General features: G+C 41.8%; 1 protein-coding gene and 1 pseudogene across 2 annotated transcripts; one reads left to right on the forward strand and one right to left on the reverse strand.

Annotated features, from left to right (window-relative positions):
• Positions 1-241: 241 nt before the first annotated feature.
• On the forward strand, positions 242-29,010 carry LOC139408348 (proline-rich coiled-coil 1). Of its 2 annotated transcripts, none has more exons than XM_071152111.1 (9): positions 242-576; positions 1,577-1,689; positions 2,769-3,179; positions 9,163-9,311; positions 16,407-16,509; positions 19,804-19,967; positions 21,906-22,009; positions 25,916-26,018; positions 26,957-29,010. In XM_071152111.1, the coding sequence occupies exons 2-9, from the start codon at positions 1,593-1,595 to the stop codon at positions 27,164-27,166; spliced, it is 1,341 nt and encodes a 446-aa protein (XP_071008212.1). In that variant the 5' UTR covers positions 242-576; positions 1,577-1,592; the 3' UTR covers positions 27,167-29,010. The 2 variants fall into 2 exon arrangements, with proteins under 2 accessions (XP_071008212.1, XP_071008213.1); XM_071152112.1 differs by having other exon boundaries at positions 467-584.
• Positions 29,011-50,992: 21,982 nt separating this feature from the next.
• On the reverse strand, positions 50,993-54,244 carry LOC139409847 (diacylglycerol O-acyltransferase 2 pseudogene; annotated as a pseudogene).
• Positions 54,245-61,941: the final 7,697 nt, after the last annotated feature.

Genomic DNA, 61,941 nt, shown 5'->3' on the forward strand with positions numbered 1-61,941 from the left:
AATACTTGAAAGAGAACTATAGGTCACGACTGTAACCCCTGTTCTCTGATTGTATGAGTGAGATATTTCACCAGAACACCCTCCTTGGATGAGCGAGGAAGAGGTTTGGCTTATTCTTGAATGACTCAGAGAAGCTGCATAGGGTAGGAGGGACACCCTTCTCGACGCACACATCTCGACGTCCAGCCAATCATGGCTTCTGAAGAATAAACTGGAGGCGTATCCCATAGTGAAATACCTCACTCATACTATCAGAGAACCGGTGTTACAGTTTTAACCAATAGATCTGTCACTTTACTTCCTCCAGCGATTTTAGAACGTTTACTATTGAAAAGCGATATCCCAAGTATAAATACAGTAAAGTATACACAGTAAAGGGTACAAAAAAGGAAAACATTGGATTAGTAACACGAGCCGACTGTTCATCCCACTTTGGTAATACGTGGCAATGCCTGACGTCATTAGAACGCGGCCATCTTTCCTCAGTTAGTGCGTTTGCTACTTCTCTTTTGGCTCAATACATTGGAAGTGATTGATTTTCCACCCACTCGTTTCTCTGGAATATCAAGATTTCAGGTAGGAATGTATGTACTTCTGTCAAGTGCAAAAAAAGTCAGTCATTACATGAATGCCTTTGTCTTGCGGTAAATCAGTCTAGCTAGCATGAACCAGCATAACTAACGTTTGCTAGCTAACTTACACGTCTAGCTCTAGTTTGCTAACAGTAACTTAGTTATAAAACCTCAGTCTCGCAAACAACCTAAAAGTTACAAAATAATTGTGCGTTTAGTTAGCTATAAAGTTATGTTGCAGTTGACAAGGTGATAACTAAAAGAGGTGTTGCTGTTGCCTTTAGTTAACTAGTTACATTTGTTTATTTTACAACGTTATATCAAAGGCGAACTATTATTGATGGCACAGCAGTCTACACTCCACAATTTCATGTAAAACACATGCATGCACACTGTCCATAAATGCACACTGTCCATAAATGCACACTCGTGCGTCTCTGCATGATGAAGACGTGGCAACAGCTGACTGTTGGCTAACAACCGGCATTTTGCCAAAAGTTGTATTGGCACGGGCCAGGCAGTCACTATTTTATCTTTCTACAATTTAAAAAAACACTAGAATAATACAACTAGGTAATAATACAATGACCAAAAACAGTAACTACCAATATCATGTCAACATGTACCGTTACGCTTTTTATGAAAGTGCCACGTTCTGTGTGTACAAAGTGTCAGTGTGTGTGTATACAGAACTCACCTTTATCCCTAGCTCTCCAGTAGTTATCTTATTACCAGGCTTACATCGGCTTCCTACGTTTCATTGGAATAAAGAATACCAACCTATCCAGAGAACTGACGAGTTACAGTGGAGAGGGGGCCATGAGCCAATGGGATATCAATTATCCAATCAGTTAGGAGCTTTAGCTTCCATGTTTTCTGACACCTGCCCATTCCAACTTAGTCTTGTGTAGAGACCATTAAACGTGCCTCAACTAAGAACTGCCTCTCATACTAAGAACTCAAGCCATGTTGTCTAATAATGTGTCCTTTCTTTGATGTGGCAGACCGAAGGCCGGGAAGATGATGGAAGAAAGTGGAATAGAGACCACCCCACCCGCCTCCCCTTTGCCTCCCCCTAGCATGGCAGCCGCAGTCAACCCCCCTCCCCTGACTATGGGTAAGTCATTCATTGATACAGTGGATGCACTGCTTCCAACCTAAGTTGGTAGCTCCACCAACGGCACAAAATGCAGGCTATACGTCCAGCTTTGGTTCGGTACACTACCAAAAGCATGGAATTGCTACTACAAATCTGCTAGGTCTATATCCTAAGCCAAGGCACAAAATGCAGCCTTAAATTTTAATGCTACATTTCTATCTTAAAACTGTTCAATCTTCTGGGCTGTATTTCATTCCATAAAGTTGTCCACTTCTTTTTGCCCTCATTCATTCTCCTTTACAGAGTAGTCTATTATCAAAAGCTCCACCTAGACTTCTCCATGTTGCTTTCAGCTATATTAATCCTTTCAGATCTCAAAGTAAGGAGGGCATACAATGAGAGCAGAGGGGAGAGAGTGTCATTCTGCAATGAAACACAGCCTCAGTTTCTAGCAGTATGTATCTCCGTAGTCACAACATCAAGCAAGAGAGAGGTCAACGGCTTGAGGTCATAGTTTGTCAGTTGTTGGAATGGGATGCAAAGCAGCGGAGGGGATTAGTGCTTGGAACATTGGCATGAGAGACTGTCTGTCCTTGAGTTTGTGTGGGACAAATGGACAAGGTCGGCTGTTAGGCAGAACCGTGCAAGTCAATTCTGATAATCACCTGCTCACTGTATAACTTTGCAGTAACACAGCAATACTTATCACAGAAATAATTGGAGCCTTGGGTAAATTATGTTCTCTGAAGTTATAGTGCAATGGAAGCAGCCTGTCCATTGTATTTCTTACAATGGAAATGACATCCCGGCGATCCTCAGAATGTCGACGTAGGCCAGGCTGTACAACGAGCCATTCATTTCAGCCAATGCAGTAGTGCTTAGGGTATTATCAAGTCATTATGTTGGGTTTAAAGGAACAATAGCTAGTGATAGAGAATTGTTTTACACTCGAAGATATAGCTACGCTAAGATTTGATTCAGTGGGGTCTTTGCTCCAACTTTCATGTACATTGTAATTTGGGTGAATTATCCCTTTAAACATTCTCATACTTACCTTATTATTTGTTACTCAATAATACTCTCTTGTTCCCCTCCAGGCCTGTCCAGTCCCCTGTCTCTCCCCAGAACAACCGGCATATCCACCTTCGCCCCAGAGGGCTTCTCAACCCCCGTCCCTCTCGCTGTCTCCACCTCCATCCCCCCTATCCACTCCTCCGCGCCCCCTCCCTTCGGCAGCCCCATACCCACCATGTCCTTCCCCCCTCCGCCCATTGGGGGAGCACCTTACACCCCCAGCCCCATGGCCTTCTCCTCCCCCTATCCCTCTGCGCCCCCGATGGGCGCTGTGGCCCTCCCTCCGACCGGTCCGGTGATGACGGCGCCACCGATGGGCCCGCCCACCACAGGCTTTACCATGAGTGCGGGCTATGACATCACGCGGGGACACGCCGGACGCACACCGCAGACGCCGCTTATGCCCAGTTTCTCCAGCGCCGCCCCGATGACAGGTAAGGCTGCCGACTGGCCGGAGCTAAAGAAGCCACGTGGTGTAGGCTATATTTGCCGATTTGAACTGATTGCAAAGGCCTCAGTATTATCAATAGCTTCTGGTCTGTTAGGTCATCCTGTCTTGATGAAAAGTGCCTGAGACTTCAGTCTGGGTATATCATTCCCAACACAAGAGTTGTAAAGTGGAAATTGAATGGAAGTCCATGTGTGTCCAAGGTGCTCTCTTCCTATGCCTTTTAGTGCTAAACTGAACTGTCATTGCAATGTATGGTGATGGGGAAAGGTGAACAATTTCAGGTGATAACCTTAAGATATTCTCTGACTTGGATCTCCTAGAATGCACATTCAAACATGGTCATCAGTCTGGCGCTTTTACTCTGCCGTGTGTGTGTGTGTGTGTGTGTGTGTGTGTGTGTGTGTGTGTGTGTGTGTGTGTGTGTGTGTGTGTGTGTGTGTGTGTGAAGGGGAAGGGGTCAGTGGGCTAAAGGGAAAGCTATTATCTGTGGTCAAGCAGAGAGGGAAATAAGCCCACCAATTTGAGCGGCTCAGTGGACTGCCAGGTTCCGGGTTGGCCCTCTCTAGGGCTTGACACAAAAACGCACATGGAGAAGAGACGCATGCAAACTACTCCACTAGTCCTACCCACTCTCCATATGGACATTTTATTTAGTCTGCCCACACCCCAATGGATAACTATTTTTGTCAGTTGTAAATATGTGTATACATTAAACAAAAATATAATTTTCCATATGCACAAAGAGCTTATTTCTCTCAAATGTTATGCGCAGATTTGTTTACATCTCTGTTAGTGAGCATTTGTGACCGACCGCCTCTTCAGTCTTATGCAGCAAGATTTGAAATTGTATTTTTTACATTGGATAAAAGTATAGACTCAGAGCTAGAAAATGGTATATCATACACTGCAGTTGAAGAACAATGGGAAAGTAATTCTGCTTTGAAAGTTGAAACTTATAACCCCACTTTTGAGAAAATGTTTTGGTACACCTACTTTATTTTATATTTCTCATTTATTTAACCAGGTAGGCTAGTTGAGAACAAGTTCTCATTTACAACTGCGACCTGGCCAATAATACATTCCAGTGGGTCCCAATTCCAGTGGGTCGCAGGTTTACATACACTGAGTTGACTGTGCCTTTAAACAGCTTGGAAAATTCCAGAAAATATCATGGCTTTAGAAGCTTCTGATAGGCTAATTGACATAATTTGAGTCAATTGGAGGTGTACCTTTTTTAAAAATGTATTAGATGCTTAATGTGAGTCTGGAAGGAGAGTTTACAGTCTAACCAGACACTTAGAATATGTAGACAACTACAAATACCTACATTAGAACCGTCCAGAGTAGTGATGCTGGACGGGCGGGCAGGTGCGGGCAGCGATCGGTTGAAGAGCATGCATTTAGTTTTACTTGCATTTAAGAGCAGTCGGAGGCAACGGAAGGAGAGTTGTATGGCATTGAAGCTCGTCTGGAGGTTAGTCAAGTGTCCAAAGAAGGGCCAGAAGTATACAGAATGGTGTCGTCTGCATAGAGGTGGATCAGAGAATAACCAGCAGCAAGAGCAACATCATTGATGTATACAGAGAAGAGTCGGCCCGAGAATTTAACCATGTGGTACCCCCATAGACTGCCAGAGGTCCAGACAACAGGCCATCCGATTTGACACACTGAACTCTATCCGAGAAGTAGTTGGTGAACCAAGCGAGGCAGTCATTTGAAAAACCAAGGCTGTTTAGTCTGCTGATAAGAATGTGGTGATTGACAGAGTCGAAAGCCTTGGCCAGGTCGATGAATTCAGCTGCACAGTAATGTCTCTTATCGATGGCGGTTATGATATCTTAAGCCTTAGCCCCACCCACCTCTTTTAAGGCTTCACTTGTGAGGATATTTGATAAACAGTGATTAGTTTAGTAAACAACCAAAGACTAAAAGTGGTGAAAGTTGCCTACTATAATGAAAAACTCCAGTTTAAAAATCCACTTTATCTAGTCCTTGGCCTATATCCTAATCTGATTTTGGTGCAGGTCATGTTGTTCTTCACATTACTGTCTCTGGTAAACACACACTATATAAAATAAAAAGTTGATTTGTCACATGCACAGGATACAGAAGGTGTAGACTGTACATTGAAATGGTTACTTGCATAGTAGCAATAACAGAAAGTGCCCAGATAAAAAATATTGTATAATTATTAGACAACGCTTACCTGACACACTTGTCTGAATTGATGGGTCATATGAAGGAAATGCTAGATGCCACATCAGGCAAAGTGGATGGGATTTAATCATCTGGTGAAGTGTTCCGTTTAGACATGTAGCTAGCTAACTAAACAATGAACCAGCATAATCCAAACTCATACTACTACCAACCAATACAAATTATGTCATAGCTGTAGTATGAATCTGCAGGTAGTTAAAGATAACCAACCAGGTTCAATGTTAGCTAGCTAACATTAGGCTATAGCTAAGAATGCAAATAGTTCTGTGAATGGAATAATAGTACTACACAGTGAGCCAGCAAGCTAACGTTCACTAGCTAGCTAACAGTACGCTTTAACTTTCTGACGAAGTTGGAAATGTATAATATCTGAAAATGTAGCTAGACTCTTATCCATATACATGGATGAACGCTTCACGGCAGACTGCAACCGTTTAACTCTGTTTTGTTTGTAGCTACATCTCGTTTTGCCAGCGTTGTAAAGTCCAGTGGAGGCTGGTGACTTAAAAAATTGAGGATGGAAGACCCATGGTATAGTCGCAGAACGAATGGCAAAGCGCATTTAAAAAATCATCAAAGAGCTATAATTTGAACCTAAAACTTTTAAAGACATTTATAATAAAATATTATGGGGAATGGGAATAAGAGGGCTACTTAGTGTTGGGAAGGGCAGCAGTGATTGAATGAGGGTATGAGGCATGAGCAGAGGTGTTCAGAGGCTTGACTTCAGTGCAGGACAGGGATGAGGCTTCAGTACAGAAAAAGGCTCATCATGGATTGTGTTGGAAAAGAGCCCAACTCCTCCACTAAGGGCAGGACAGGATTTGACTGTGAAAACAAAACTTTAACACACAGTTAGACTAAAGAGCTAAGAATGAGTTAGTCCAAGCAAGGAGTGAAATCGCATTGTGTATATGATTGACTCTACATAGTAATTAAATAAAATGTATAGGGGTACTCGCAGTGCTTGGAGAGGAAATATTCAATGTGCCGGTGGATGAAAGGGAATATGGGGAATAACAGACCGACTGCACCTGTACAGGCAGTTAACCCACTGTTCCTAGGCCATCATTGAAAATAAGAATTTGTTCTTAACTGACTTGCTAGTTAAAGGTAAAATAAAATACCCATAAAGAAGGTCAGTTTTATTGCTTCTTTAATGAGCACAACAGTTTTCAGCTGTGCTAACATAATTGCAAAAGGGTTTTCTAATGATGAATTTGAGTTAGCTAACACAACGTGCCGTTGGGACACAGGAGGTTGCTGGTAATGGACCTCTGTACGCCTATGTCGATATTCCATTAAAAAATCCGCTGTTTCCAGCTACAATAGTCATTTACAACATTAACAATGTCTACATTGTATTTCTGATCAATTTGATGTTATTTTAATGGTAAAAAAAATAGCTTTTCTTTCAAAAACAAGAATTTCTAAGTGACCCCAAATGTTTGAATGGTAGTGTATGTCTATGGAAGGGGTTGAGGATTACGAGGCTCCTAGGTTTTGTATTGAAGTCATTGTAGCCAGAGAAGGACGGAAGCTAGCTGTGCTCCGGCTACTCTATGGTGCTACAGTATTGCAAAACAGTGCATTTCTATCCATTATTTGGTGACATATTTAGTATAGTTTCACTATTTTAATGGAAAGTCCTTTGAGGAGCTTCCACTGGTCAAGTCACTCCGGTTCACACTGACCGTGGCTTGTGCAGAAAGTAGTAAATCAAGTTTTCCAACTCGATCTGTCGATAGTACCTGCTAAATTCAGGGTATCAATGTTGTTGAGAAAAGTAGCAGAACTTTTGTAATTCTGGATGGCTAACATTATCTATTTAAAAAATGGCACGGTAGAAAGGACTATCACCACATACTGAGCAGCTCATGTTATAAACAGACGCATGCTACATGGCAGACCAATCCAAACTCATCTCTTGGCATGTCCAGCCCATCCATTATCTCAGCCAATCATGGCTAGCAGGAAGGTTCCTGGCTTTTTCTGTGGCTAAACCAACTAGACTCGTAATTTAACCATTTATATTTACAGATGGAATACTAGTTTGTTATTAAGGCACATGAGTTTTTGATAAAGGTATGTTTACATTCAAATGCCTCTCCTGTGAAGTAGTGACGTGCGAGATACGCCTAGTTTCCTCAAACTAATCACATTTCTCCCTTGCCAAGGTAATCCATACACCTGACAGCATATCAAGTAGCTGATTTAACCATGATTATTACACATTTGCATCTTGTGCTGGGATGTTTTGTTACATCTGTGGCATTGCTTTATTTATCAAGTTGAGGTAGCATGCAATTGGCATGCTGACTGCAGGAATGTCCACCAGAGCTGTTGCCAGAGAATTTAATGTTAATTTCTCAACCAAAAGCCGCCTCAACGTCGTTTTGAACAGAGTGCCCCATGGTGGGGTTATGGTATGGGCAAGCATAAGTTATGGACAACAAACACAATTAGCATTTTTATCGATGGCAATTTGAATGCACCGAGATATCGTGACGAAATCCTGACGCCCATTGTCGTGTCGTTCATCCACCGCCATCACCTCATGTTTCAGCATGATAATGCACGGCCTCATGTTGCAAGAATCTTTACACAATTCCTGATAGCTGAACATTTCCCAGTTCTTCCATGGCCTGCATCCTCACCAGACATGTCACCTGTTGATTTGATTTGAGCCTGTTTGGGATGCTCTGGTTCAACGTGTACGACAGCTTGTTCCAGTTCCCACCAATATCCAGCAACTTCGCAAAGTCATTAAAGAGGAGTGGGACAATCAACAGCCTGATCAACTCTATGTGAAGGAGATGTCATGCTACATGAGGCAAATGGTGGTTACACCAGATACTGACTGGTTTTCTGATCCACGCCCCTCCCATTTTTTTAAAGATCTCTGTGACTAACAGATCTGTATTCCCAGTCATGTGAAATTCATAGATTAGGGCCTAAATTAATTTATTTTAATTGACTGATTTGCTTATATGGACTCTGTCAGTAAAATCATTGATATTGTTGGGTGTTATATTTTTGTTCAGTATTTTTTATTTTTTTATATGGTGTTTTGTTTCATTCACACCTGCACTGTTGGAGCTCAGAGCTGAAGTATTTCACTACACTACAATTACATGTGACTAATTAAAAAAAATACAAGCACTTTCACAGAGTGAGTAACATACTACCTCACAAACAAATATGGTTTGAATGTTTGTTTGAGCCAAGGTGTTTTGTCTTTGAGGTGGGTGTGGTTTATGTATCTGTTTCTGCTGTTTACTTTGCATGGATAAATGTGTTTACCTAGTGTCTATTCTCTTGATTACATTATTTTGTTACTGTGCAAGTCCACCTGTTTTTGGTTGTCATTCTGTATGCCTATTGGATACAGCATGGGTATTTAAATCCAGGCCTCAAGGTCTGCTTTTTCATTTTTTTTCCTGACTGATTCCTGTCCTTAATTGGGCAGACCTTGGTGTCCAAGGTCTTAATCAGTCCCTGTTGAGAAGGAAAGGATGAGAACCTGCAGTGTTATTGTCCTCCAGGCCCTGATTTGAATACCACCAGTTTGGCCCCTTATGAACACAATTGTAAGAAAGCAGACCGCAACAGGGGACCTGAATGTGTCTGATAAACGCATGTTTTTGTTTTCTGTTGCAAAAACATTTCCTTTTGGTGCCTAATGAACACAACCCTGGTATACAGTACGTTATGATGAGTGGTAACGGTATTCATGATGTCTCTTCCAGGGGTAGTATCCAACCCAATGGTGCAACAGCCAATGATGTCAGGGGGTCTAGACGCCGGCTCCCCCATCACCTTCCCTGAGGTCGAAAACGAGGACCCCCGCCTCGCCGTAGATGCCAACGCGGGGGGCGGCATTTGGGGTTTCTTCAAGGTACGTCTTTTTCAGTAATTTCGGTAGGGCAGTGGATGTTTTTACGCACCTGACACTCTCAAAGTAATGTGAACACACACACAGTAGTGGACATCCGCGTCGTGTTCATTAGGAGAACGTTTTTAAATGTTGTACAACGGAAATAGGCTTTTCTATTTCACAAGCCCAGGTTGGCCTTCCCTGTTTCAGTCCGTTTTCTTCGGTTTGATGTCTAATGAACACGACCCTGGCAACACAGCAGGGCTGCCTTTTTAAAAGCAGGAAACGCTCACTAAACTAAAAACAGGACTAATGCTGTGTTTACGTGGTACGAGGAAGATGGCAGGGGGTAAACCGGATTACATTGTTTTCAATGAGAGCACAACTGTAAATGCTGGCGGTGAATGCTGTCAGAAGCCACGATAGACGGGACTTGCCGCCAGAGTTAAAATATTTCAACTTTTGCCATCTGCCGTAGCGTCATTTTCTTCCTGATGTTGATTTGCACTGTTTGCTGAAATCACTGTAGCAACACATACTGTCGTGTTGACTTGCTTTTGCCGTTAGTCTGTCTTTTGTGTCCCTCGTCAAAACGCAGCATAAGTCAATAGTGCAAAGACGGGCGGTGTCAGAGGAAGGCCAGAAAAACTGTCAAGAAAGCCAGCCAGGGCCTCCCGGGTGGCGCAGTGGTTAAGGGCGCTGTACTGCAGCGCCAGCTGTGCCATCAGAGTCCCTGGGTTTGCGCCCAGGCTCTGTCGTAACCGGCCGCGACCGGGAGGTCCGTGGGGCGACGCACAATTGGCCTAGCCTCGTCCGGGTTAGGGAGGGCTTGGTCGGTAGGGATGTCCTTGTCTCATCGCGCACCAGCGACTCCTGTGGCGGGCCGGGCGCAGTGCGCGCTAACCAAGGTTGCTAGGTGCACGGTGTAGCCTCCGACACATTGGTGCGGCTGGCTTCCGGGTTGGATGCGCGCTGTGTTAAGAAGCAGTGCGGCTGGTTGGGTTGTGTATCGGAGGACGCATGACTTTCAACCTTCGTCTCTCCCGAGCCCGTACGGGAGTTGTAGCGATGAGACAAGATAGTAGCTACTACAGCAATTGGATACCACGAAATTGGGGAGAAAAAGGGGTAAAAAAAAAACAAATATATATATATATTTTTTTAAAGAAAGCCAGCCAGGTCATAGACTTTTCTCTCTACTACTGCACGGCAAGCAGTACCAGAGTGCAAAGTATGGGACCAAAAGACTCCTAAACAGCTTCTACCCCCAAGCCATAATACTGCTATAATATTTGTTTTATTTTTTATTAACCCATTCTCCACACCCCCTCTTTGGTGCACACACATATATTATTTACAGCTTTTTTTTGCTACATATATTTTACATATCACACTTCATATATTTTACATACTGTGCCTGGTACAGCAATCGCATAACACAAGGGACACAAAAGACCGACTAAATAACAACTTTGCTCGCTTTGAGGAAAATACAGTGCCACTGACATGGCCCGCTACCAAAACCTGCGAACTCTCCTTCATTGCAGCCGACGCGAGTAAAACATTTAAACGTGTTAACCCTCGCAAGGCTGCAGGCCCAGACGGCATCCCCAGCCATGTCCTCAGAGCATGCGCAGACCAGCTGGCTGGTGTGTTTACGGACATATTCAATCAATCCTTATCCCAGTCTGCTGTTCCCACATGCTTCAAGAGGGCCACCATTGTTCCTGTTCCCAAGAAAGCTAAGGAAACTGAGCTAAACGACTACCGCCCTGTAGCACTCACTTCCGTCATCATGAAATGCTTTGAGAGACTAGTCAAGGACCATATCACCTCCACCCTACCTGACACCCTAGACCCACTCCAATTTGCTTTCCGCCCCAATAGGTCCACAGACGCAATCGCAACCACACTGCCCTAACCCATCTGGACAAGAGGAATACCTATGTAAGAATGCTTTTCATCGACTACAGCTCAGCATTTAACACCATAGTACCCTCCAAACTCGTCATCAAGCTCGAGACCCTTGGTCTCGACCCCGCCCTGTGCAACTAGGTACTGGACTTTCTGGCGGGCCGCCCCCAGGTGGTGAGGGTAGGTAAAAAACATCTCCACCCCGCTGATCCTCAACCCTGGGGCCCCACAAGGGTGCGTTTTGAGCCCTCTCCTGTACTCCCTGTTCACCCACGACTGCGTGGCCATGCACGCCTCCAACTCAATCATCAAGTTTGCAGACGAAACTACAGTGGTAGGCTTGATTACCAACAACAACGAGACGGCCTACAGGGAGGAGGTGAGGGCCCTCGGAATGTGGTGTCAGGAAAATAACCTCACACTCAACGTCAACAAAACAAAAGAGATGATCGTGGACTTCAGGAAACAGAGGGAGCACCCCCCTATCTACATCGATGGGACAGTAGTGGAGAGGGTAGTAAGTTTTAGGTTCCTTGGCGTACACATCACGGACAAACTGAATTGGTCCACCCACACAGACAGCGCGGTGAAGAAGGCGCAGCAGTGCCTCTTCAACCTCAGGAGGCGGAAGAAATTCAGGCTTGTCACCAAAAGCACTCAAACTTTTACAGATGCACAATCGAGAGCATCCTGTCGGGCTGTATCACCGCCTGGTACGAAAACTGCTTCGTCCTCAACCGTAAGGCTCTCCAGAGGGTAGTGAGGTCTACACAACGCATCACCAGGGGCAAACTACCTGCCCTCCAAGACACCTACACCACCCGATGTCACAGGAAGGCCATAAAGATCATCAAGGACAACAACAACCCGAGCCACTGCCTGTTCACCCCGCTATCATCCAGAAGGCAAGGTCAGTACAGGTGCATCAAAGCAGGGACCGAGAGACAGATGCTGATTTTCAATCTCAAGGCCATCAGACTGTTAAACAGCCATCACTAACATTGAGTGGCTGCTGCCAACATACTGACTCAACTCCAGCCACTTTAATAATGGAAAAATTAATGTAAAAAATGTATCACTAGCCACTTTAAACAATGCCACTTAATATAATGTTTACATACCCTACATTACTCATCTCATATGTATATACTGTACTCGATACCATCTACTGCATCTTCCCTATGCCGTTCTGTACCATCACTCATTCATATATCTTTATGTACATATTCTTCATCCCTTTACACGTGTGTGTATAAGGTGGTTGTTGTGAAATTGTTAGGTTAGATTACTCGTTGGTTATCACTGCATTGTCAGAACTAGAAGCACAAGCATTTCGCTACACTCACATTAACATCTGCCAACCATGTGTATGTGACAAATAAAATTTGATTTGAATACATTACCGAAGCGACTGCTGGAACAGTTAATCGAATGGCTACCCTGACTATTTGCACCGGCTCTATGCACACTCACTGGCCTCTACCTACACATACTACACTGACACTCCAACACACACCGACTTATATTGACACCACTCACACATAAACACTCTTTCACTCTTCACATACGCTACTGCCACTCTGTTTATTATCAATCCTGACTGTCTAGACACTTTTATCCCTACCTACATGTACATATTACCTCAACTACCTCGTACCCCTGCACATTTGACTCCAGTACTCCTTGTATAAAGTCTCGTTATTGTTATTTTATTGCGTTACTATTTTCTTGTTCATTTTTGGCACATTTTTCTTACTTTTTAACTCTGCATTGTTGGTTAAGGGCTGGTAAGTAAGCATTTCACGGTAAAGTCTACACCTGTTGTATTCGGCGCATGTGACATGAGTTCTTTGCTCTTATAAAGCAGAATTGCTTAGCGCGTTTCAACCTGATGTTTCAACCTATCAGGCATTCAGATCAATATGTCTTTGCACTGAGTTTCGTAAACACCTTTCCTGCATATTAAACAGTTCCTTGTCTCTTTGTTCTGTCACAAAAGAGAAAAAACAAGTGAACTTTCCCAGCCTGTTTCCCCAGACACTGACGCCTTTACAACAAATATCATGCTTTCTCGAATTTGAAATGAGTCGCGTACTAGGTATAATCTGTGTCCGAGGAAACCGACCCCTTGACATTTAACTAAATCTCTTTAAGTCCACTTTATAAAACACTCACGGTCCAAATGTAATTTAGGCTGCTTTTACACAGGCAGCCCAATTATTTTGCCTAATTAGATTTGCTATTTTGACAATAATTGGACAAAAGATCAGAAGTGGGGCTGTCTGTGTTTGTGCCAAAATGGATGCGTTTACACGTCACAACCCCATTTTGTATGATAAACCTTCAGTCAATGTCCTGCCAGAACCGACTCTCCTGTCGCTCAATACGCAACAGCCTGTATTGGGGAAACACTTTCCTGGACGACACCCATAAATTGTCTGCTAATGCTATCAGTGTTGCGTTAGATGACCAGTACGTCTGGTAATATCCAGGGCTGCAGCCCAAAGGGCTCCTTATTCTCTATGGGCCCTGGCCAAATGAAGTGCCTTATTAAGGGAATTGGGTGCCATTTCAGGTCTTCTTCCTCCTATTCACCTGGCTGGCTGGCTGGCAAGGAGGACTGTGGTATGCCTCAGACAGTTAAGGAGACAGTTGGGATCAGGAGCACAGCTTGTCTGATAATAAGTCCTAATTGTATCCATCCAGTCTCTACTGGGAATAAGGCCGACTGGTATCTATCCAGCAGGGTTTCTGTTAGGAAAATGTTGCGCCGTACATTTGACCGGCAACGTTTTAATTTACTAGACATTTTGAGAAATCTGCCGGACCCATATGCATTGGGTGTGTAACCTGATTTTGGTATTCACCCACGGGGCTCAGAATGACAGATCACATTTAGATTATGGTAATTATATTAACAGAACATGCAAGTTGAGGGTGCAACTATTTGCAGTCCTTCAAGCCGAATTCTGATGTGCACTTTGAACATGTTTGAACTGTCCACGTTTACTTTTCCTCAGCCAACAAGATGAGTAACGAACAGCTATATATATATATATATATATATATATATATGCATACACACACACAGTGGGGAGAACAAGTATTTGATACACTGCCGATTTTGCAGGTTTTCCTACTTACAAAACATCTAGAGGTCGAATTTTTTATCATAGGTACACTTCAACTGTGAGAGACGGAATCTAAAACAAAAATACAGAAAATAACGTATGCTTTTTAAGTAATTAATTTGCATATTATTGCATGACACAAGTATTCAGTACTTTGTTGAAGCACCTTTGGCAGTGACTACAGCCTTGCGTCTTCTTGGGTATGATGCTACAAGCTTGGCACACCAGTGTTTGGGCAGTTTCTCCCATTCTTCTCTGCAGATCCTCTCAAGCTCTCAAGCTTCAATCAGGTTCAAGTCTGGGCTCTGGCTGGGCCACTCAAGGACATTGAGACTTGTCCCGAAGTCACACCTGCGTTGTCTTGGCTGTGTGCTTAGGGTCGTTGTCCTGTTGGAAGGTGAACCTTCGCCCCTGTCTGAGCACTCTGGAGCAGGTTTTCGATCCTGACTAATCTCCCAGTCCCTGCTGCTGAAAAACATCCCCACAGCATGATGCTGCCACCACCATACTTCACCGTAGGTATGGTATTGGCCAGGTGATGAGTGGTGCCTGGTTTCCTCCAGACGTGAAGCTTGGCATTCAGGCCAAAGAGTTCAATCTTGGTGTCATCAGACCAGAGAATCTTGTTTCTCATGTTCTGAGAGTCCTTTAGGTGCATTTTGGCAAACTCCAAGCGGGCTATCACATGCCTTACTGAGGAGTGGCTTCCGTCTGGCCGCTCTACCATAAAGGCCTGATTTGTTGAGTGCTGCAGAGATGGTTGTCATTCTGGAAGGTTCTCCCATCTCCACAGAGGAACTCTGGAGCTCTGTCAGAGTGACGGGTTGTTGGTCACCTCCCTGACCAAGGCCCTTCTCCCCTGATTGCTCAGTTTGGCCGGGCGGCCAGCTCTAGGAAGAGTCTTGGTGGTTCCAAACTTTTTCCATTTAAGAATGATTGAGGTAACTGTGTTCTTTGGGACCTTCAATGCTGCAGACATTTTTTTGGTACCTTTCCCCAGATCTGTGCCTCGACACAATCCTGTCTCAACGCTCTACGGACAATCCCTTTGACCTCATGGGTTGGTTTTTGCTCTGACCGGAACTGTCAATTGTTGGACCTTTTCATATAGACAGGTGTGTGCCTTTCCAAATCACGTCTAATCAATTGAATTTGCCACAAGTGGAAACATCGATGGAAACAGGATGCACCTGAGCTCAAGTTCGAGTCTCATAGCACAGGGTCTGAATACCCTTTCTATTTTTTTATTTTGAATAATTATCAAAAATGTCAATCTGTTTTCGCTTTGTCCGTATGGGTTATTGTGTGCATAGGTTGAGGATTTAAAAAAAAATGTAATCCCTTTTAGAAAAAAGCTGTAACGTAACAAAATGTGTATAAAGTGAAGGGGTCTGAATACTTTAAGAATGCACTGTATTGTACACACTCGCCAATTTAATTCCACAAAATTATACAAATGAACCTGTAGACCGATAAGCATGACCAGTCAAATGTATTTACATCAACTGGTTTTTACATCAACTAATAGGCTAAAAAGCATTATCCCGGATAATTGGCCACTTCCAAATTTATCGGCTTTTTTTTATCGGCCAAATCCCCGGCTTTTACTGGCTAACGGAAACCCTGCCATCCAGTCTTGTTTGGGATTACATGCACATTGCGCACTGGCAGGTAGTCGGGCAGGCAGGCACAAACTGTTGGTTCAACAATTGGAACTGTTCAGGGTTCCCTCCACTTTGTTTTGTCCTGAAACCACTCCTGGTGTACGGACTCATGAGTTAGTGATGGTGTGTTTTTATTCAGTTACATTAGAATGGTTTTGAAACAACTGAGATACAGAGTAAAGTAAAAAAAAAAAAGGCTAAGCGACTGTTTCAAAGTACCTAACTTAATTTCCTTCAAACATTGTACCACCTGTAGAAGTAATGAGCTATGACACTAATTAGCTTGGGTCATTAGCGCATTCATTGTCACACAAATTAACATAACGTCTTATTTCAACCAGTCAGTTAAGGGATGCAAATGACATCTAGCTTTAGAACATGTTTTAACTGTGTGTGTCCATCCTCAGGGCGTGGCAGGTAACCACATGGTAAAGACGGTCCTGGATAAGACCAAGCACTCAGTGGAATCCATGATCACCACTCTGGACCCGGGCATGGCTCCATACATCAGTAAGTCAACACCAACACCATTTATCATTAATTTAACAGTGGTGGCACTAGGGTTGGGGTTAATCAATTCAGGAACTGAAATTCCCTTTTAGTAAATTGAAAAAAAACTTGCTTTTATCTTCCATGACTTCTCAATAAACCGAAAAGGAATTAGATTAGAACTAGATTTTTTTCTCTCATTTTGTCTGTCATAGTTGAAGTGTACCTATGATGAAAATTACAGGCCTCTCATCTTTTTAAGTGGGAGATCTTGCACAATTGGTGGCTGACTAAATACTTTTTTGCCCCACTAACTTTCCCTTCTGTTTGCTTTATGTAAGGAATTTGAAATGTTGTATACTTTTACTTTTGATACTTAAGTACATTTTTGCAATTACATTTACTTTTGATACTTGCATATATTTAAAACCAAATACTTTTAGAATTTTTTACTCTAGTAAAGTATTTCACTTTTACTTTAGTAATTTTCTATTAAGGTATCTTTTACTCTTACAATTGGGTACTTTTTCCACCACTGCTGTAAACCCACAGGGTGTGCAGTCTTTTCTTTCTTTCCAGCTTTAACATTTCATTGTTAAATGTTATCATTTGTCAGGTTGTACCCACAGATGTAGCCTTTTGAATATTATTATAGATAAAAATGCATCCTCCAATTGCAACATCTGCCTATGCCCACACATCTCAAGAAAATTGTTTATTTTTAATACCCTCAAACACAGTTGGGCATACGCTAACTCATTTCAAAATAGGCCCACACATCACTGTCAATCGTGATTTTTTTCCTGATGTTTTTCCAGTCAAACTGCATGCAAACTATAAGCCTTTCTTAAGTGTTTTCTGTTTAAATCAAAGCATTTCCTGCGGAGTGCTCTGTTGTGTTTTGGCTGCAAAAATGTTACTGTCCAGCTTCAGATAAGAAATGACTGAGGTGGTGTTTTTGGTTTAACATATTATAGGCCTAGGACCTATATACTATTCTATTTGGGTCTGTTATGTAAAATATGAATTAATCATTGGCCTATGTGATCTTGCAAGACATTGATTCAGCTTTTATCTAACTTGACTAAACCAGCATCAAGTCTTCTATTTGTAGTTAGTGATGAGTAAGGACTATTAGGCAACAGATCTTGAGTTATTTTATGCGTTTTGAGCGCTCCTCTAATCCTGGTGCTGTAAGGACAGCAACGTAACCAAGTGGTCATCGTTCTGGGTTCCACTGTATTTTATAATGAACATCAAGGCAGCCATAGTGAATTTGGATTCGGTTCATGTGATGGATCAGTTTGTCTGCATATGCAATAGAGGTGTTTCTGTAAGCTAAGCAATCGGACAGTAGTGTGAATTTCAAGTACGTCGTACAAGAGTTCCAAGTCCGTAACAAACTGTTTTGAGGACAGCTGTTTGAGCAAACCTGATAGAGTTTTCTGTCTGTGGCTGTTCTGGTTACGTCTGCACACGCCTGTAGTTATTCATCATTCACTCCACCACCAGAGTGAGAGAAGACAGGGAATAAACCACTATTTACCTCTAGGCTGCTATAGCCTACATATTTATTTAGTTTGTCATTCCGTTGTTTTCATGGAAGGTTTGTGGTAATTATAATTTATCAAAATACATTTTCCAGAATTACACTATATATACAAAGGTATGTGGATACCCCTTCAAATTAGTAGATTTGGCTATTTCAGCCACACCCATTGCTGAGATGCGTGTAAAATCGAGCACAGTCATGCAATCTCCCTAGACAAATATTGGCAGTAAAATGGCATCACTGAAGAACTGTGACTTATAAGTCAGTTTGTCAAATTTCTCCTCTGCTAGAGCTTCCCCGGTCAACTTAGTGCTGTTATTGTGAAATGGAAACGTTAGGATCAACAACGACTCAGGCGCGAAGTAGTAGGCCTCACAAGCTCACAGAACGGGACCTGCTGAAGTGTGTAGCACGTACAAATGGTCTGTCCTTGGTTGCAACACTCACTATCAAGTTCCAAACTGCCTCTGGAAGCAACATCAGCACAATAACTGTTCATTGGGAGCTTCATGAAATGAGTTTCCATGGCCGAGCAGCCGCACACAGGCCTAAGATCACCATGCGCAAAGCCAAGTGTCGGCAGGAGTGGTGTAAATTTCGGCGCCAATGGACTTTTATTTTTCATGGCTCTGGCTAGGCCCCTTAGTTCCAGTGAAGGGACATCTGAACACTACAGCATACAATGACATTCTAGACGATACTGTGCTTCCAGCTTTGTGGCAACCGTTTGGAGAAGGCCCTTTACTGTTTCAGCATGACAATGCCCCTGTGCACAAAGCGAGGTCCATACAGAAATGGTTTGTCGATCGGTGTGGAAGAACTTGACTAGCCTGCACACAGCCTTGACCGCAACCCCATCGAACACCTTTTGGAATGAATTGGAATGCCAACTGCGAGCCAGGCCTAATCGCCCAACATCAGTGCTCGACCACACTCATGCTCTTGTGGCTGAATGGAAGCAAATCCACACAGCAATGTTCCAACATCTAGTGGAAAGCCTTCCCAGAAGAGTGGAGGCTGTTATAGTAGAAAATGGGCGACCAACTCCATATTAATGTCCATGATTTTGAAATTATATGTTCGACAAGCAGGTGTCCACATACTTTTGGTCATGTAGTGTATTTTTACCATGCATCTCTGGGTAGTCTCAAATTGGAAAAAAAGTGAGGACCTCCTGCTGCGGCTGCATTACATCCCTGGTTAACAGTTAAGTCAGGTGGTGTTCATTCTGATGCACCAAAAGACCAAGTCTACACACTGAGTCTCCAGGTTCAGGATTGGATGAGCCCTGCCTTTAAAATGTACCAGCTCTCTTTTTCTATTGAGATGTCCTGGCAAACAGGCAGCTGTACAATGATCCGGGCAAGTCAACCTTGAGACACAAACAGGCATGATTTAACAATATAGGCTACACACATTGGCATCAGCGACTCAATTGCATTTTCAGCAGTTGAATACAGAGTGATAGAGTTCTCAGTGGAATGTCTGTCAATCTGATGGCAACATTTCTCTGGACTATCAATGGTTTCAGGGGTATAGGGCTCATAGAATATATAATGAATTAGAATGAATAAAAATAAAAGATTGGGAGGATTGATGTAGAGAAGTTAATGGAGGCAGGAATTTGTTGTACGGGGTAGGGTTAGGGGAAAGGTGTTGTGTTGGTAAATAAAGTCTGGTCCACCACTTTGCACATTGTGGGCGGAAGTGTCTGGGAATGAGATTATTCCTGTATTAACTGTGTCTGTGGTTTTTTTTTTTAGAGTCGGGCGGGGACTTGGACATCGTGGTGACATCAGACAAAGAGGTGAAGGTGGGGGCAGTGAGAGATGCCTTCCAAGAGGTGTTTGGCATGGCCATGGTGACCGGGGAGGCCGGCCAGTCTAACATCGCCCCGCAGCCCGTTGGCTACGCAGCCGGAGTCAAGGTCAGCAGTCTATCACGTTCCCAATATCTCACACTGGTGTTCATTTATGTATTAGTGCTAATGAAGATATATATTTATTTTTGAATACTAATGACATCAGTAAATAGGTGTGACAGAAGAGGGATAAAAAATAATAAACCAAAACCAGAGCAAAAACGTATGTTTTAAATATAGCCTACATACACTGTATGTGCACGCACACACACACACAGTATAAAGAACAGCAATACATACCCAGATCACACTTTAAACAAACTATAAAGGCTTTTTATTTATATATATATTATATATATATTATATTATATATATACGTTTTTGCTCTGGTTTTGGTTTATTATTTTTTATCCCTCTTCTGTCACACCTATTTACTGACGTCATTAGTATTCAAATTCTAGCAACAATGTAGCAAATGTGTTCATGTAGAAAGGATACCCTTAGACTGTGAATGTGCTGCCATGTAATAGGACACCAGTAGTCACTGACAGCGATAAGATTATATTCTGCTACAACTGGGGTCAGGCCATAAAATAAACTTTTTGGTCGATAGGCTATAGGATTCGTAGTTATTTGACTTGGTGAGATACGTTTTACCAGCTATGAGACAAAAAACAGCAGAAATACTTTGAAAACAGCAGTTACACATTGGGATATTATTTTTGGAATTTGAAATGTTTCGTATCGCAAAATAATTTTTGCTCAAGTTGGCTGTACCTGCACCACAAACTCCAGTATTTTTCAGTCTTAGCTTGTTCTCCATCTAGTTTTTAATTAGGAAGCCCATTTGTTTTCAGCCCTTATTTCAATGACTGATCAACTTTTCTCATGGCTCTCTCTTCTCCCTCTGCAGCAGACATATGGTGAGCAATATGTTTGGACCATGGAATCACAAGGAAATTAGTGTTGAATCGAAATAGAAATCGTATCTTGAGGTCCCTGGCAATTCCCAGCCCTAGTGTGTGTTTTAACAAACAGGTAGCCATTGGTCTTAAAGGCTATCCTCACACAGCTGTTCTCTATGGAAGCAGATGGTGTTTGTGTCCAATTCTATTTAGGCAGCAATGCATCATCCTCTCAGTGAAGGAAACTCTGGTTTACGTACGGTGCCATGTAAAGCACCGCAGACCCAGACTGACAAATGCTGTTATACTGCAGGAACAAGCTTTGTATTGAAAATGCCTTGAGCTCATTCTAGTGCATGCGGTAAACACTCGGATCAGTGTTAAGTCATCCAGAGAAGCGTTTTGTGTGTATGCGTGTGTTCAAGAGATGGTGTGTGTGCATTTCCTTTTGATTCTCGAATGTCTCACCACAAGAGATGTTAGGCACCAGGCTGGATGGTGGCGGGCAACGTGAGTGTGTGGTCTGACTTGCTCATATCCAGCGATGGGTGTCTTCCACTTGTTGGCGCAAAACCGTTTTGTTACAGCTTAATGCTATGTAAATGCTAGAGTTGAGTCGTGCTCTTCACTGCTAATTTTGCACATCTGTCCAGTAACCTCTTTACAAACCGCACAGAGGAGTAATTTACTGCTGGCTCATTATCTATAGGGCACTAAAAGCCAGGCGGAAATCTAGTTTCCTCTGGTTAGGCTTTAAAGATCCTATCACACTATCTTAGACATATAGGCTGTGAGAACCGGCTAGAACCTGTTCTCATTTGTTTTATTTTTCTAAGGAAGTGGAGCCAATTACCCCTTATCTCTTTTATAAGCTTTCCTCCCCTTTTGGAGGGGTAAGCAGCTCTTTCTGTAGATGAAGTATGTAAAGACTGTGATTGTAAAATCTTAGAGATCCACTCCGGTATATCGTGAGAATTCCTTTTCTGTATGTCCTGGAAGTTACTCTCCGGGTTCTTCCTGAGGGAGTGATCTTCAAATAAACATCTTTATTATTGATAAATTAGTTCTGCCTGATTCTGAGGTGTGTCTGTCTCCACAGGGGGCCCAGGAGCGCATCGACAGCCTGCGGCGGGCGGGCGTCATCCACGAGAAGCAGCCCGTGGTCTCTGTGGAGAACTTCATCGCCGAGCTTTTCCCCGACAAGTAAGCACAGCAGGAGAAAAGACCCCTTAAATCTCAAATCCCCTGTACACACACATTTCATACACTCACTTTCATACACCCTCATTCACGCACGCATATACACACACACACACCCTCTCGCACTCACTCAGTTCACTGTACACACTCACAGCATTACACACACACACACACACACACACACACACACACACACACACACACACAAACACATTGCCAGCTGCCTCCTATGTAAGAACGTGTTCGAATGACCAAGTTAGCGTTTTTCTAATTTTAATCTCCCTTGTTACACACTTGTGCAACTCTCTCAAACAGCCTGCTTATCTCCCCTCATTATGTACCATTGGGTCCAAAAACCTCATCATAGATAATGAATGCTGTTTCGTAAGCTTTCCCATTATCCCTTTTAAAATGGATTATCATTTTGAAATGAATGTTTACGCCAAGGATTATAGCAATCGATGAGTAATGAGATGGAAATGATACATTTTTCATATGTGAATTTGAATATTCTATCTGTGTGCACATCCTAATAATTATTTACTTTATTAAGCTGTATTTGTTTATTTCTTTGTTTATTGCTGATTCTGACCTCTTCCAAAAACATTTCATTTGTTTAATTACAATATCAAAGATTATGTTTAAGATGATAGATTTACAGAAAATGTGTATGTATATATATATATATTAACCTTTATTTAAACAGGGAGTCACATTGAAATTAAACTATTTTACAAGAGAGCCTTGTATACGTTTACAAATAAAACCCAATACATAAATGAAGCACAACAGCCCTACATAATAATTCCAAATAAAACACACTATAAAAAACATAATACACAACAGTAAACAGATTTAAGAAATGCAATGTCATTCTGTAACATAAGTCTCCAATCAATCATTTTAAATGCCTGAAAGATCCACACATAAGGGGCAAAACTAAAAGCAGATTTTCCTAATTCTGTGGAGACTAAAGGCATCTCCGGAGTTATCCATCCCTGAGAACGGGTTTGGTCATTTGTACGTCTAAATTGAATCAATGACGTTACGTACAGAGGAAGTTTCTGCACGACTGCTTTGTAAATAAATAAGAGTGCAGCTCTCTTCTTACAGAGGTCCATCCCACATTTTTGTAAATAAGACAATAGGTCCTAGAACTGTCCCCAGTGATAACATGTATTGCTGAATGGAATAGGCTACCGCATGCATATAACGTCACCATAGTCTACTACAGGGAGCAGCGTGGTTTAAACAGAGGCTACCGCATGCATATAAAGTCACCATAGTCTACTACTGGGAGCAGCATGGTTTAAACAGAGGCTACCGCATGCATATAAAGTCACCATAGTCTACTACAGGGAGCAGCGTGGTTTAAACAGAGGCTGAATTTATTTCTTTATAATAAAAAAAAAAAAAGTTAAATAATAGATTTCAGATTCTTTATAAAGTTTTCAATATGTGTTTCAAAAGACAATTTATGATAAACTTGATAAACTTGTTCCATTTGAAGTGTAAATACGCAACTCCTCAGGATCAACATTACGAAACCTAGAGAACAGAATAAACTTGGTTTTATTTGCAGTTAACAGTAATTTAAGCTCAGTAAGGGATATTTCGGGGGATTGAGTCAGAATCATGCTGAAGATCACGAATGGCCTGCTGCACTGAAGAGGCACAGGAATAAATAACTCATCTATGTAGAGATGAATTTTACAGGTGTTAACAGTATATTCAATGTAATTTATATACAACGTGAACAACAATGACCCTCAAGTCTAACACTGGGGTACCCCTTTAAGGACTAAGAAATTTGGCTTTAACTATCATAACTATATTGTCTATATAACAAAGCTGTCAGACTGCATTTGACAATTCCGTGTCATATCATTATGTATGTATGTTTGTATGTTTTGCAATTTTAAAAAAAATGTATCAATCTGAAACTTTTCTAATAATACATTTTTCTTGAAACCCTTCTACCAATTTTTTTTATTTTATTAAAATCGCAATTTTAAGATATATACTATTGATTTCAGGCCAAAATCAGTCAACTGATTGTGACTTCAGTACCCAAGCTTCCCTTTTCTCTTGCCCCACATTTGGAAAATACTGCGCTAGGGTGTGGTGCACTCTGGCAGGGTTGAAGAGCATGAGCCTTCTTGACAGACTTTTTCAGAAATCAGATAAAAACAACCCAATGTCCCCAAAAGGCTCTACTAATCTAACATACCTCACCTCACCTTGCTACATGTGTCAAAACTCCCATTTTCCCATCAGAAAATCAACTGTGAGACCTGTGCAGTTAGACTGTTGATCTCCCCACAAGGCCAGTAATGTGCTTTAGGGCATTAAAACAGATGAGCTCTTCTGACCTCGACCTTGAATGCCTTTACCTTTATCACCAAGTAGCAGAGTGGCTCAACCTCCCAGAGGGCTTCCTCAAATGAACAGAATGTTGCATTCCAAGCCAAGTACCAGAATGTTGCGGGCCAAGCCCAGGATAAAATGGCTGTGTTTACACAGGCAGCCAAATTCAGATATTTTGCCCAATTATTGGCAAAAGAGCTGATCTGATTGGTCGAAAGACCAATTAGTGGAAAAAGATCAGAATTGGGTTGCCTGTGTAAATGCAGCCTTTATAGCTTAGACCAGCTCCCAGTCGTTTTAGACTCCACTAGAGTAAGGGCCAATGAACCGAATAAGATTATCATCACAAGGGTAGAATACCATATGGAGGAGCATGGACAGTTAATTAGACCAGGGTTGTGTTCAGGTTGTCAGTCAAGCAGGTGAAGGTGTGGCTGTTAGTTGTATCAGGTATGTTATTGCTAGTCTGGAATATCCTCTCTAGCATCCATTATTCGGTGCTGCTCACTGCTTTGCTTTATCAGAGGGTTGCAATTGATGGGCCATAATATTTAGTTAATGGTTCCTCCTCCCTTCCCTACTACTTCCTGTCAACCTAAATCCAAAAGTATGATTTGCTCATTGTCTGCTTATTGGTTAGATTCACTCTTGTCATAATCTGTCTTGCCTGCATTGTGATGCATACGCCATGCTTCAAGGTGCAATGTGCAGAAATTGCTCTACCATTTCCTGGTTGCAAGAATTCTAATAGTTTGTCTAATTTCAGTTTGTGACACAACAAGCAAGTATAGTGTAGATTATCATTGTGCCATCTAAACCTCTGAAATATATTTTCAACTGTTTGAAGCTGGTGTAAAAGATGCAAAAACTTCACTGAAAAACAAAGTATAGAAATAATACACATACAGACTTGCTTTCAATGAGAATGACGGATCTACACTCAGTTTATTAGGTCCATCACCCCGTTCACACACATGGTTTGTTCCTACAGACAGTAAGTCGCGTGGCTTTGGCTTGCTATATAAAGCAGGCTGACAGGCATCCAGTTACTGTTCGATTGAACGTTAGGTCACTTTTGCCCATTCTAAGTGACTGAGCGTGGTATGATCGTCTGCTAGGCGCGCTGGTTCTGGTTTCATCAGAAAAACAAGTAGCGTCTCCAGTGGGCACGCGATCACCAACACTGGACAGTTGAGGTGTGGGAAAAACATTGCCTGGTCAGACGAATCCCGGGTTCCTGTTGCGTTGTGCTGATGGGAGTGTCAGGATTTGGCGTAAGCAGCATGAGTCCATGGCCCCATCTTGCCTGGTGTCAATGGTACAGGCTGGTGGCAGTGGTGTTATGGTGTGTGGAATGTTCTCCTGGTACACGATAGCTACCTTGATACCATTTGAGCAACGTTTTCATGCCCCAACGAATTCAGGCTGTTCTGAAGCCGAAGGGGGTTCTGACCCGGTACTAGATGGGTGTGCCTAATAAACTGTTGCCCAAAAAGTTGCATATTGCATCTTTAACAGTGCTGTTATTCTGTGACTTTCCAGATGGTTTGACATTGGCTGTCTAATCCTGGAGGATCCTGGAGCTGGCATTCACATTGAGACCTTTACTCAGGCTACGCCACTGGCCTTGGAGCACGTCCAGCAGGTAGGAGCTCACAGCTGCCACTACTGCACCCTCATGTTAACAGTACAGTTCGCCCCACAACACAATGATGCTCAATTAATTACATGTATTTACTGTATCTCTTAATGTGGTTGCATGTGTTATCAATGTTAGATTGCTGTTAGCACTCAATGTTAGCACATACCATACACTTGTCTATTGAAAAAGTAAAAATGGAACTTTGGGGGGAGTTTTAGTCTTTCCCTCTGGATGAAAAGCAATCAGTGTAATGACAAGCTGCCATTGTATCATAAGTGCCCCTTTTCAAAATTCGACCTGTCAAAGCTGTAGCTTGGCGTTGTATTGAAATAGAATTTCATAATGTAAACCTAATTGCCTTGATTTAAAACTCTGTGAAAATGAGTCTTTCGGTCAATGCTGTGTCACTGGGGAAATTGGAACATTGATTTAAAACTCTGTGAAAATGAGTCTTTCGGTCAATGCTGTGTCACTGGGGAAATTGGAACATTGATTTAAAACTCTGTGAAAATGAGTCTTTCGGTCAATGCTGTGTCACTGGGGAAATTGGAACATTGATTTAAAACTCTGTGAAAATGAGTCTTTCGGTCAATGCTGTGTCACTGGGGAAATTGGAACATTGATTTAAAACTCTGTGAAAATGAGTCTTTCGGTCAATGCTGTGTCACTGGGGAAATTGGAACATTGATTTAAAGTAAAAGTGTGAAACGGTTTGAAGGCAAATTGCTTTCCGAATTGTTATAATTTAAGCAGTCTTGAAACATGAAATATTAAATCATGTTTATTCATTAAATGTGAATTGAGTTGAGTGTAAATTGTTGTTAGTCTACAGAATATGGACTAGACAGTGTAAGGAGAGTGGTTGTATGAACAGGTGTTGGTGAAATGAATGCATGTAAATGTCAAGTGATAGTGTTCCTATCTTTCACCTGTCCCCAAAGGCCCAGTCCCTGACCCCGCCGGACTACAGCCTTCGCTGGTCGGGCCTACTGGTGACGGTGGGCGAGGTGCTGGAGCGCAACGTACCCAATGTGTTGCGCACGGACTGGCACCAGGCCTTCACGGGCATGTCCCGCCGCCAGATGATCCAGAGCGCCGCCAAGGCCCTGGCGGGCATGTACAAGCAGCAGCTTCCACCCAGGACAATGTGAGGTGGCACCATGTCTTTAAACTGACAACTAGGGGGAGGGAGAACCAGAGGAGGGAAGAGGGGGTTGGGCAGAAGCGGCAGCCGTTTCACCAAATGGGATTCCTACTCTGCTTCTAGCTGTCTGTCCTGATTGGGCAAAAAGCCAAATGCTATTTTTTTCGTTATGTTTTATTATTTGTTTGTAGCAAGGTTTTATGGGTTGAAACATTCTGACGTGCCAACTGGATGGAGAGAATGACGGAAGTGGATTGTTCCTTCAAAAACAGGAAATCATCATTTATTTCTAAATCAACTTTTTTCCCCCAGCTAAGGCCCAGAAAGAAATGCCGTTTTAGAGAGAGCGTAGCAAACTAGCTCATTAAAGTAATGATTGATTATTTGAATTGTCGATTGTCCCTCTTTTATTGAGAAAGCATTATTTGTGATCCTTGATGGTAAATATGAGATCTAATTAACTTAATGTGTTGTTCAACAAATTGTATTCAAGTCATGTAAATATGTAGAATGCGGTGTTGTATTACTTTTGGATGAACACGCAGGCGTTTTGGAAATGGGGAATGATAGTGCTCTGTCTGTTTTTGGAGCAGGGAACTCATTTTGCCAGGTCTGGAGTTCGTCACTGAAAATGTCCATTATAGGTCCATTATCATTTCTACACATTTTCGCTTTTGGTATTTTGGTCATTTTAAAGTGTATTGATTTTGTCAGTACAGCTTTTTTTTGCCAATATTTGGGCAAATATCAGAACTGGGCTGCCTGTATAAACACAGCCATTTACTCAAACCACCTGTGGGCCAGATTGGACCCCTGTATGTTTGACGCCCCTGTTTTTAGAGAGTATAGCCAGTGCTAGTTGGTGTAGTATGTCAACCACCAACCTTCCATTTCTTTCTCCCTACCACTTGGGGGGGATATTTTTTTCTGTATGAATTACCTGCAGGCTAAATGCTATCTTGATATCATTGCATTTAACTTAACATTTATCATTGCATTTAGCGTATATTTATGCACATCTCTCATTGACGTCAACTTGGGATTTACGTAAAAGTCCATTCATTTCACACTTAGCCTATGTTACTCAATGGAGGCTTTGGACTGAACGAGCTATAATGTGTGCACCAAGATGTCAGGGCCTTAAAATCCATTAGTTGTAATGTTTTGTTCTTTTTTGTTGTTGTGTGTGTTAATGTAACAATTGTTGTCTGTACATTAACGCTACATAGGTTATTACATGTACACATACTTTACATGTTAGTGAGGGCCAATGATTTTCAAATGGAGAAGGGTGAAATTACATTCTTTGATCTACGAATTGGAATGATTCCTTGGAAGGTGTTTCCTGATTTGAAAATGACTTGTCTATGTGATTTATTGGAGCTCAGTTTATCGTAAGTCAATTCTTTAGTTTGTCCAACATTACCATTCTGTTCTATACTGTGTGAAGGCACCCCTTGCAAGAAAAACACTTTTTTGTATTTATTTTTACTCGAGTGATAACAGAAGAGTGCAACAAGAAAACACAAAGCTGTATATGACCTCTGAGGTTTTGTTTGGAAGGCAATCCATTTGTTATTCGTTGCTGCTGCCTGAGGCAGGAGTACATTCTGTTGTCCAAAACACGGAAGTCCCATGGTAGTGGGATGCAACACCACTAGATCAAGAGGTGAGTAAACAACTTTTGTCAGATAGTTATTCAACTATACCAGAGAAATACTAGGACTTTGTCTAAACTCTTTGCTTTTTAAATGGTTTTATGTACAAAACAGTGATTTTCTGTGTTGGGCTTTTCTTAACTCCTAAATGTGCCTTCATGGGGAGAGTAAATATCCATTTTTTTCATGCTGATTTGTCTCTGGTTTGCATGGTTATTTGGCTTCGATAAGAACTGCCACCTAGTCAATGTCACTGTCAATATTTAAGAAACTGACACCACACATATCTGCCCGTCACAACCAGTGTATGCCTCAGGGTAAAGATATAAAGATATTGACAGCAACTCTGTGCTGAATCGGGCTCCAGAGACACAATTAACCTACGGATCGATGCACCATCGCTGGATTCGCTCTGCTTATTGTACAGGGTTGGCAAGGTCAAGAAAATCCTGTGAAAGTCATAGAATTTTTAAATTGTGTTTTCCAGACCTGGAAAAGTTTTTGAAAATGATACAAATCTGAAAAGTCATGGAAATAAAGTATTTTTTTAGTGTAATGTATTCAGGCACTGTTGTAAAATATTTGATCAACTAAATTAACATATCAGCCAGGATCGGGGTGACATCTGCGTTCGTGCGGATCACCTGCATGTGTGCGAGACGATTGGGCCGTTTCTCAATGAGAGAATCCCGACAAGAAAGAATCCAGCTTTTGTCAAATTGACGTTAGACTTGACTTTTCGTAGCAGGTCAGGAGAATTCAATTCAGGTCATGAAAAATATGATGGTTATAAACCCTGGTTGTAGTTAAAGCCCTTCGTTATGAACACTCTAAGACGTGTTTTCCACACTCCTCTCTGCTGCCTTGCTTAAGGCCCTTGTCATTATGTTTGAATTCTTGTCCCTATGTATGAAAAGCAACATTTAGAATTTTTTGACTAAGAACGTTCAATGTAGAGCATAAGGTGGCCTTGGCATGAAGTAGCTAGCAGATCAGAAAGTAAATCATTTACAATAGTGCTAATAAGTTCAGTTAAATGTAATTTAATGATTCATTGAGAAATGCATATATTCAGCAATAGCATCACCAGGATACTAATATTGATATGGTACTACAGTACATATGTTAACTAATAAGGATCCAATTCTAAGACTTCCATTACAGACCTCGAGACCGTTAAGAGTGCCTTTCAAAACGATAACTTTCACAATCTTTCAAAACACCAGCTGTATCTTCTCAACTTCTCTTACACTTTCAATAAATGATTAGACATTTACACTCATTAGTTATTCACACTGCATAAATTTACGTTTCCCCTTAAAATGTAATTACTGAGAACAAGGTACGTCCCGGAGTGTCAGGAAACAGTGAAAACGTTCAGCTCTGTCATTAGCCTGGGGAGACAGTACAAGGTACTGGACAAAGACAATGAGGTTATGTCCTAAATAACACCATATTTTCTATTTAGTGCACTACTTATGACCAGCCCTGGTCAAAAGTAGTGCACTAAATAGGTGATCGGGTGCCGTTTGGGACGTGGATGAAGGAGAGATGACCTCAGAGGGTAAACGCACAGAGGACAAAACGACAGAAGTCGAAAGGATAATTGCTTTATGAAAGCAAGTTCCCTGACTACTTGTTCGCAGTGATTTAGTGGTAGTGTGTTCACGTCCAATGAACTCTCGACTTACTGCTGAGGCCATGTAGTGTACAGTGTTATTTTATGTCGGAGATGAAACAATGAAAATAATGGTTCCAATGAAATGTTCTGTTTTGTATTATCCTGGCACGTGATATTATAAATTATAACCATAGGTTTTTAATGTGTCCAAGTAAATAGATGTACAGTTGAAGTTGGAAGTTTACATACACATAGAAATAGACCTCTGAACCTTTCACCTATTTCTACCTGTCGGCAAGGAGATTAAGGTTGTAACCTCATATACATATGTTGGAATTTTAATTGATGACGGGCTCTCTTTTAAATTGATTATTCAACAACTTACATAAATATTGAAGCTGAAATTGGGATTTTATTTTAGGAATAAGGCCTGTTTTTCTTTTGAAGCCAGCATGAGGCTGGTATCAGCTACATTTATGCATTTACTAGACTATGGGGATATTTTATATATGAATTCTTCTGCTCAGTGTTTAAGATCAATTGACACCCTTTACCATGGCACTTTTAAACTGCAAAACCCTTACGTACCACTGCACTTTGTATACCATGGTTGGCTGGCCTTCTCTAGTCACTCGTAGGCTCAGTCACTGGTATACTTTTATTTACAAAGCCATTTTGGGTTTACTACCTTTTTATTTAGGCATTTTTGTTGTTCAGAAATGTGGTGGGCACTCTCTTCGTTCGCTGGACTTTATCCTGCTAACTGTCCGAACTGAATTTGGTAAAAGAGCGCCTTACAAAATACTTTTAAACTGGAAGAACTTGTCCCGATGGGTATTTTTATATCACTGATGAGTGATCTTGAGACTGATTCCCTGACCTGTCAATATTTTTAATTTGCTGTTTTTTATTTTGTTATACTTGTGAATTCTATGGTTTTTACTAGATTACTTGTAGTTGTTCATGTTGTTTGTCTGTAATTTTTGTAATGACTTGGTGCCTATCTTGGCCAGGACGCTCTTGAAAAAGAGATTTTAAATCTCAATGAGCCCTTCCTGGTTAAATAAAGGTTAAATAAATCAAATAAATAAACTTAGGTTGGAGTCATTAACTTGTTTTTCAACCACCCCACAAATTTCTTGTTAACAAACTATAGTTTTGGCAAGTCGGTTAGAACATCTACTTTGTGCACGACACAAATACTTTTTCCAATAATTGTTTACAGACAGATTATTTCACTTATAATTAACTGTATCCCAATTCCAGTGGGTCAGAAGTTTACATACACTGAGTTGACTATATGCCTTTAAACAGCTTGGAAAATTCCAGAAAATGATGTCATGGCTTTAGAAGCTTCTGATAGGCTAATTGACATAATTTGAGTCAATTGGAGGTGTACCTTTTTTTTTAAATAGTTTTTATTTATTTCACCTTTATTTAACCAGGTGGGCTAGATGAGAACAAGTTCTCATTTGCAACTGCGACATGGCCAAGATAAAGCAAAGCAGTTCAACACATACAACAACACAGAGTTACACATGGAATTAACAAACATACAGTCAATACTACAGTAGAAAAGTATATGTACAGTGTGTGCAAATGAGGTAGGATAAGGGAGGTAAGGCAATAAATAGGCCATGGTGGCAAAGTAATTACAATATAGCAATTAAACACTGGAATGGTAGATGTGCAGAAGATGAATGTGCAAGTAGAGATACTGGGGTGCAAAGGAGCAAGGTAAATAAATAAATAAATACAGTATGGGGGTGAGGTAGTTGGATGGGCTATTTACAGATGGGCTATGTACAGGTGCAGTGATATGTGAGCTGCTCTGACAGCTGGTGCTTAATGCTAGTGAGGGAGATATGAGCCTCCAGCTTCAGTGATTTTTGCAGTTCGTTCCAGTAATTGGCAGCAGAGAACTGGAAGGAAAGGCGGCCAAAGGAAGAATTGGCTTTGGAGGTGACTAGTGAGATATACCTGCTGGAGCGCGTGCTACGGGTGGGTACTACTATGGTGACCCGTGAGCTGAGGGGGAGCTTTGCCTAGCAGAGACTTGTAGATGACCTGGAGCCAGTGGGTTTGGCGACGAATATGAAGCGAGGGCCAGCCAACGAGAGTGTACAGGTCGCAGTGGTGGGTAGTATATGGGGCTTTGGTGACAAAATGGATGGCACGGTGATAGACTGCATCCAATTTGTTGTGTAGAGTGTTGGAGGCTATTTTGTAAATGACATCGCCGAAGTGAAGGATGGTCAGTTTTACGAGGGTATGTTTGGCAGCATGAGTGAAGGAGGCTTTGTTGTGAAGTAGGAAGCCGATTCTAGATTTAATTTAGGTTTGGAGATGCTTAATGTGAGTCTGGAAGGAGAGTTTACAGTCTAATCAGACACCTAGGTATTTGTAGTTGTCCACATATTCTAAGTCAGAACCGTCCAGAGTAGTGATGCTGGATGGGCGGGCAGGTGCGGGCAGTGATCAGTTGAAAAGCATGCATTTAGTTTTCCTTAGTTTTCATTGAAGCTCGTCTGGAGGTTAGGTAACACAGTGTCCAAAGAAGGGCCAGAGGTATACAGAATGGTGTCGTCTGCGTAGAGGTGGATCAGAGAATCACCAGCAGCAAGAGTGACATCATTGATGTATACAGAGAACAGAGTCAGCCCGATAATTGAACCCTATGGCGCCCCCATAGAGACTGCCAGAGGTCCGGAGAACAGGCCCTCAGATTTGACACACTGAACTCTATCAGAGAAGTAGTTGGTGAACCAGGCGAGACAATCACTTGAGAAACCAAGGCTGTTGAGTCTGCCAATAAGAATGTGGTGAATGACAGAGTCAAAAGCCTTGGCCAGGTCGATGAATATGGCTGCACAGTAATGTCTCTTATTGATGGCGGTTATGATATTGTTTAGGACCTTGAGCGTGGCTGAGGTGCACCCATGACCAGCTCTGAAACTAGATTGCATAGCGGAGAAGGTACGGTGGGATTTGAAATGGTCGGTAATCTGTTTGTTAACTTGGCTTTCGAAGAACTTAGAAAGTCAGGTTAGGATTTATATAGGTCTGTTGCAGTTTGGGTCTAGAGTGTCTCCCCCTTTGAAGAGGGGGATGACCGCGGCAGCTTTCCAATCTTTGGGAATCTCAGACATTACAAAAGAGAGGTTGAACAAGCTAGTAATAGGGGCCGCAACAATTTTGGCAGATAATTTTAGAAAGAGAGGGTCCCGATTGTCTAGCCTGGCTGATTTGTAGGGTCCAGATTTTGCAGGTCTTTCAGAACATCAGCTATCTAGATTTGGGTGAAGGAGAAATGGGGAGGCTTGGGCGAGTTGCTGTGGGGGGTGGAGGGCTGTTGATCAGGGTAGGAGTAGCCTGGTGGAAAGCATGGCCAGCCGTAGAAAAATGCTTATTGAAATTCTCAATTATAGTGGATTTATCGGTGGTGACAGTTTTTCCTAGCCTCAGTGCAGTGGGTAGCTGGGAGGAGGTGCTCTTATTCTCTATGGACTTTGGTGTCCCAGAACTTTTTTGAGTTTGTGCTACAGGATGCAAATTTCTGCTTTTCCTAACTTCCCTGAAAGTTGCATATCATGGGGGCTATTCAATGCTAATGCAGAATGCCACAGGATGTTTTTGTGCTGGTCAAGGGCAGTCAGTTCTGGAGAGAACCAAGGGCAATATCTGTTCCTGGTTCTACATTTTTTTTAATGGGGCATGCTTATTTAAGATGGTGAGGAAGGCATTTTTAAAGAATAACCAGGCATCCTCTATCAACGGAATGAGATCAATATCCTTCCAGGATACCCGGGCCAGGTCGATTAGAAAGGCCTGCTCCCTGAAGTGTTTTAGGGAGGGTTTGACTGATGAGGGGTGGTCGTTTGACCGCAGACCCATTACGGATGAGGGAAATTAGTCAGTGATCGCTGAGATCTTGGTTGAAAACAGCAGAGGTGTGTTTGGAGGGCAAGTTGGGTAGGATGATATCTATGAGGGTGCCCATGTTTACGGATTTGGGGTTGTACCTGGTGGGTTCATTGATAATTTGTGTGAGATTGAGGGCATCAAGCTTAGATTGTAGGATGGCCGGGGTGTTAATTAAGCATGTCCCTGTTTAGGTCACCTAGCAGCACGAGCTCTGAAGATAGATGGGGGGCAATCAATTCACATATGGTGTCCAGGGCACAGCTGGGGGCAGAGGGTGGTCTATAGCAAGCGGCAACAGTGAGATACTTATTTCTGGAAAGGTGGATTTTTTAAAGTAGAAGCTCGAATTGTTTGGGTACAGACCTGTATAATAATACAGAACTCTGCAGGCTATCTCTGCAGTAGATTGCAACTCCTCCCCCTTTGGCAGTTCTATCTTGTTGGAAAATGTTATTATTTTTGGTGGTCTTCCTAAGCCAGGATTCGGACACGGCTAGGACATCCGGGTTGACAGAGTGTGCTAAAGCAGTGAATAAAACAAACTTAGGGAGGAGGCTTCTAATGTTAACATGCATGAAACCAAGGCTTTTACGGTTACAGAAGTCAACAAATGCGAGCACCTGGGGAGTAGGAGTGGAGCTAGGCACTGCAGGGCCTGGATTAACCTCTACATCACCAGAGGAACAGAGGAGGAGTAGGATAAGGGTACGACTAAAGGCTATCAAAACTGGTCGTCTAGTACGTTCTGAACAGAGAGTTAAAGGAGCAGGTTTCTCGGCGCGATAGAATAGATTCAAGGCATAACGTACAGACAAAGGTATGGTAGGATGTGAGTACATTGGAGGTAAACCTAGGCATTGAGTGATGATGAGAGAGATATTGTCTCTAGAGACGTTTAAACCAGGTGATGTCACCGCATATGTAGGAGGTGGAACTAAATGGTTGGTTAAGGCATATTGAGCAGGGCTAGAGGCTCTACAGTGAAATAAGACAATAATCACTAACCAGGGCAGTAATGGACAAGGCATATTGATGTTAAGGAGAGGCATGCGTAGCTGGGTGATCAGAGGTATCCAGTGAGTGGTTGGACTGGCTGGAGAAATGGCGATTCAGACAGCTAGCAGGCAGTGGTAGCAAGCTAGCAGAAGGGCCTTAGAGGGACTTCTCGACGGAGGAAAGTCTGTTTTAGCCTCCACGTGTGGTGACGTCGATAGACTAGTCATGATGGATTAGTAGGGTCCCGAGTAGCAGAGGGGTCCAAGTTCAATTGGCAAAATAGGTATAGTGGCCCAAGAAATTGGCCGATGGATCTATTCAGCTACCAGTCCAATATGCTCTCGACAGCTGGCGGTCCGCGGCTAGCAGATGGGTATTCGGGGGACGTCACGATGTATGTGCCAGTTGAGTACCCCCTTGAGCAGATTACGTCGTAGTCCAGTCGTGAAGGATCGGCGGGGTTCTGTGCCCTGTACCGGCAGTAGAAGGTGGTCCGGGTATTGTAGCCCAGAGGTGGTTGATGGGCCTCTTCAGCTAGCCTGGAGAATGGGCCTAGCATGAGCTAGCTCCAGGCTACTTGGTGCTTTCTTCGAGACAGACGTTAGCCAGGAGCAGTCACTCGGATAGCAGCTAGCTAGCTGCGATGATCCAGGTAAAAAGGTCCAGAGCTTGCGGTAGGAATCTGGGGATATGGAGAGAAAATAGGTCCAATATGCTCTGGTTTGAGTCGCGTTGTACAAACTGGCGAGAGCTTTCCGAGCTAAAGTTTAGCTGATGACCGCTAGCAGTGGTTAGCTGACTACTAGCTAGTAGCTAGTGAGCTGGCTAGCTTCTGTTGGGGGATTCCGGTTCCGAGGTAAATAAATAATACTTTAGAAACAACAGATCCACACCACATTGGGTGAGGCGGGTTGCAGGAGTGTATTTTGAAGTTGAGGTTTAGAAAAATATAAAAAAGATATTAGAAGAAAAATATCTAAAAATATATTTACATGGGACACAACAAGACAAAGGACAAAGAATAGTACACAAGTATAACCACCATGGGACCACGCAGTCGTCATTCCGCTCAGAAAGATGAGCGTACTTAGGTGCGAAAAGGAATGGGCCAAAATTCACCCAACTTATTGTGGGAAACTTGTGGAAGGCTACCCAAAACGTTTGACCAAAGTTAAACAATTTAAAGGCAATGCTACCAAATACTAATGGAGTGTATGTAAACTTCTGATCCACTGGGAATGTGATGAAAGAAATAAAATATGAAATAAATCACTCTCTGCTATTATTGACATTTCACATTCTTAAAATGAAGTGGTGATCTTAACTGACCATAGACAGGTAATTTTTACTCTGATTAAATGTCAGGAATTGTGAGAAACTGAGTTTAAATGTATTTGTCTAAGGTGTATGTTAACTTCCGCTTTCAATTGTGTACATGAATCTGCATGAATGCTACAAGTCTGGCCACTGGACTGGTGATTCCTTTCTTTATAGCTTTCTCTTCAGTGAGTTTGCTCGTATCTCTCCTTTGTTATAGTGCTACTAAGTTTCCACTTGGTGTGTAGAAGTTCTGTATTTGTTCCATACCAAGTCCCCACTTAGTGGATGACCCAGTGAGGCTACCCACTTCCTCGTGTTCCCATCCACTCCACATTCAGTTAGGCCAGTTGTTTGTCATAGTCATGAGTTGGAGTGGTTTTGTATACACTGTCCACTGTAATTACATTCTACACCAGGTGTGTGATAGGATCGGCCTCTTAAAGATGTGGATGAAATATTAACATTTCACGAGTGGTGTGTGTGGCAGAGCATGGAGGGACCTGTGGTTAACATTTCCATGGCAACAAGCCAGAGTCTTTTGCGCTTATTGCCAGTCATTGGCTCTGCAGTTCATAAGAAGGAGATTCCACACTCAGCTCTCGACAGTGTATAACAGTCATACTGCAATATAATCCCTATTCAACTAAACCCCAGTGCAACACATTTCTTGGCTCAGTTTATGTTCTCTCAAGGTTGAATATATTAAGTATACTAAAGAAGTTGCAGAATAGAAGATCCCCCTTGTCTAAGGCAATGGGGATTCCTCACCTATTGTCGAGTGGTCTTAATTGCCTGGCTGATTTCAGTGTAGCTCCCGCTGTAAGACAGAAAACCAATTACTACACCATTGTGGAAGAAGGCATGTCAAATTAACTATTTCATTCCTCCTCCTTAGGCCCCTTATTGTTCCCCAAGTTCTATTTTTCAATGTCCACTCAGGGAGTGCCAGCACTTGGAGGTATTACTTGGGTTCAACTCATTTGTTGTTAAAGTCTTTAGGATGCAGTATATTTTTATCAGGCAGTTGTAATTATGCTGATACAGTATTAACTTCTATTTCTTGACATCAACTCGGGGAGTTCCTTTAGCAGCACTTGAAGACATTGGAGACAGTAATTTATAAAGTCTTTATTTAGCAGAATCGTTTCATCATAATATTATGCTCATGATGCTGTTACGATATTGTCCGGGGTAATTTAGGCCTATCACGTTGATGTGTAGACATTTTCCCTTTTATTTACTGAGATACCCTTCAAATGTTTCCCTGTGTGTCTGTTCAAGTGCCAGGACCTCAGAGATACAGTGACATTTAGCAATATTCCGAGCACGGAATATTGCAGGATACAGGCTCAGTAGAACCTGCTTGGGCCCTCCTGGAAGATTTATGTAACAGTCTACTGCAGCGAGGCCTCAACATTAAGCAAATACACACACACACCTCTCGCTGAACACACACTGTTAAAAATAAATAGATAACTTCTAACAGCCGAGCGGGAGTCTGAGTGAAAGCTGTGGAATAGGAATTGAAACCCAAGTGCAGATGTAAAACACGATGGGAAATTTACTTGCTGGTTTGAGACCAATGGGATGGGTTTTTTTAACAAGTGGGATAATCGATTCGATTTCAAAAGTTTTCTTCTCTTGAAAATGAATAAGTTCACTTTCTGGTTTGAGACCAATGGTAGTGGGTTTTGTTAAAGACCAGCTCAACCCCCCCCAAAAAAATTATCTGGTAAAATAAAATTCAGAAACATTGATTCTAGTGTAAAAGTTACACCACAAAGTGTAAATAGCATAATTTTGGTCATAAAGTCAGTATCTTCCAAAACGGAGATTTGCGAGACTTATGGAAGCTATTACGTTCCTAGATCTATTGGATATTTAAGAGTTTGGTTTTCATTTTGATCATGCCCACTAACACGGGATGGTAACACCTGGGGAGAATTTTCATGCATGGAGAAACAGCTGCACTGATTAGGCTCTTTCCAGTCGTACAGAGCTTATGGACTTTTTTACGTAAGACAAGTCGCCTATGTTATATTGAGATAACACCTTGCCCCTAAGCCCTTTATCAAGTGACCACTTGAGTCTGCCTGTTTTGGGAACAATTTGAATTGAGACGATGTGCACTTGCATCCCAACTGCCACTTGTCAATATTCCAAAATTCAAAACCCATTCGTTAGTATCTTGTGTCCATCCATGACTTGTTTTGTAACATGATTCACTCTGAAACACTGCCAGACACACACTCCACTAATAGATAGTCAGAAGGGTGTAAAAATAAAACGTCACAGAAGCACTTAGCCACTCGCCAGTGACTTGATAAGATGATTTAGCTAACGTGTCCTGCCTGCTCAACGTGCCTACTAGCTTAATTGACAAACAGAGAAGGTGTACTAATTGAGAGGGTTGTGCTGATCTATTGGGTTTCAAATGTCTTCTTCTCTTGAAAATGAATAACAAATGGAAGGTTACCTGTATTTGAGCAGAGCTTGAACAAAAGCCTGCACACCCACTTTCCAGACTGAGGGTTAACCACATGTTTTATGCAGTTGCCCGAACAGGTATTCTACTTTGTGGGGGGGTTAAGTGCCTAGCACAACAACAGGACATGGAACATGGGATCAGAGAGCAGCATCCCAGTGTCAATTACCACATTACGCATACTTTTTTATACATGCATAACGACGCTGCTAATGGTTGGCGATGGAAATGTGGTTAAAAGTCATGGAAAAGTCATGAAATTACATCTGTCAAAATGTGTATGAACCATGTCCCTTATTTCCATTGCGGTCGCTAGATGTATGTATTGATCGGCTATGAAAAGCCAACTGACATTTCCTCCTGAGGTGCTGACCTGTTGCACCCTCGACAACCATTGTGATTATTATTATTGGACCATGCTGGTCATTTATGAACATTTGATCATCTTGGCCATGTTCTGTTATAATCTCCACCCGGCACAGCCAGAAGAGGACTGGTCACCCCTCAGAGCCTGGTTCCTCTCTAGGTTTCTTCCTAAGTTCCTGCCTTTCCAGGGAGTTTTTCCTACATCTGCATTGCTTGCTGTTTGGAGTTTTAGGCTGGGTTTCTGTACAGCACTTTGAGATATCAGCTGATGTACGAAGGGCTTTATAAATACATTTGATTAGATTTTTATTTGCTGTATTGCGCTCTGTAGCAGCCTTAATCAGAAGCAACCTCCTTTTTTTTCTTTCCCCTGTTTGAGGGAAAGATGGTTTTGTCCTTTGTCCTTTATCGATCACCTTCAAATGCTCAAAGATGGCCAGTGTAATAAGATAACAGGCACACAAGCGTATTAGGCTCTTTCTCTTGTTCACTGAAACTATCAGTCGCCCAACAAAAGACACGTTATTCAGTGGATGGACAGCTTTAGTTGGCTGTCGACCTGTCAGGCAATTCATCCTTGTGGTGTTAATCTCATCGTTAGCTAACCTAGCTGTCCTCCAGACCTGGGTTGGGATTCATTGAGCTTGCCTGGTGCAATGGAACCAATAGAACAGTCACAGAACTGCAAACCCCGCCCATCTGGCGTGCCAAACAGGCTAAAGCAAAACGCTAAAAGTATTTGAAAGATTTGAAAAAGATTTTAACCCAGGTCTGTGCTCCACGTTCGTCCAACACTCAAAGCCAGTTTGTTACAGCTTTCTGTCAGGGCTATGACCTCTCTTGAGACATACTGAAAGCCTCGCTCACTCTAGCGAGTAGATATAATGGTTCTGTTGCTATAATGGTCTATTCCTAAAGGAATCATTCTAACAAGGACCTGATTCAGAAGAACTTGATTCATGCATATGTAGTCCCTCTGTTGATGGTTCTGATTAGGTTGTACTTGAAAGTATCATGTTTGGGAAAAGCTGGGAAAAGCTAACCTTGTCTTCATCAAGATAGATGACTGACATAGGAGGTCCATTTGACTAATGGTACTTGTGTGACCAAATGCACTTTGATAACATGCTGAGGTGTCACGCACCAATAATCTTTGGAGGGACCACAGATGGCCAAATATTTTATTAATTCTGTGTAAAGTAAATTACATCCTATGCAGGGGTGCCATGCATCCCAAAAATCTGAGGGGGCACAAAGAACTTGAGGATGGCTGGGTGGGTTGTCCAAAGGTTGTAGAATTTAGAATTTTTCAAACTGCATATCTAAGCATACCTCTTGAACTATCTGTGTTCTCCTGACCGGTTGGTTCTTTTTTAAAGAAACTATACTGAACAAAAATATAAGTGCCCACCCGCTGGGGAGCCAGGCCCAGCCAATCAGAATGAGTTTTTCCCCACAAAAGGGCTTTATTAAAGACAGAAATACTCCTCAGTTTCATCAGCTGTCCGGGTGGCTGGTCTCAGACAATCCCGCAGGTGAAGAAGCCAGATGTGAGATCCTAGGCTGCGTGGTTACAAGTGGTTTGCAGTTGTGAAGCCGGTTGGACATACTGCCAAATTATCTAAAACTACTTTAGAGGCAGTTTATGCTATAACAAAAAAAACATTATCTGTCAACAACTCTGGTGGACATTCCTGCAGTCAGCATGCCAATTGCACACTCCCTCAAAACTTGAAACATCTGTGGCATTGTGGTATGTGTCATAACTGCACATTTTAGAATGGCCATTTATTTTCCCCAGCACAAGGTTCACCTGTGTAATGATCATGCTGTTTAATCACCTTCTTGATATGCCACACCTGTCAGGTGGATGGATTATCTTGGCAAAGGAGAAATGCTCACTAACGGGAATGTTAACAAATGTGTGCACAAAATTTGAGAGAAAAAAGCTTTTTGTGCGAATGGAAACTTTCTGGTACCTTTTAATTCAGCTCATGAAAAATGGGGCCAACACTTTACATGTTGCGTATATATTTTTGTTTCTTTATAAATGCTTCTCTGCAAGGAATGTGTTTTATTCAGTACATTTAGTTATTGCTTGCTTTTCTAAAATCTACCAACTTTCTAGCAGGCATGCCAATTAAGATAGACAAGCTAGCTACTCTAACTTGAGTGATAGCCTGAAATAGCTTCTTGGTAGCTAGTTATGAGGATGGGGGACTGGAAACCTAGCTAAGCTAGATAAAGAAAGCCTCCCGGGTGGCGCAGTGGTCTCTGGGTTCGAGCCCAGGCTCTGTCGCATGCGGCGACGCACAATCGGCCTAGCGTCGTCCGGGTTAGGGAGGGCTTGGCCGGTAAGGATTTCCTTGTCTCATCGCGCACTAGCTACTCCGACACATTGGTGCGGCTGGCTTCCGGGTTGGATTCGCGCTGTGTTAAGCAGCAGTGCTGCTTGGTTGGGTTGTGTTTCGGAGTACGCATGGCTTTCGACCTTCGTCTCTCCCGAGCCTGTACGGGAGTTGTAGCGATGAGACAAGGTAGTAACTACTAACAATTGGATACCACGAAATTGGGGAGAAAAAAATGCTAGATTAATAGTAGTATTACAGAGAAATAACAAGAACATGGGGAGAAAAGAATCCTCAAATATACATTATTAACAGGACAAATCTGAGGGTGCACATGCCCCTGTGCCCCCTATGGGCATGACGCCTCTGATCCAATGTCTTTTTTTTATTTGACAAGGGCGCACATCCTCTAAAAACATATCCAAAACTATAAATGGGCTATAGTCAGCAATCACCTTATTTAATACCACTGGTGTAAAAGTTACATAACAGCTCCTCTTTGCTGATACAGGAAAACTCAAAGCTCTGCCCATGTAGAGGGCCCTACCTAATCATTGGTGCAGAACTCTCTGAACAGACGGTAGCCACAGTTCGTATGAATACATTGCATTATAATTCAAATCTCAATGGGCAAACAGTGATGTTGCTATTACTGGCTGATTCATGGCATAGTATACAGAAGAAGGTCTGTGTCCCAAAAGACACCCTATTCCTTACATAGTGCATTTCTTTTGACCAAAGCCCCTATGGGCCCTGGTCAAAAGTAGTGCACTATATGGGGTGCCATTGGGATGCAGACAAGATGATAGCAAGCTGTCTATGGTTCGGATCTCAGCACATTTAGATAGGACCCAGTCACTAATCACTTGATGCTCTGACCTTCAGATCAAGGGGGAGAAGGGTGGTCCAGGCTCTCCCACTGAATGTGACTCTGCAGTGACAATGAGTGGATTAGATTAGTTATTAATACTAATAACTCTGACTGGGTTGAAGGGTTCAGCAGAGTTTCACAAATTAGATGGAAGATTTCAATTGGTGATGAGTCAGAAAGGCCTTCAAATGGGGATTATTGCGATATACAATATATTGGGGATGTTGAGTATTGCTGTCTATTACCTCGTTTATCGTAATCTCTAAAATGCAGAGGTGAAATCTTTCTCCCATCCTTGAGCAGGTAATTACAACGACACCATGCAGCTTGTTAAAAAATGTAATTTAATGTTAACATGTAAATGTTTTCCTGTAGGGTGGCTCACAGGGTAAATACACACAGTTTGCTGATTCAGTGTGTGTGTGTGTGTGTGTGTGTGTGTGTGTGTGCGCGCGCCATGCATTTGTGTGTGTGTGCGTCCCTGCATGTGTGAATGAGTGAGTGATAAGATATATGGGGAGTGTGTGTATTCAGATGGGTGGAGGCGTTATCACAAATAGAATAGCTGTCCTGACACTGATTAACATCTCCCAGGCTGTCTGAGGGCTTTTGAACTCCTGTACGTTCGCTCCTGAGGACACACAAGGTCACACATACACCCACCCCACTGCAGATAAGATCCATCCACCAGCTAAATGGGATACTTGCAGATATTGACGCACTGCCTCTCACACTAGGGCTAACACACATCTAATGAAAAAGACCACTGTGTGTGTCCCTCTGTCCCTTATACTCTGTCCCCCCAGACCCTGCTGTCCAACTCAGGCCACTATAGTTTTATGTGACATGAAACCTGACCTAGTAGGAAATATGTGCTTTCCCGGGGAAATTGTTTCCTGTTCCGCTTTCGAGACATTTTTCGACCTGTTTTCAACTGATATTGTTGTAACACTTTTGACTGTTTTTGTTCTTTCGACGCTCTTCCTGTTTGGTTTTCCTGAGTTATTTTGTGTTACCGGTTGATGATGATGTCGGGGAGATAGACAAGGGTCTGTTTATATCTGGCTTATACCATCATTACCAAGGACTTGACTAGAATTTATTAATTTGTATCTTGCTTTTTTTAGACTTAGTTTTGTGACAAGGCGTGTGACTTGAATATATGGGGTATTCTTGATTTGTTTTGCATGTCTTTGGTCTCTCTGTGTACTACTGCTGGTTTTGGAAAATGTATGCTACATCTGAAATTAAGAGTTTAATATATTACATTTTCTGGGCTTTTATGAAGCTATTCAAATTTCATAAGCCATCATTGGATTTAAGTAGCTAAAGCATTATGGTATGTTAGGCAACAGTAACAAAGGCAATCTAATCATTAATGTTCAAGTACTGTATTATCTAATCATCTGCTAAGTGAATGCAGACGTCTTGAGTTTCTCTTTAGTTTTGCTAAATCTAAGCCATATTCCCGCCCAAATCTTATTAGATTATTGATTAAAAATCAGAATTATGACTCATCCGGACCCCAAGTAAAGGCGTTTTTTAAATTGTTCACACTTAGTGCCTATTAACTGGCAGCAGTAGTGATTTCTACCCACGGATTACTCTTAGAGTACATTCTCATCGCAAATTAATTATCTGGCAATGCTAATTCATTTAGGCATTTTCACTCTCTTGGCTGGGGTAGTGTTGTTGCTTAGCAATATCACTGATGTATAATAAGAACTGGAGACCGCGCCCAAGATGTCTACCTAGTTGTTTTCAAGGTAATCTACTCATGTTGCATACGCCGATTCATGGACTGTAACTGTCTGGGTTGCATCCGGTTTATACAGACCAACAGCACACTCATTGCGCACAGGGAGCAGCGGTAGCAGCGACGACGTCATCACATTATCCAAAAACATGGCAGACATCTGATGAATGTAAAATGTTGATATCTTCGTCTGTGGTCGATGAAAACAAAAATCTATGGATGTTTTGTGCACAAAGGTGATGACTAAAGAGTCTATTAGGAATTTTCAAATCCACTGGTGTAAAGTACTTAAGTAAAAATCCTTTAAAGTACTACTTATAGTTTGGGGGGTATCTGTACTTTACTTTATTATAGATATTTTGACTACTTTTAATGTTACTTCACTACATTCCTAAAGAAAATAATGTACTTTTTACTCCATACATTTTCCCTGACACCCTAAAGTAGTCATTACATTTGGAATGATTAGCAGGACAAGAAAATTGTCCAATTCACACACTCATCAAGACAACATCCCTAATCATCCCTACTGCCTCTGATCTGGTGGACTCACTAAACACAAATGCTTCGTTTGTAAATGATGTCTGAATGTTGGAGTGTGCCCCTGGCTATCCGTAAATATAAACTAAAAACAATTGTACCGTCTGGTTTGCTTAATATAAGCAATTTTATATTATTTATTCTTTTACTTTTGATACTTAAGTATATTTTTGCTATTACATTTACTTTTGATACTTAAGTATATTTTTGCTATTACATTTACTTTTGATACTTAAGTGTATTTAAAACCAAATACTTTTAGACTTTTCTCATGTAGTATTTTACTGGGTGACTTTCACTTTAACTTGAGTCATTTTCTATAAAGGTTTCTTTACTTTTACTCAAGTATGACAATTGGGTACTTTTTCCACTATTGTTCAAATCTGATTTCTCTATGTGGCCATCTATGAAAATGTTATTTCTGGACCAGGCGTCAGTTAAACTGCAATACCGAAGCAAAACTGTAGGACCAGTCGAAAGACTTGCTTCTGGACCGGAACCCTGGCTCCTTGAGCAATATCAACTATGAATGCAGGGGAGCAGCACAGACGCTCCTCCACGCCCCTGGAATGAGTTCTGGAATTCGCACACGTTATGCATATCAACTATCGGGAAGCACTTGCTAATTTTCCCATGGCGTACCCCATCAATTCAGTATGCAGTGCCTCAGCACTTCGCTTGAGTGTCTCATAGATCAGGTTGAATAATTAATGTGTTATATTTAATATGTATTACTGCGAGTACAGTACACGGCAACCCACCAGTGGAGTGAGTGTAGGGGAAAGGTCTTTGATGCTCCTTTTATCTTGGGGTGGTTGAACGATAGTGCAAGAGATGGCTATGCTGCCAAGGCTCCACATGTTCAAAGACAGGCAGTAGAGAGAGATGTGGAGAAGAGTTCCCTCAGTATCCCAAACCACTTTTTGTTCGATAGAATGGAGCATGAAAAACATGAAATAGCAGCTTAATGCAGAACACGACCAAGACTGCCAATGAATCATGCTCACTTTATAACAAATGGACCATGAGGGTTATTTCTCATCAATGATTCACAAAGTGGCCAGAATGAGAACGATATCGGGACCCCTTTGCGGATTTCTTAGAACCTGAGAACGTTACCTGTCTTTCCATGTCCAAGACGTTGACCGAAGACGTCCCGAAGACTTCACAGGAGGGTAAACATCCAGGGAATGTCCCAAGACGGTTTGACAAACTACTGGATTCAGTTTCTTGCAGCCCTTAATTGAAGCAATCACGAGATCACGTCATAGTTTTCTTTCAGCGTGCTTGTCTTTGACTCACAGATTTTTTTAAACGATCTAAGAGCTACATTGAAGGGAATGTGTTTGGCATGTGTGATACACACTCCCTCCGTGTCGTCTGTGGGCAAAGATTGGCAGGGTTGCCAGGTACAACAGATGCCTGCATGGTGCAATGTGACTTCAAGCAAAAGCTCAGTCTCAGAATCACTGGATATGCTTCCACCACAGATCAAAATATCAGATGCTAAGTGTTTAGTCTCAGTCTTATATTGAGACAATTACATGGTGAATGATGAGGTGCTCAAAAGTTCAAGAGTTCTCCATTGGCCTTGACACAATGACGTTTAAAACCAAATGTATCCTCCGCAGCGATCTGAATTCTGAAACCAATCAACCTTGACGTCTCTGATCTGTCTGTTACTGTATAAAACTGCAGTAGGCCACAGACTGTCCTCTTCTCTTCATCAGACCGTACCAGGCCGCCCAATCTTCAGCCCTGAAACATCAACGCCTATTGATTGATCTGCCTTTGATGATTCATGTTTAATGCAAAGTAAATCTTATTCCAGGAATGGAAATTACATCAATTGTCTGGGCCGCATATGGGGATCACACGGGATACATTTCTCACCCCAATAGGTGTGTCCAGAGCCATATATTTAGAGAGCGAGACCAACTTTTAGAATGTTGGATATTGTTCTAATTCCAGATGTTCAGTTACATAGCATAGCATTGTTAGAATATTCCTCATGTCATGTTAATGGGGAGCTAACATGGCTGCCATAGAATGTTGAAGTGTCATGTAAATGCATCATAAACCAGAAACCTCAATGTCCCTACTCTCTAAATACATTGCTCTGGGTGTGTCTTATGCAGTGTTCCCCCCTGGCACCAGACTCAATGGAAATGATTGAGACTGTTGCCCAGACGCTATTGCTAAGTGTTAATCTAGGATCAGCTTCCAATTAACATACCAACCATAACAATTAGGAAGTAGAAAGACCAATGGACCTTACATTAGTTTACAGCCACATACAGTATACAGTGCATTTGGAAAGTATTCAGACCCCTTGACATTTTCTACATATTGTTACGCTACAGCCTTATTCTAAAATTGATTTAAAACATACTCATCAATCTACACACAATACCCCATAATGACAAAGCAAAAATAGGTTTTTAGATATTTGTGAAAATGTATTAAAATAAAAGCAGAAATACCTTATTTACATAAGTATTCAGACCGTTTGCTATTTTAATCGAAATTGAGCTCAGGTGCATCCTGTTTCCATTGATAATCTTTGAGAAAATTAACGTTCAATTATCTGGCAAGAGCTCTGGTGGATATTCCTGCAGTCAGTATGCCAATTGCAAGCTCCCTCAACTTAAGACAGCTGTGGCATTGTGTTGTGTGACACAACTGCACATTTTAGAGTGACCTTTAATTATCCCCAGCACAAGGTGCACCTGTGTAATAATCATGCTGTTTAACCCCTTTAGAGTTTAAGCCCTGTCTAAGCTGGGAGGGGGTGGGGTGGTTCTAAGCCGTTTTAAGATGGTCCTATCAGGGATAATTTAGCTATTTGATTTCAAATGTTAAGACCCCTTAACGTATAAAAAAATATATATTAGATGAAACATTGAATTTGGCATTACTGATATTAGCCAATAGAAACACATTGAATTTGGCATTACTGATATTAGCCAATAGAAACACATTGAATTTGGCATTACTGATATTAGCCAATAGAAACAAATTGAATTTGGCATTACTGATATTAGCCAATAGAAACACATTGAATTTGGCATTACTGATATTAGCCAATAGAAACACATTGAATTACATTCACTACATGGAACAATATCACAATGAAGTTTGTTTTTAAGTGTCTGTCCCATATCTGAGAGATATAAGAAAGATCAGGAAACTATATATACATTTTCAAAAAAGTTTAAAAAAAATGTTTTTGCTTTGTCATTATGGGTTATTCTGTTCAGATTGATGAGGGGAGAAAAACAGTTGAGTCCCATTTTAGAATAAGGCAGTAACGTAAGGTTATAGAGGGCCAACTGATTGTTGTGGAGCTTCCTTAGTTAATGGTCACTGTAGTGCAATTTCAGTAAAACTGTTGTTTTAACAGTAAAACAACCCTGCACGATCACTCTTCATTTGAGGACCAATGGAAAGCTCAGAGTGCCATTTAAGTCAAATATAAATATATTTCAATTGAAAAACATACCCTGCCATTATCAGAGTATGTTGAGAACCCTGTTTCTGTTTCATATGCTATTTTTTTACTCATAATGGATGGATAATTATACAGAGAGAAGGGGAATACGATATCTGGAGACTATTCTCATCTGCTTAGATATCTATATGAGAGGATTATTGCTTCTAAAGATTTTTATATCAAATCAGGAAATTGATTTGCTTCACCCACTCAATGTGAGAACATATGCTGATGACATAATCTCCCTGAGGATTTATTGTGTCCAGAAATGGTTTGAGTACAATAATACATTTAAGCCTCCGTTTTGTAGATTTGAAAATGCATGACTGTGTAATTTTTTTTTTGACAGTGTTTTATCAATCGAAAAATATCCATAGACTGACATACTGTATTTTGAGAAAGCTGTGCGTAATTTCACTGACTCCGTCGTAGACATATATTTGATTGATTACCATCTTCCATGGATTTATAGGCTTATATCAGTAGAAGCCTATCAATGAGAAATATATAGTCCTAATCAAATACAACCCCCCCAAAATATTTATTCGCTATTTAAAAAATAGACCAATACTTTCCAATTGTTGCTCTAGAAAAATCTATTTAAAAAACGCATCACTGGCGCAAATTCAGTATGGGTGCCCCTCCCTTCCTAGCTGTATGATGGAGTGTGTATGGGGGGAACCCGGTGATTTCCTCTACCAGTTGAGTCCATAAACTCTAGCACACACAGCAGACGCGCAACGATGTGCGCCGAGCGGTTGGAGCCAGTCTCCCTGCATTGCCAATTTCATTGAACCGAGGACTGCATTGTTACCATTTTTGAAGACCCAAGTTAACCTTTTGTTCACAACATTTCTTCCTTTTCGTCCTTGTCTTGTCTTTTCAATATGTGCTGATATTGAAGGGGAGAGGGGAAGGTAGAATGGGCGAAACCCTCTGGTTCCCTGTGTAACTCTGGAAATGGATCCGACGTTCTCGCAGGGAGACAAAGGTATAAACTCAATGTTTTCACCTAAATAGTTGTGAATATTTTCTTATTTTTCCTGTTAATTTCTCAAAGATTTCGTTGTTTGTTTTGTGTATTGAGAAGATACTCTCCAGTAGTGTCTGATTGCCTGTGACAGGGTCGTCGGCATCGATATCGGCTTTTCACTTGTTGAGTGAATGAGCATATGCTTGAGGTGAGGTCACCTCAGTAGGTGGAACAGAAAATGGCTATAACTATAGGTTATTTTAGGCTGAAGGTTAAATCGCCACCTAAATTAACGTGTCGATACATTTGATATTGTAGCCTACACCTGTGACTAGGCTACATGTTTTAAGTGTTGCATTGGGTGTTAGCCTGTTTGTTGTGACTAACTTTTAAATTGTATTTTTTAAATATTTAATTCCAATATTTATTAGAAGCACCTTGATTTGATGAGGTCGCATTTCCTTAGGCTACTGCATAAAATTCCAATTGTAAATCTAATTGACAGTAGCCTGTATATGTTAGCCCTCTTGACTTCTGAATGAATCTTCTGCATATTATAAATGTCATTCTTTTTTGTCTGTTTTTAGATTTATGTACTCATAATTTGTATTTGATGGTCTATTGATGACCTGCATAAAGACAAGTATGTTGTATGACCAGGTGCAGAACATTTCAAGATACTGAATACCAGTAGGCTATTGTAGTATATATTTATATCTATCTATGTATTTTTATAGGTATGTGTGCTTTGATGACAGAAAACTGCAATGATTTAGATTTGAACATGTTATGGGCACACCTGGACGTGTATTTGGTCCAGCACTGAGGCAGAATCATATTTATAATTAAAACTTGTCACCACTCATGACATTAAGCTGTCTGGTAGAGTGGCCAGCTTTTTGTTCTACTCTAAATGCTACACAATGGCTAACATGGTTTACATTGTCTTCAGTGCATTCGGAAAGTATTCAGACCCCTTGATTTTTTCCACATTTTGTTATGTTACAGCCTTATTCTAAAATGGAATAAATCATTTTTTACCCTCATCAATCTACACACAATATTGCAAGGTTGTGGAGGTGGGGGGGGGGTCCCCTGCTGGAATCATCCCCGAAAATATAGGGGTGTTACCCGGGTGGTGAGTAAGGGCCTAACTGCCTGTATGTGTACTTTTTTTAAAATTTTTTTTAATGACAAAGGAAAAACTGTTTTTTTAGACATTTTTGCAAATGTATTAAAAAGAGAACTGAAATAATACATTTACATAAGTATTCAGAACCTTTACTCAGTACTTTGTTGAAGCACCTTTGAAAGTGAATCTTTGCCCCAGTCTGAGGTCCTGAGCGCTCTGAAGCTGGTTTTCATGAATGATCTCCGGGATGCTGGCCTTCTAGGCAGAGTTGCAAAGAGAAAGCCATATCTCAGACTGGCCAATAAAAATAAAAGATTAAGATGGGCAAAAGAACACACACTGGACAGAGGAACTCTTCCTGGAAGGCCAGCATCCCGGAGTCACCTCTTCACTGTTGATGTTGAGACTGGTGTTTTGCGGGTACTATTTAATGAAGCTGCCAGTTGAGAACTTGTGAGGTGTCTGTTTCTCAAACGAGACACTCTAATGTACTTGTCCTCTTTCTCAGTTGTGCACCGGGGCCTCCCACTCCTCTTTCTATTCTGGTTAGAGCCAGTTTGCGCTGTTCTGTAAAGGGAGTAGTACACAGCGTTGGACGAGATCTTCAGTTTCTTGGCAATTTCTCACATGGAATAGTCTTCATTTCTCAGAACAAGAATAGACTGGCGTGTTTCAGAAGAAAGTGCTTTATTTCTGGCCATTGTGAGCCGTAATCAAACCCACAAATGCTGATGCTCCAGATACTCAACTAGTCTAAAGTAGGCCAGTTTTATTGCTTCTTTAATCAGAACAACAGTTTTCAACTGTGCTAACATAATTGCAAAAGGGTTTCCTAATGATTAATTAGCCTTTTAAAATGAAAAACTTGGATTAACTAACACAATGTGCCGTTGGAACACAGGAGTGATGGTTGCTGATAATGGGCCTCTGTACGCCTATGTAGATATTCCATTGAAATAATCAGCCGTTTCCAGCTACAATAGTCATTTACAACATTAACAATGTCTACACTGCATTTCGAATCAATTTGATATTTTAATGGACACAATTTGCTTTTCTTTCAAAAACAAGGACATTTCTAAGTGACCCCAAACTTTTGAACGGTGGTGTATTTTAAATCTAGATTCATTATCCATGCCAAAGATGATTGGGATAGTTGGGTAACAACTACTTTGTCCTGTAGAGAAGAGTATTCCGTAATATGTGTATGTGATGAGAGAGAAATATTGAAATGTTATGATAGATCTCTACACCTTGTGAATCATAGCACTGAAAGACACTCCCACTCTGTTCATGTCCAAAACCTCTCACCGCTGCTATCTGCATCCACTTCGCAGTTCACAGGAAGGATTAAATCAATTAATACAATGTGGTCAAATCCTGTGGTCAAAGTGAACCCTCACCACAAGACACATTTATTAAAATACATATCAGCAGAAATACATTATTTCTATATATTACTGTATTGCAAATAGTCAGTATTCGGCAGCTCTACTGCACAAGTTATTCAAAGTCAACTGTTAAACATGAAAGAATGTTATAATCCCTGATTAACATTGCTCAGGTGCTGCTGGTGGCTACAAAGTCTGATTGATTATACTCAACATGTAAGCACAGTATTTCTTCATAAATCCTAAGTCACACAATCAATTACTGTTTGTTATGAAATTGAGTGGATCTTAAAGGTATTCAGATTCATGGTTAAATTATTGCTACATATAAACCACATACAATTTCCCCTTGAATTCATTCTTACAGTAAATGCAGTCAAAGCGATGCGTCAATTAGACAGGCAGCTTGGTGGATCCAGGGATCAATGATTGGGACATCGCTGGATCAGATACTGAGTTGGAATGCTTTCATTCGAGTAGTCTCACTGAGTATGTTAACATGCATTCAGTAATAGGATCGTTGTGAATACTCTGATTCATATAATAATTTGATTAAAACATTGTTATGATTTGCAAGAAGAAATAATTCCCTAAACATCCTGTTTACATGGTCAGCTGATAATAAGGGTGATGGGACTTAAAGAAATGTAGAAAATGACCAATACAAATTAAGGTCCTATCACAGCAATCATATCATTTTTTGGGAAGCCTATTTGATTCTGACTTCGGAAATATAGAGTTTGTATGTGAAACCTATTTCTTAGATGCATACTTTCAGATTATATGAATTCAATTCACATGCGCCAAAGAGGGAGGCTCGCGCTGCTTATGATAGCACATGTGCAGATCAACTACACAGCAGGATCTCTGAATAAGGTATCCAAATAATTTAAAAGATTGCAAAAAAATATAGGTATTTTAGTCCGTTTATGGCTTCGCTTTACGCCGATTAAGATAATCATGACTACTGCCAAACTCTCAGTACTGTCGTAATCAGTATATCATCGATATGATCAGTTAATATAGAATTATTACTGTGCGTGTAAACATACTCACTGTGGAGATCGGTGGGCTACAGTACAGAGAAGGACACCATGACAAATCACCTCATTCACGTTGTCAAAATGATTGGCTTATGTGATCAGCAGCTCGTGGCTGTCTGAGAGTCCACAGCTGACTTTGTGCTCATTGAAGAGCTTGGCCAGGGACTCCATGTATAGGCCATGATAGTGGTCCACCTCCACCTGAGTGGGAGAAGGCCTCTTTGGCACTGGGATAGGACTACCCACGACAATGGTGACAGGGCAGTGGTAAGGCATCCAGAACCAGCGTTCACCCATGAACAGACAAGGGGCAAAGCCCATGATCTTCTTACAGAGCTGCTGTAACCTCCAGCCCACACTGCCTTCTGAGAAGATCACCTGGCGGAACATATCGTTTTCCCCATATGAGTAGACGGGCACCAGGTCAGCCCCAAACTCCAGGGCCACCTTGACGAAGCCTTTCCTCTGCTTCATAACCACAGCGTTGACCCCAGGCACACTCAGCAGAGACTCAGCAGCGCCCCCTATAATAATCACCAGCGCGTTGCCTTTCCCACTTTTAGACAAAAGGTGCTTGAGACTGGGCTTGCTGACTGGACAACAACCTGTGGCCATGACATATTCCCTGTAGAGGGGAATCTTGAAGAGGCCACTCAGGATGCAGAGACAGGAGCGCACCCCAGGGAAGAGGTCCATAAAGCCACAGGCCTCCGTGGTGAAAGTAGTAAAAGCTCCGAGACTCAAGACTCCATGTGGATGACACCCTAAGATGTAGTTCTTGTTTGGGTTCAACTCCGCTGTCTTCACCAACTTCATTGGGAAGTAGTCCCTTACCAGCTTCCACACTTTCCAGTTTCTCACAAATGCAGTTCTCCTACCCCCTCTTTCAGGTGTGTGCCGGTCCTTTAACTGCCATATGAAGTAGAGAGTAGGCAGCAGCCACAGAGACGTAAACATAAGGTACACCATCAACCCAATACACGCCGGACCTAAGAGGGGGAGTGTCAGCACCGCTTGCAGAACACTGATATTCTCCAGGAAATCCTTCATCTGAGTCTTTTCTTGCTTCATCCCTTCAACCTTTTCTGTCCTTTTCCCAAAGTTGTTCACAACGTGACTGCGCGAACAAGTGCAACTTTCCTGAGAGCACCAGTGGCCTGTGTGAATGTACTTTGATCACAGTTCCAGTGAGGCTGCAGATAACAATCACTTCCACTCCCGCAACACTTTGATAAACATGACAGAGTCCAAAGTCTTTAACCATTTACAGCGCACCAAGTTAATAGTTTGACTTTTTTTTTTTTTTTTTTACAGGGACAGTGCACATTAATCAACGTTTCAGTAAAAGTGCCGGTTTTAACCAGCCAGCTAATTTTCAACCACACAGACAGTACAAAAAGCAACAAGACAAAATCCATAAAAGCAACAAAGTGTTTCCACACCTCACAAGCTACAGACAATAGACAACATGGAAAGCGGCAACACACAGCTAGGGATTATGTTCACAAATCTGATTGACCTTTAGCCATGTCTTCATGTAACTATATTAACAATACTATTATCGTAACTCGAGATAATCTGTTTATGAGAACACATCTCGGAGCGGAAGATTATGTCCCTTGGTGAGTTCCCGGATCAGCAGTCAAATCAAAGCCTAGGTTTGAACTCCATAGACTGTCGAGTTACAGCTCACAGCAGACAGACAATGCATGGACTGCTTGGCAAGTTTCGAAAATCATGTTAGTCAGTTGCAATATTTCAATCTCCAGTATATTTCAGCGTGGACAAGCATTGAAATCTGACCTGATTGGCTGTGATTATGACATATTCTGCGCGGGCATACGCATATTACAAGATTATTATGTTATGTTGATGTGGTTCATTAGGGGCTCCCGAATGGCGTAGCAGTCTAAGGCGCTGCATCTCAGTGCTAGAGGCGTCACTACAAACCCTGGTTTGATTCCAGGCTGTATCACACCCGACGGGAAATGGGAGTCCCATATGGCGGCGCACAATTGGCCCAGCATCGTCCGGGTTAGGGTTTGGCCGGGGTAGGCCATCATTGGAAATAAGAATTTGTTCTTAACTGACTTGCCTAGTTAAATAAATAAAAATTGACGTCAAACGCTTATGCGGGCATTGAAAAGATCAGATTTTTTGTGTGTGTTCTATTTCCTCCCCTCTGTATTCCTCAACCCCACCCCCAGGCATCACCACCCCGACCACAGCCCCACCCATCACCACCCCTACCCCTACCCCAGCCCCACCCAACACCACCCCTACCCCAGCCCCACCCCAGCCCCACCCATCACCAGCCCCACCCAACACCACCCCAGCCCCACCCATCACCAGCCCCACCCAACACCACCCCTACCCCACCCACCACCCCTACCCCAGCCCCACCCCAGGGGGGTTTGAGTTACTCTTGTCATTTTAGTGTTTTAAGTCTTTGGCTTGTAGTGTGATTTTGCTGTCCGTCCGTCCGTCTGTCCCTGGGTATGGGTGTTGGATGGGGGTGTTACTGGGGTGGAGCTGGGATGAGGGTGGGGCTAAAATGGGGTGGTGATGGGGCTGGGTGGTGGGTGGGGCTGGGGTAGGGGTGGTGGGTGGGGCTGGTGTTGGACGGACGGTCCGTCCATCACCAGCCCCGCCCACCACCCCTACCCCAGCCCCTAAACCCATTGGGTTTACTTTATAGCTACCTACACAAATATCTAGCTAGAACAAAGTGTTAATAAGATATTCATTTAAAAAGATTAAAAGCAATACAAATAAGTTATCCAGAGATTAATTAATTGGGTTTACTAGATAGCTATCTACACAAATATCTAGCTAGAACAAAGTGTTAATAAGATATTAATTTAAAAAGATTAAAAGCAATACAAATAAGTTCTCCAGAGATGACATTGACTAGATTAATGTAGACAGACAGACAGAGAAGATACATTATGATATAGTCATGTAATAAAGGTTTTATAAAACAAATTATATTTAAAAAAGAGTAATATAGAGTAATTCAATCAAATTTGATTTGATCAGTTTGCTCACATGGGTTTGGGAATGATTTGTTTAGTTAAACATTGTGATTAACGGATAATTAAAAAGGAGGAAGAAGAGAAACAAAAGAGTGTGTGTGATTGTGAGGCATGGAGTGGCTAGATATAGGTGTGTGTGTGTGTGTGTGTGTGTGTGTGTGTGTGTGTGTGTGTGTGTGGCATTTGTTCACAGACAAGGAAAGGCAGGATATTTTAACCCATGAAACATCAATTACTTAATGCCGAAGTCTCCCCTCACGGTCCAAATGAATATTGATTTTAAAGGTTAAAATCGATGGAATGGATCTTTGCTGGCTTGGTTATTGCTGTAGTCAATTAACAATCATTCCCAGTCGAATCTACGTGATTAATAAGTGCACTTATGGTCAGTTGTGTAAGGTTTTTTCCTACACAAAGAGTAGAAAGAACAACAAGAACACTTCACTGTGCTCTTATTAAGTACCCTAGTGGTTAAGAGCATTGGACCAGTAACCAAAAGGTTGCTGGTTTGAATCCCCATGCTGAATAGGTGAAAAATCTGTTGATGTGCCCTTGAGCAAGGTACTTAACCCAAATTGCTCTGGATTAGAGTGTCTGCTGAAATGTAAAAAACATATGATTTATGAACATACTTATTACCCCCTTTACGAGACTATGAATATAACAATAAAACCATTTATAATATTTCTTACAGGAATTTGCTGACAACAGTCATGACAATGCTCTCTAACAGGCAAAATGTACTACAAGAACACACATACCATTATTGCATTACTCTGACCGTGCATATTGCATTAAGTCCCTCTCCAAGGTCTTTCAAGTTGTACTTTCCCTGCCCGTGTTCCCTTGTGATGTCTTGAGCAAATGTTCCTGCAGCAGGTCGGTCTGTCTCCAGGCGTACCCTTTTCACAGATCCCCTGTTGCATTTTAATAAGCATTTCGCTATGGACCCGATTCCAACCGGAGTTAAGCACGAGTAAATGGAACATAATTCCCTTTTAATGCACTTTTCTCTCTCTGCGTATTCTGACCTTGAACTTAAGCGTGAGAATAGCGTGTCACCTGCTATTTCTTTTTGTGTGCAGGTCCAATAAATTAAGGTGTGTTGGAGGTGTGTCTACAGATACGCCTTATTCTGATCTTGACTTAATGTCCTAATAATTCCATCACCTTTACACGTGAGGGTAACATGAATAAGGTCTAGCAAACCTACCAGTTCCACGTGGAAATAGCGGCAACTACATTTTTTCCTATAGAAATTACACCATTCCCCACGCACTGTCCTTTCTAACTTGATAAGAGCTATTGATAAGAGCTAGGTAAATTAGTAATCTGCTTAGATAAGGGAATTGTGTATATAAACTACACTTATTTTAGATCTATTTGGAGACAAATGTGAAACCAGTCATATGGCAGCACACTGAAGCAAATCAACATATAAACTTTCCCACAGTAGTTTATGAAACGCTGTGCCATTGTGCAGAATTTAAATTGTACAGCCTTTTAACTTGCAGGGATCAGTACCCTTGAATGTCTTAATTATAGGTTACCGTGACTTTCTCTGTTTCCTGTTTCTATCATGTTAAATATTAGTCACTATCAGTATGGACCGTCAGTAGGCCTAATAACAAAACATATTCAATTTACTGTTAGTTCCCTTTAGTTGGTATACATTATAATTCCATTTAATTCCATTGTTTAGTTTACCTTCATTTGCTTCCTCTGTAAACGCTGTCACAGCCATGTGGTTGTTGCTGAGGGTAATATATATAAAAAGACATGTAGGCTAATTCAATCATTATGAAGCAGACCAAGCAGTTTGAACCTGAGGCATGGCACAATACTTGACTGTGTCATCACACAGTTCCATGGTTAGTGCAGGCAATAGACGAGGGTAAAGCCTACTATTGTACACTATTCTCCCTATTATAATTCTACGTACACTAATCTTCCAATATTACCATGTGTTAAAGAACTGAATGTAGCAATTTTCAGAATGAATCAAAACACCATTTTCTTTCTTTTATATCCATAACCTGTTTTTTATGATTTGAAAATACTTTCCTAGCCCTAAATAATCTACAAGATCAGAGTATTTTTCCATCTACCAATTGCTGCCGAAATAGAGACGAATATTTAAATGTTTCATTGATCCCTAATATTCTGAACCCATTCTCTCAATATTTTCTTTTAAGTCTGTAGACAAAATTCAAACTAAAAGGTACACTGTATTTAAAGGGATGGCTTAAGATAAATGTACTTAAAAACCTATTGAATGAAAACTCCACAAGAAAATCTGTTGGCAGGCAAGTGGGAGGGTTTTCTCCTGGTCAATTACATTTATTCAGTGCGCTCAAGGGAACCATGCCTGCAAAGCCCGTTACGCACCTTCATAAAGTAAGTCTGAATAGCAACTACTGAGAAGTGTGTAGGAAAGGCATGCCTAAGATAAGGCTTCATTTCGGAAATCTAAATCGGGCCCTTTAGGAATATGTTATGGATATAAACTTATTTTGTGTGTCTCTAAGGCATTGTGGTTTCATAATAGTTTAACAGAGAAATGATTGTTAATCTTTGATATTACACTGTTTTTGATTATTACTGTTCAGAACAGGGCAAATTTCAGGTCTGCTGAGCAAACTCTGTGCAACTTCAAAGGCACATTTAATGTGAACACTGAGGCTGTCCCGACTTTAAGTTACAGTTTTAACAATGACCAAGTAGGCTTCTGTGGCTATTTGATCATAATGTAGGCCTTCCAGAGTGTCCTACCATCAAAAACAATGGAAAACATCCATCCCATTGTAACATGGAAAGAGCTGTTCTATCATTCAGCCACAGCAGCAGCCAATGTGTGGTGTTCAATGTAGGCCTACATTCCATGAGAAAAAACATGCAGGGCTTGACATTAACCTGTTTATCCACTATCCACACACTTGTTGTGTTGTTTGATGCAAGAAACCACTGTACAAAATAGAGTGCTTTATTATTCCCATACCATTATTACAGAGAATCAGACACATTATGCTGCTCTCTGCCTATTGGCTACTAAGCTTATTCAAGCCTGACAACACTGTATTTTTGCCTGACAAAGCTCTTCACCTGACTTGTTTTTCAAAGATGTCTAGAAATGTACACATTTTGTGCTCTTGTAGGAAGCAATCACTCCCCTATTGCTGATCCTATTGGGTCGAGAGTTCCCTGGTGTCCACATCACCAATGAACTATCATGGTCCAAACACACCACGACAGTCGTGAAGAGGGCACGACAACACCTTTTCCCTCTCAGGAGACTGAAATGATTTGGCATGGGTCCTCATATCCTCATCGAGAGCATCCTGACCGGTTGCATCACCACCTTGTGTGACAACTGCACCGCATCTGACCGTAAGGCGTAAGGCGCAACAGAGGGTAGTGCGTACTGCCCAGTACATCACTGGGGCCAAGCTTCCTGCAATCCAGGACCTATACACTAGGCGGTGTCATAGGGAGGCCCAAAAGATTGTCAAAGACTCTAGTCACCCAAGTCATAGACTATTCTCTCTGCTACCACACGGCAAGCGGTTCCGGAGCACCAAGTCTAGGTCCAAAAGGCTCCTTAACAGCTTCTACCCCCAAGCCATAAGTCTGATGAACAATTAATCAAATGACCACCGGACTATTTACATTGACCCCCCCATTTTACACTGCTGCTACTCGCTGTTTATTATCTATGCCCCTACCTACATGTACATATTACCTTGACTAACCTGCAACCCCGCACATTGACTCAGTACCGGTACCCCCTGTATATAGCCTCCACATTGACTCGGTACCGGTACCCCCTGTATATAGCCTCCACATTGACTCTGTACCGGTACCCCCTGTATATAGCCTCCACATTGACTCGGTACCGGTACCCCCTGTATATAGTCTCCACATTGACTTGGTACCGGTACTCCCTGTATATAACCTCCACATTGACTCTGTACCGGTACCCCCTGTATATAGCCTCCACATTGACTCTGTACCGGTACCCCCTGTATATAGCCTCCACATTGACTCGGTACCGGTACCCCCTGTATATAGCCTCCACATTGACTCTGTACTGGTACCCCCTGTATATAGCCTCCACATTGACTCGGTACTGGTACCCCCTGTATATAGCCTCCACATTGACTCGGTACCGGTACCCCCTGTATTAGCCTCCACATTGACTCGGTACCGGTACCCCCTGTATATAGTCTCCACATTGACTCGGTACCGGTACCCCCTGTATATAGCCTCCACATTGACTCTGTACCGGTACCTCCTGTATATAGCCTCCACATTGACTCGGTACCGGTACCCCCTGTATATAGCCTCCACATTGACTCGGTACCGGTACCCCCTGTATATAGCCTCCACATTGACTCGGTACCGGTACCCCCTGTATATAGCCTCCACATTGACTCGGTACCGGTACCCCCTGTATATAGCCTCCACATTGACTCTGTACCGGTACCTCCTGTATATAGCCTCCACATTGACTCTGTACCGGTACCCCCTGTATATAGCCTCCACATTGACTCGTTACCGGTACCCCCTGTATATAGCCTTCTTATTGTTATGTTATTATGTTACTTTTTATAACATTTTTACTTGAGTTTATTTAGTAAATATTTTCTTAATCTATTTCTTGAACTGCATTGTTGGTTAAGGGCTTGTAAGTAAGCATTTCATGGTAAGGTCTACTACACCCGTTGTATTCGGGAAGTACAATTTGATTTGATTTGATCTATAACTGGACTAAGAGTATTCAGACCCCTTCCCTTTTACAACATTTTTGTTACGTTACAGCCTTATTCAAAAATGATTTAAATTATTTTGTCTCCTTTTAATCAATCTACACACAATACCCCATAATTACAAAGCAAAAATGGTTTTTTTATACATTTTTACAAATGTATTAAAAATAAAAAACAGAAATACCTTATTTACATAAGTTTTCAGACCCTTTGCTATGAGACTCAAATTTGAGCTCAGGTGCATCCTGTTTCCATTGATCATCCCTTGAGATGTTTCTATAACTTGATTGGAGTCCATCTGTGGTAAATTCAATTGATTGGATATGATTTTAAAAGGCACACATCTGTCTATGTAAGGTCCCACAGTTGACACTGCATGTCAGAACAAAAACCAAGCCATGAGGTCGAAGCAATGGTTCGCAGAGCTCAGTGACAGGATTGTGTCTGCGGCATTGAAGGTCCCCAAGAACGCAGTGGCCTCCATCATTCTTAATTGGAAGAAGTTTGGAACCACCAAAACTCTTCCTAGAGCTGGCCACCCGGACAAACTGAGTAATCGGGGGAGGGCCTTGGTCAGGGAGGTGACCAAGAACCCAATGGTCACTCTGACAGAGCTCCAGAGTTCCTCTGTGGAGATGGGAGAACCTTCCAGAAGGTCAACAATCTCTGCAGCACTCCACCAATCAGGCCTTTATAGTAGAATGGCCAGCCGGAAGCAACTCCTCAGTAAAAGGCATGTGACAACCCGCTTAGAGTTTGCAGTACATCACTGGGGCCAATCTTCCTGCCATCCAGAACCTCTATACCAGGTGGTTTCAGAGGAAGGCTCTAAAAATTGTCAAAGACTCCAGCCACCCTAGTCATAGACTGTTCTCTTTGCCACCACACTGCAAGCGGTACCAGAGTGCCAAGTCTAGTTCCAAAAGGCTTCTTAACAGCTTCTACCCCCAAGCTATAAGACTCCTGAACAGCTAATCAAATGTCACAGACACACAGCTGATCCCTGTCTGCCCACAATGGCGGCTGTATGACACCATGTCACCGTTTAAGAGCCCACTACTGTC

The sequence above is a fragment of the Oncorhynchus clarkii genome, chromosome 5, assembly GCF_045791955.1.
Source record: "Oncorhynchus clarkii lewisi isolate Uvic-CL-2024 chromosome 5, UVic_Ocla_1.0, whole genome shotgun sequence".
NCBI classification, from domain to species: domain Eukaryota; kingdom Metazoa; phylum Chordata; class Actinopteri; order Salmoniformes; family Salmonidae; genus Oncorhynchus; species Oncorhynchus clarkii.

Excerpts from the sequence above, each read along its gene's own strand:
- LOC139408348 (XM_071152111.1), top strand. The coding sequence starts at position 1,593 with ATGATGGAAGAAAGTGGAATAGAGACCACCCCACCCGCCTCCCCTTTG. Across the intron at positions 22,010-25,915 it reads GCCGAGCTTTTCCCCGACAA|ATGGTTTGACATTGGCTGTC; the intron begins GTAAGCACAGCA and ends GTGACTTTCCAG. Across the intron at positions 26,019-26,956 it reads CCTTGGAGCACGTCCAGCAG|GCCCAGTCCCTGACCCCGCC; the intron begins GTAGGAGCTCAC and ends CTGTCCCCAAAG.